This window comes from Bidens hawaiensis, unplaced genomic scaffold (assembly GCF_021521415.1).
Source record: "Bidens hawaiensis isolate Kalapana, Puna unplaced genomic scaffold, B.hawaiensis_p1.1 tig00015610_1, whole genome shotgun sequence".
Lineage (NCBI taxonomy): Eukaryota > Viridiplantae > Streptophyta > Magnoliopsida > Asterales > Asteraceae > Bidens > Bidens hawaiensis.
In genome coordinates, this window is record NW_027492396.1 from 439,986 (window position 1) to 511,627 (window position 71,642).

Genomic DNA, 71,642 nt, shown 5'->3' on the forward strand with positions numbered 1-71,642 from the left:
CGCAAGAACCGGTCACGGATCATCGGGTTGAATCAGATAGGGTCCGGTTCCTACCAAAAACGGGTAGGAACCGGTTCGGTTCCGGTTCGGGTCCACCGGTTCGGTTCCAGGAACCGGTTTTTTTGATCAACTCTACCGGAAGATCATTATTATTATTAACTGATTTAATTTCAAATCCGTTTAAAAAAAAGTTAACAATCCCCTCACTTTATTCTTTGTTCACATTTAGCCCTTAGTACTTTTAACAACGTTTTACATCTTCTTAGATTGAATAACTAAAATTTATGAATTTTTTTTATGATGTAACAAGATTTAATCTGTATTTACGTTGCACGTTAAAATATGTTTACATGTAGATTAATGCATTTGATAGTAATGGGAAAATTAAGTGGGAAAATTAAGTGGTGTTGTGTCAAATGTTGGTAATTCGGACTCTAAACACAAGTCAATGAATTTGAGGGATTAATAATGACAAGTCGGTCATAGTTGGTTATGTTTCCTAATTACATCTTTCCTAATTGTTATGTGATTATAATAGGTAATGTCTTGGCTAGCAAGTTAGGTTACTTTATATAAATCAAGTCATGGTTAAGCATTATAGAATATGTGAGATGCGATCGCGTTAAGATTCATCTAGAGACACACATATTATGCAATCAAGTTATGAGTCATTAAAAGTCAAACCGAGCTAGAGTTTTTGATATTATAATCAGTTTTTAAGTAATATTTTCTGATTAATAAACGAGAGTTATTCGTTTAGTTCATGTTTTGTTTATCGATCGGGACTTGATAAAGTACAAAACATCTAGAAAATGGATTCTACGGTTAAAGATAGTAAATACTTTAGGAGACTAAACATAAATAAATTTTTAAGGGTTAAACGATAACGAAAGAGCAAAGCAAAGGAGTGGTATGAAATTTCGTTTGAAGTTTAAAAAAAGAAGATTAGCCATTAAACTTGGAGTGAGATCAGGATATTATGAAAAAATTATTCATACATATATTTTTTTATTTGTGCATTTTTTTAATCTATTTTTTAACCGCCAACAATAAAAGTCTGGCTATACTGGGTAATTTAATGGGCAACGACAAAAAGGACTCCATACGTTTGCGATTACAGACATCACTAGATAGCCTAAGGCCAACATCTCAAGTTCTAGGGAAAACCCGTCAACCGAAGATCCAACTATGATAAAACCCGATTATTTCTACCATTTTAACATGATTTAATTGATAACCATGGGCAAATACTTTAGTTTCGTAATAAATTAAATAAAGGCAAGATAAGTACAGCTCATATGACTATATATGAGTCACAAAGTACAAACTAGTGCAGAGTTAACATGTGGTATTTGTTGTTTATATTATTGGTTTCTTGCTCCTTCACTTAATCAGGTGCAATGAGCTTAGCTAATCTTATGGAACTCATAACATAAGTGGAAAAAAATGACATTTTTAACATGTATGCTAACTGTACACAAGTTAACACAAATCAACCTACCTTTAGCTAAAATGATCTTAAAACATTTTCTTGATCTAATATAATCTTTACCTCTGCGCCTCGGATTCTCGTTGTCTTCGATAAACAAAAACCATATTAAACACGACTCTTCCAACTCTTCGTGTCTTTCGCTTCTTTTTACTCAAACCTGTCTTCTTATCCTTCTCATCCGAAGGTACGGAAGCTGGTACATTACGAATCCAGAAAACCGGAACCAATGCTGCTAAAAACTGTATAGCAATCCCTACTGGAAGCTTTGAATAATCAACTGACGTTATTCCAAGACACGACGCCATTCCAACCCCAAAAACCCGCTACAAATCGATGATAAACAAAGGGCCGATGCCAAGAATGACATTAGTGATCCCTCACAACCCGCAGGGGCTAAACTTGCGAAAAGAACTTGAAAAGGTAGAATCTTGAACGTATTGATCATTTCTGCTATACCCGAAATACAAACAACAAACACATTGTTTGGGATTCCAAGCTTAAGATTCACTTGCTTCACAAGAACAAGATCAAGAAGCAAAGAACACGCGTATAATATCTGAACGGTCCCGATTAGTTTCCTTAACGAGATGGTTTTAAAGTAGCGGTTGTAGAGGATGGTTACACCTAATAAAAGTACTTGACCGACAACTTTCGACAGCCCGATTACAAACGGATCAAGATTCAAGATTTGTATTTGGTAACAAAATAAAGAACCGGATAAGATTGGTACCATGGCAAAAGAAGCTACAACCCATGAAAGTGACTTTAAAACACGATCATCTTTAACCGCCAAAACTAGATCAAGAAACTGTTTCTTGATGCTTGATGAGATTGATTCATGATGGTTAGAAGTCTTGGGCAAACGAAAAGATTCTTCCTTTGTTGTCAAAGATAACACGAATTGGAACGAGAGTAATGATGCAAAGATCAAGAACATGGATTTTGGTTGGTGTGTTTTTAATAAAAGGAAACCGCCTAGGCAGTTGGCCAGAACTCCACCAGCAGCTAAAGCCATGAAGGCATAAGATTGGAGACCGTTTATTTTGTTTTTTTGACCATATTCTGCAACCAAGGCATCTTTCGCAACTTCTGTAATTGATGCACCAAGATTACTAACAAGAACACATGTCATGAGAATCGGTAGCGCTTCACTGGCAACCGGGATTAATGCCATTGAAACCCATGATAATATCTGCAGCGCGACTGAAAACATCAAAATCAATCATTTTAAATTCAAAAATTTAAGTGACCTATAAACCAGTCAACTTAGTTTATGACTTTATATTTCATCTTTAATGGTTCAAATTGGTTAAGATGGAGGATTCAACTAAAGGTAACGGGTCAAACGGACTGAAAGTCATCCTAGAGTATTCAGCTACACAAAAACCTCTTAAACCACTTTAATAGAATTCAGAAAAAGGTTAGATTATAAACAAAAATGCTTCCGAAATTTTTAAAAAAACTGTTGGTCGGCCCGGCCCGTTTTAACATTACCCATTTTGGCCAGTTACCCGATCCTCTCGAACCACCCATTAACTCAAAATTTCCAACAAGATAAACTACAAATACATTGCTGAATTGTAGATATATTCAATATAATTCATCTATGATTTTATGGGAGATTCAAGAATACACAAGATTTATCATTTATACAAGATTTTATATTACTCTTTTTCACAACATATGTAAGTTAGGAATAACTTTTTTACAAAGAATATTCAAAGAAACCACAATTATTGCCCAATAATTTTGTAAAGTTTGATGCTTTATTTGAAGAATGAACCCAAAATCATCAACCTACCCAAATGCACTTAGATGAAAATTAGCAATGTTAACTACAAAATGACACACACACAAATAGCATTAATGTGATGATGAACATATGAACAACTAACCTCCAATAGAAATATAAGGCAATCTATGTGAACCACCAATATACAGAGCATCTGACAATATCCCATAAAGAGGTTTTGCCACCATAGGAAGATTAGCAGAGTTCTGCACCAACTGTAATGTTGAAGGATTCATATTCAAATTATTAGCCATATGGAAATTTAAAGCCAACCATGGAAAACATCTAAACCCTTGAACCCAATACCCAAACCCACAAAGATTCAACAAATCTTGAATCCCACTAAAGTTTCCATCTTTTCTTTCAGTTTCCTTTTTCTTGGTCTTATTCAGGTAGAACACAACAGGGTCAACCATATCAGTTCTTGGGCTCCTGCAGCTTGGAGGTTTCAAGATTCTATAAGGGTTTTTGTTCTTGAGTGATGTAAAGTGAGTTGGTGTGTTGGATTTGAATAAAGTTTGAGTCTTTGCAGGTTTCTTGAATAATGGGTTGAATTTGTATGATGGGTTTCCATTGCAAACTGATGATGAAGCCATGGTTTGAAGAACACTGAACACCAACTTTGGTGGTGTTGAATCTTTGAGAAAGATTGTGAATTGGTGTTTAAGGAATAATAATTTGTATAAAAAAAACAAGAAGATATAGATGGATCTAGAATAATATAAAAATAATAATATAAATTATTAAAGGTTATGGTGGAGAAAAAAAATACAGAGGCCCTCGAGAGAAGGAAGAAAGATAACACCTGTATATAAATTTGTATTTTTCTTTTTATATATATGTATTTATGATTTTGAGGTTTTGGTTTGGCTTTGTTATTGGGGGATCTAAATGGGTCCTATACAGAGACAGTTAAGCCTTTCTCAATCTCTACGTGTCAACTAGACAGTTATTGTAAGAGTTAGGGTTTATGTTGTGTGAATCAAATGCATCATAATTAGTATGTGCCCATGAGGTGTTTTCATTTCGATGTGCTTTTGAGTGAGTATTACCGGTTGATATCTCATCATAGTAAGATTGATTAATAATTGCATCATAAATAGGTGTTATTAAGTGTAAATTAAATAGATTTATTATAACTTAATTACACTTGATAGTCTTGAGATTGTATTACGGTGTTGATACCTAAATTATAAATATTACGTTCACGGTTTGTCTGTTTACAGTAATACATTTGGTCATATTCGGTAACCAGCTTTAAAGTTCTGTTAAATTTTTACGGAATAAACATTATTTTGTCGACATGATGGCTATTCCGAATTTAGGGGTTTCCATTATGTAAATTAAACAAATGTTTCATCAACATGAGTAATTGAGCACAAAATAAATAAATATATTCAACTTTTTATCTCCTTTGTTGGGTGTTCATGATCCCCTTTTGGTTTATGATTTAGCCAGGCTCTAAGAATTGCATTAGTTTTACTACATGTGTAACATGATATATGAAATTTTGCATGCATGTAATTATGTAATATGGTAAAATCAATATCAAATCATAATAAAGAAAATTTGGCCTAAGGAGTGTTGGTGTTACCTCCATGATCATATGTGAAAAGTATACAGCTTTAAAAACAAAACATGTGAACTTAAATTGTTAGATAAAGTGATATGTCTTGGCTATGGTTTATTCTTACATTTTAAATTTCAAAACCAATACATATAATAAGCTTAGTAGACAATACAAAGGGTGTCTATATTCTATATAGCATACATTTATATTACATATACCTTTTTATTGCAAACACCTAATAATTTCATACTAGACCTTAAAATATCAAAGGTTTGGCAGAAGTTAATAATAAACCAAAGACCATTAGTAATAGTTTGATCTAAAAGCAGTCCAAAGTAGACAATAAACACCCTACTTAATAATTAACTTACCAGAACTAAATGATATTTTTCAGTAAGGCCATATTCTGCATTAATAATAAATGTAATCTTGGTATACGTACTAAAACATTCTTAACATGGAAAGTATTGATGATATGGTACCAAATGCCAAACGTAAATGGACTTTGAAACCTAAACCTACCTAAAACCAAACCATTTGTCGAGTCGATGAAAACTGAAACTAGACCATTTGTCGGGCAAACTTCATTTACGTCATCTAAACTCCCAATAATACTTGAAAAATACAATAACAAGGAAAAGAAAACTACGCACGCACAGGTCAACATTTACTGTTGACCTTGGTTAACATATCATTTTACAAAATATACGATACTTCCATAGCACACAAAGATCTTGGAAGAATTGAAATCTGGCTTGTGTTCGTTTCAGATCTTAAATTCAAATCTTGTATGGAAGTCCACTTAAAAAGTGTTGATCTCCATAAACTCAAGGCGTTAAGTCAAAGTTCGACTCGAGCAGTGAATGGAATTGAGCTAGGGAGGATACCGTATAATCTGGTTTATGTTCAACATTGGCATATTTAGGGGAATCAAACTTACCTGTTTCATCAAGCAAAATTGTAACTGCTCCAGCCCTTTTCCCACAAGCCACCTGAGATCATAAGTTTAGAATCATCAAAAAGGTAACAACTTTAACTGTACTAAAAACGTGCGATAGAAGCTATTAATATTTTACAGTTTTAAAATCATAAAAAGATTACTCACATCATCCTTGAGGCTATCACCAATCATTACCACTTCACTAGGTTCGACTCCCCAAGTTGAACATATATGTAGTAAGGGAGCGGGGTCGGGTTTGTAAGGACGAAATTCCCTGCTCAATGCTGGAGAAAATGACACCTGTAACAATGTATACCATGATATAAGTTTATGAATTATGGATTTGATAATGTAAAAAAGAAAAGATGGTAATATTATATTGGTATGGACAAGAAAATAAAAAAATATACCCCGAATCGTTCATGAAACAAGTCAACAGCTGATTTGACATTTCGAGTGATTATTCCCTTCCTGCAAAAGAATTATACATGTAAATGTATCAGATCAAGAATTCTATTATATGCTTCCATGACTCTAAATTTTACATATCATTTAATAAAACCAAAGAAATTATGTAATGGTCAAGTTCTGTTGACTCATAATGCCTTTTGTCTAACCAAATTATTTTTATATCATATACATGGTTAATATGTCAAATATGATTACAAAATCAATGTTATTTCAACAATAGTTTATTTTTTTTTATACAATGGTTTAGGAGGTGTAATGCATTAGAAATACACTTTGGGTAGGTTTTTCAACACTTTTGACACGATTGCCAAATATTTTTATATTTTACCCATATGACCCACCGTAGGTTAAGCATTACCTGAATCACATCATTCTTAATAGGGGTGTAAACGAACAGAGCCTCGGCTCGACTAGGCTTGAGCTCGGCTCATTTAACTTATAAGGGCTGGAGCTCAAGTTCGACTCATTTCGAGCTTTAACTCTAACGCTCGAGTTAGGCTCGTTTAACGTATGAGGCTTCGAGTTCGACTCGTTTCAAGCCTTATTCTAAAGCTTGATCGCAGCTCGTGATCAATTTTCAAGCTCGAGCTAAATCATCTATGCATTTATAATTAATTTTTATATAGTTAAAACTATAACTTTTATTTAGTATCTTTATCATAATTTTATATACAATAAATACTAAGTAAATATATATTTACTATACTCAATAAAAATAATATAAACAACATGCCCGTTTAGGCTTGTGAGCCTACTCGAGCTCGTTAAGTCAAACTTGGGCTCAAGCTCATTTATCAAACGAACTCGTTTTTTTCCGGCTCAGTTCGATCTTTTAGCGAGTCAATATCAAGCAACTTACAAGCTGCTTGGCTCATTTATACCCCTAGCCAAAACTGCATCCTCTATTACTATGTAACAAATTCATAAAAAGAATAATCTAACCTGATATTCCTAGAGCTAAGAAAACCACAAAGGTCCGCAGCACCTGCATTATGGTTCAAGAATAACAAGATAAGTCATTTACTACCAAAACAAGCTATTTAAAGAAAGTTATACTTACAACACTTGGTTGCCTGTTTACTATTAGATGACAAAATATAGATGACCTTCCGTTTAACTAAACATAGCAAAGTTTTGATTCCATTCAATATCAAAACATCAATCAATATAACAAGTAACTCAATTTTTGCTAGGAGCAAAAAAAGTAAATTTTGAAACTTTCCGACTAACCAAGGCATGACTTCATGAGGCGGGATCGTTTGTACAACCAAATAAAGCTTTATGTACAACCGAAAGCTGCATCCTTTTTACATGCATATGAAATCAATCCAACAATAGTCGCTCAGTAGTGTAATTTTTCCGAAAAATAAAAAAAAGTTTATATGTATTTAGTCCGGCCCATCCAAATTATTGTTCAAGATAGCACAGGTCTTGAAACGATTTGGTATTCGTGATATTCTGGTTTTTGACGTTTAAAGCTCGGTTTTAACCGACACTAGACCCTAATAACATTCAATCTAATCGGTCTCCAGTATTCGGGTAACGGGTTCGTTCGGGTCAGTAACATCAAGATTAATAATAGTTAAACATTCCTTCACATCATTGACCAAGTCAAATCTTATTGAACAATTTCAATGTCAAATCATAATTAAACTCTATAAACATGGTTAATCAATAAACCCTAAAAACCCCATTAACCATTACCCGGCATAATCTGTAGCCGATCTATTCCTTGCTGTTCAAAATCCGCAATAATCTCGTACGCTTTCTGCTGCTTATCCGGACTCCATTGCTCAATATGGTGCAAGATATCAATACCAGAAGGTGAAGACTTGATTATGTTAAAGTATTGATCTTTACCCAGTACGGCTTTGTACATGGCCGGAAAATCTATGACGGGTACCGTTAGGGTTCCGTCCATGTCAAATACGACGCCCCGGATGCGAGATTTGACGGACATGACGGTGGTTAAGGATCTGAAGGAGGCTCTGGTGAAGAGAATAAGATTATGGGGTTGGAACTTGAGTGGAGACAAAGTGAACGGTGGCATTATGGATAGGCTGAATCATGACTACTAGTGTAGTGTGGTCATGTGTTAAGGTAAGTTGAGTATTTGGTACCGATACCAATACCGTATCGAAATTAATATTGTATTGTAACTAGTATAGATAGTTAAATACTATATTGATGTATTTGGTATTTAATTTTTCAGAATTCAGTACTGGTATTTTTTTTATATTGGTATGGTATCTATCTTATCCCTATGTTAAGGTATAAAGTATGTCTAGTGTGAAATTAATAATGAGTAGGTGTGAGAGTGTATAAGTTTGGTTATATTCGGTTGTTTTACTGTCGAATCCTGAAATTTGGTTTTCATAAAATCATTCATCAAAAGCGGTTTGGTTAATTTGGTTAGTTTGTCGGTTTTTGGTTTGGTTAATGACCGAAACTAATTAAACATGGAGTAAAATGTATGATTAGGAATACATGAAATAGAGGTATATGACATGAAATACAAGAATTAAAGGTTTAAAAGCTATAAATATATGAAAATGTGAATTGTCCGTCTTAAGGAATATTTTAGGAAGTTTTCATAAACAAGAACATTTTTGCCATTTTGGGTTTCTTTATTCTCAAAAGAGACATTTTGTGATTATTATTTGAGCAAATTACTAAAATAGCCCATTTTATGAGAGAGAAAATGCAAAATAACACGTGAGATTTGAAATTCCCAAAATAGCCCTTCAAATCTCACGTACACGTGAGTTTGCGAGATTCCCCGTGACTTTTCGTGGTCCAATCAGATTCTGCCAAGTGTTTTCCACTCCCACCTACCACGCTATTTTTCATCCCAAATCTGTCAGAAACGTAGCACTTGACACCAAATATAACCTGAAGAAAACTAACTATAACGTGATTTTTCAACCTGTTTTTATGGGCAACTTGAGTTTTCAAATTTATGAATTTTAAATGTATTTTGAAATTCAAGAAACGGGTTTCAATCTTCAAATTGATCCTGCAAATGGGTTCAATTCACGGGCTTTCTTCGTATATGAACTGGGTTTCCAGTAATAAACACCCTAATCACAAAACCCCCAAATTATACACCTTAGTTTCCATCAATTCATTCAATACCCGTTCTAGGGTTTCAATTACGACCCGAAACCCTAATTCCAATTCCAAATTCAAGATTCTTAAAGCTGTGGAATTGAACACGGTGGTAACCAGCGACGACGAGGATGAAATGAGTGAAGGGTTTTTCGAGGCAATTGAGGAATTAGAACGTATGACACGCGAACCATCCGATGTTCTTGAGGAAATGAATTCTAGGTTATCCGCTAGAGAGTTGCAGCTTGTGTTGGTTTATTTTTCACAAGAAGGTAGAGACTCATGGTGTGCTTTGGAAGTGTTTGAGTGGTTAAAGAAAGAGAATAAAGTTGATGAGGAAACAATGGAGTTGAGGGTGTCTTTAATATGTGGTTGGATCAAGAAGTTGATTGTGGTTTCTTTGTGTTGAAATTCATTTGAAATTTATCTAACGGGATGAATTTTAAAAGACCTTTGAAATCCATCTTATTTGAAAACTCATGTTGCCGATAAAAACAGTTTGAAACATCACGTTACAGTTGATTTTTTTCATGTTATATTTGATGTCAAAAGTTATGTTTCCGACAGATTTGGGATGAAAAATAGTGTGGTAGGTGGGAGTGGAAAACACTTGGCAGAATCTGATTGGACCACGAAAAATCAAAGGGAATCTCACAAACTATTTGAATGGCTATTTTGGAAATTTCAAATCTCACATGATATTTTGCATTTTCTATCTCATAAAATGAGCTATTTTGGTAATTTGCTCTTATTATTTTCTAAGAATAAAAGATAAGGTTAATAAGATTATGGAAAAATGGTCCCATCATTAAAAAAAAAGTGTACGTAATGAGTAAAGGCAAGATAGACTTTTCTTCTTCTTCTTTTTTTTTTTGAAATTAATAAAAAAGCTAATATATATAAAAAATGTGCAAAATTGTAAGCCCATATCCACTTTGGTGGGACTGCAATGGAAGTGATTGGCAGCTCATCATCCATCTTCATCTCACCCTGCAACAATCTCTGCTTCCCTCATCAACACAAGGTTCATATTCTGATATTCACCCTTTAAACTTTCAATTCCATCCATATATTTGACCCATGAACTTGACCCATATCACATTATGCAGGTTATGCGATGCAATTCATTACTTGTTACCTCTGTAAATCCTAGGTTATGCAATTCATTAACATCTGTAACCATCAACCCTAAGAAAACTCATGAAAGCAAGAGTCTTTTTTGGTTGGTTAAAAGATTCAACAAAAGTTTGGCATTTCTTGATTTTCATCAAGTTTTGCTTTTTACGCGAAACGGGCGGGTACTAACTAAGTTAAGGAAACAAGTTGTTAGCTTTAAGAAACTAGTTAAGAGTTCTGGGAAGTTTAAAGACTTGGTTTTTCCGGATTTGTTTGTTCGGGTTGCATTGGGAATGATGTTGTTCATGGCTGTTGCTGTTCCTGTTACCAAATCGCCTTCGTGTGAGTTATGTTGTTAAGTTTTATCACTTTTATAGTTTGTAACCTTGTATAATGTTTCGATGAAGCTTAGTTTCTGGTTTGTGTATAGGGGCACTCACTGAAGAGAATCTTTTGTTTCTTGAGGCGTGGAGGACGATTGACCGTGCGTATGTTGACAAAAGCTTTAACGGTCAAAGTTGGTTTAGGTATAGAGAAAACGCATTGCGTAATGAACCGATGAATAACCGTGAACAGACATGTATGGTTTATGGTTTTTACCTCATAAGTTTCTTTTATATGCCTTGATTTGTGTAACACACTCGATGCATTTGTTTGTATCCAGATGCTGCAATAAAGAAGATGCTTGCCACATTGGACGACCCGTTCACTCGTTTTTTGGAGCCTGACAAGTTCAAAAGTTTGAGGGTATGAAGATTGAAGCTGACTTTATATAATTATATAATGAGTGTTGTCGGTTTTTCATTTTTAATATGCAAATATGTTCCTTTGAAGGCAGTCAGGAACACAAGGTGCTCTTACTGGAGTAGGGTTATCAATTGGCTACCCGACCGGGAATAATGGAGCTCTTTCTGGGCTCATGGTTATTTCAGCTTCTCCAGGTGGGCCCGCTAGCAGGGCTGCCATTTCTCCAGGTGATCTAATTCTGGCCATTGATGATACTAGTACAGAAACAATGGATATTTATGATGCAGCAGAGCGCTTGCAGTAAGTTAACATTGACTATATTTCTAGTTATTAGCTACTTAATACTCTAGTTAAATCTTAAAGTTAATGATATAATCATATAACATTTAACTACTTATATAGAGGGCCTGAAGGAAGTGAAGTACACCTAAAAATACTAAGTGGACCAGAGATCAAGCAACTGTCATTAACGTATGTTCATTTGTTTCCTTCAGTTTAAAATTTGTCTTGAGCTTCATATGTGTGTATATTTTGTCTTAAATAAAAAAACAAGGTTTCACAATGTGTTTTATGCAGGAGGGAAAACATATCAATAAATCCGGTGAAGTCAAGGGTCTGTGAGACACCTGGTTTGGGGAAGGCTGCATCGAAGATTGGATACATAAAATTAACTTCATTCAACCAAAATGCTTCTGGTATGTAACCACATACTTAATATGATTTCTGTATTTTTACTATATTCCTTATCAAGATTTTTAAAGGGAAGATGGTATATAAAACCCTATAGTTGTCAGCAGTGGCGGAGCCAGAAACTTTTTCCCATGGGTTAGGAATTTTCGATGCTTGATTTTTTTTTCCAGTGTCAAAGTTTTCGCTCCTGAATGGGTCAGGTCGGGTTGGGTTGATCATTCAGTTAGATAAATAAGATGCAATATCACTATCATAACAAAAATATATCGTTAACATTTAATAAAATACAAAGTCATTAAATATAAAGATATTGCATATTATAATTTTTCTTTACGTGTTTTCATGTTTTGAAAAATATCTTCAATCACGAATTTGAAAAAGAATTCATTCTCAATACAACAAATACACACATCATTTATATAATCGTCACCCAAATGATTATGCAAATCCGATTTCACATGCTTCATTGAAGAAAAATACTTATCAAATGATAGAGCAACATGTATTGGTTGTTGGGGATGGTTGAAACTTTGAGGCGAACAACGAAGAAAAAAGTTGATCGGTTGCTGAGTCGATGACCGATGTTTTTATTTGTTTTATTAACTAAACTTTTTATAATCAACGGGTTCAAATATAATTTTTAAGACGATAATGGGTTCGCTCGCCAAAAAAGAAATGGTTCGTTCGTTAATTCAACACTATTGGTTATATAAAAAACCGAAAAAGGACCGGGTTCGGCCGAACCCGGTGGTGCCGTGAAAGTGTGGCTCCGCCACTGGTTGTCAGATCTGAAAGAATCTTATGTTGGTACATCGCGTGTGATTGAAATGGGCTCGATTGGGTTGGCCCAATAACATAGTTATAGTTTAGAGGCGGGAACATGGGTGGTCGGACGCGTTGGGTAACAACAGAAAGAAACGGGTTCAGATTGAAATAAGTTATTCCTAGTACTGATAGAAATGGGCTGGGTTGGATTTACTTTTTTAACAATCTTTTGTGTCTTTGTCTACCTATAAAACTAATGAGAGCAATGTATGATTACAGGAACAATATTACAACAATAGTCTTAACTCTTTGATTAACACAATATAGTAGGTTGTATGCATTATTTAGAGTTTGCTCTTTCAACTTGTTTGACCAGCTCCCCTTTAGGCTAAATTTATTTAGTGCCGACCCATTTATCGACCCATCATAGTAAACGGGTCAAAACTCAAAATTACCAACCCTAGTATAAATAATGATATGTTTGAGCACAGAACAAGATATCCATCTGTATGATTCTCGTTTTCAAACAGAATCTAAAACTGCAATTTTTAGGGTATGGTTGGTCTTAATAAATTGTATGGTACTCTTCTGCAATCTGCATCATCATGAATTTAAAACCGATACTGTTGTATTATTTCATCATGAAAAGTTAGGATGCTTCTAACAAAGTAGCCTTTCCAGCTGCTGTCAAGGAAGCAATCGAGACTTTAAGGAGAGAGAATGTGGAGGGCTTTGTCTTGGACCTCCGCAATAACAGGTGATGCGTTTATATTTTATAACAGTGAGTTAATTTGAGCTTTTAATTTGGACATCATATTTGCAACGCTTTCTAAAACATGAATAAATTATGATTGCAGTGGTGGACTTTTTCCCGAAGGAATTGAGATTGCCAGGATCTGGTAAGTTTGCAATTTTTGTAAAATTTGTTTTTGTTCCAAAAATTAATCATATGAAGCTGATGCAAACCAGGTTGAACAAAGGTGTGATCGTGTACATATGTGATAGTCGGGGCGTTAGAGATATATATGATACTGATGGAACCAATGCAATAGCACCTTCAGAACCTTTAGCCGTGCTGGTAATGCCAACAATATTATCTTTAATTTCTACTTTATAATATCTTCAAAACTGAAGTGTACCTGTAGACTTGTACATATAAATAGGTTGATTTGGGTTATATATGTATGTGTAGGTTAACAAAGGAACTGCAAGTGCAAGTGAGATCTTAGCTGGTGCTTTAAAGGATAACAAACGCGCAGTGCTTCTTGGAGAACCGACTTTTGGGAAAGGGTAATCATTTTTGCATAATGTTCCCACTTTTAGTAACATTAAAAATTTTCATATAATGTCTAAAAAGTTTCTTTATTTACAGAAAAATTCAATCGGTTTTTGAATTGTCTGATGGGTCAGGCTTGGCGGTTACCGTTGCTCGTTATGAAACCCCTGATCACATTGACATCAACAAGGTTCTCTCTCTCTCTACACACGGGCCAAAGTAACGGGCTGTCATCAATTGTTTGACTTTTCCACTTATAAATTCTGATTACTTTATACCTTATGTGTAGGTTGGCATAATTCCTGATCATCCTTTGCCTGCATCGTTTCCCAAGGATGATGACAGTTTCTGCGGGTGCATTGGAGACCCTGCTTCGGGTTGTTTTCTAAACCCGGTTGGATTATTTTCAAGATGATATAACTACTCTGAAAACTCAATTTACATTCATTTGACTGTTAGCAATTTGTTCAAAAGACCATGGCTAGCATTTGTGTATAGTTTGAAGAAAATTGGAAAACAAAATGTGAAGTAAATCTGTTGTAAATTATCTTTTTTGGTTTTTTATTATCTTGTTTACATTTTTGTTACCAATGTTTGAAGAGGTGAATTCTATTTTCTACATCATACTTGTTTTGATTTGCACACTTTTTGGCACTTTACATTCACCTTGCCTTTCACACCATGAGAAAAGATAAAAGTAACTTTTAGGTGTAAGGGCAAAATTAACAGAAAAATGATTGTAGTGTGCAAATCAATCACTTTACTTAGATTTGTCATTGCGGTGTGTTTAATTTTAACCAAGCCATAGAACTTTATCCAATGGTAGCCTTGTAGTACAAAGTTTTTTTTTCTTAAACCACAAAGGTCCACTGAACCCTTGAACTGTTCACAAATTCACTCTTCCTTGTAGCATTACAATACCAATATATATCTAAAGCAGGGAACACCTGCTACTACAACAAAATTATTTATGAACTACAATAATAGAACATAAAAAATTTAAAATACATCATGTACATACAAAATGTTACTTGGGTTATGCACACGCACACCCGAGTTTAGGCGTGTACTGGTTTTTCATTGATTTATTGCAAGACACTGGTTCTTGACTTGAAGACATGACCCTGCGATCACAAAGCTACATTATAATTTGTTTTCTTGTAGTTTTAGCTCATTAACGGGTTTTGTAAAGCTCTAGCGGGTCAAAAAAAATAATTTATCTAAAAGAGAAACAACTCAAATGGGTCAAACTTTTTGAAAGTCCCCCAAGGTATATTTCTAATGCTTACAGACTCTCAAACATCTCTATTTAAAAAGATTATTGCTGTTAACCTAGAAAGCATCTCAATCTCAATAATAATTAATATATTCACAAGGTTGTAACTGATTTATTTGGTTCCTTCCTGTAGCCAACAACTTTAATGAACACATATTCTGTGCTTTTAATCATGGATTTGGAGTTTTGGTGATGAAATGTACCTGATCGGCTATTTCAGATAGACTTACTTTGTGAAAATGCTTTAAACTTCATTTTGGATTCATCTGATAAAAAGAAAAGAAAAACGAAAAGTTAATACATTAATTATCTACATTCACATCTACTTGGGATGAAGTAGTTGTAGCAGCATATTTCAACTGCATGCCTGTAGGTGTAAATATTATAAATAGAAACAACAAAGATATTCATAAAATTTTCAGAATCAAACCCTTAAGAGTGAAAAAGAATTCATACGAAAACCGTACAAGTTGGTGGAACATGCTTGAAGCATACAAACAGAAAATCGGAAATTAAGCTATAGTAGTAAGGGAAGCTGTAGTGGTCGAGAAAACAACCCCTTTTAGGGCGACAAACAATTTTAACACCGCCCCCTGGCGATAAATGGGGCGATAAAGGGGGGGGGGGGGCGACAAGTATTTCTCGTCTGTTTACTATTGGTGGGATTTACTGAGTACGATGATGATGATGATGATATATGGCTAAAACACCATTACACTCTAAAAACAAAAACCCACCCTTTGCTGACTGGGCGCCGCATGACGCAAATCGCCTCATTTTGTACCCCTCCACTACACATAGCCTAATGGTGACTCATGTCAGACATAAATGCACCTCAGTATTTCAAGACAGTACTAAAATACTTCTTTATCATACATGAACAAGCATCAACCTAAGTGAAACTATGATTCAACTCTAAATAAATGAATCCCTTATGCCTTTATACAACTAATCGCACTATAATCCTCCATAGGCAAATGTCAATCACAACCTTATGTACACATATTCCATGATTTTAATCGTATGATGAGAGAAGGGTTTTGGTGTTGAAATGTACCTGGCCAACTATTTCGGACTTTTTCTTTCTGGTGAGAATGCTTTAAAGTTCCCTTGGTACACTGGTGAAAAGAAAAAAAGACGAAAAGTTATATATTAATTAATTATTATTCACATTCACTTGGGGATTAACTAGTTGTAGCATATTACAACTGACTATAGGTGTAGATTTTATTAATAGAAAAAACATCTACCTGAATAACTGCAATCACTATAATACGGTAACATGTATTCTCCCGGTTTTGATATTTGAAAAGGAGAAAGATCTCCACCAATGATGTGATTCCATGACTTGTAATAACCCAACGCATCTTCACCTTTTTCCTCCTCAATCTTTCCATCTTCATCATACACAAAACTAAACCCACACTCCCGTGTAAGTAGCTTATTATCATCATAATAGACAAAGTTAAGATGTTCTACTGTAATAGTAATCTGGTCTTCTTCTTCCATCTCATTCGGCCCAATGGGTTAACAAACTTAAAACACTTTCCACATAACTTCACTTTGTCAATACGATGACGATAAATCCAAGTGTGGTTTTTTGTAATATTTGTAATTTTGATCATTGGCAACCACACATATTCATCTGCACAAAATTGACATGCCTCCACACAACAGAAATTTAATCCTCGTAGCTTCATAGGAGATGACGGGATGGTAAACGATATTGATGGGCCCTTGCTTCTACACCTAATCCAATTCGGCATCTGGTCCCCACAATAAAACGTGCTGAATATTCCAAACTCATAATACATCTGTCAAATGAATACAAAATTAGTCACCTTTAAATCGTCAATTCATAACACACACACACACACACACACACACAAGCAGAGACAAGTAATTAGAGGAAACCTGGGTTTGACATTCAATATCATGTCCTCTACCATTTCGAATTGTCAGGCGCCTTTCTTTAATAAAGTTTAAATTTGTTCAGCCCAAACTATGTAACACTTTGTCCTCAACACATGCCATAGCCTCCATCTTCACCAAGCCATCAATTTCAAGTGAACAAGGTTGTAATAAGTTGTAAGCTCCTATTAATATGAGGGGGGACATTTTTGGATCAAATTTAATTCTCCTTAGTAGTGATTCCTTAGTAAAATCAATGTCGATTGATAGTTCTCTTAGCGTATGTGGAGGACCCTCGATTGATATAACCATTTCACAGTAATTAATACTAAGTGTCTCTAGCCTTGGAAGGCTTCTCACACAATCTGGCATTGAAACAATTGGATTACCATCTAAATACAGCTCCTTCAACACAGATAGGCAGCTCAAGTCCCCTGGAAAGGATTCGTTAGACAAATTATTATTCGCAAGTGACAAAATTCTCAATGAGCTCGGTAAAGAAAACGCAATGAGCTTCAAATCTTTTGGTGTAGTTCCAATTTCAGATTCACGGAAACTACAACCATCTAACAATAGTGTTTCAACCTTCTTTAAGTTGCCTATGGATATTGGAACCTTTTAAAGCTTGTAGCAGTACCTCATATCAATGTGAACAAGTTCAACACATTGCTCAACTGATTCACACACCTCAATCAAGCTTATGCACTCTCTAACAATTAACCTCTCAAGCGCAAGGAGTTCCGAAAAACCACCAACACTATGAAGATGCTCAGAGAAGCTCAAATCAAGAATCTGCAAAGATCCAAGCTCTTTTGACATGCCAAAAGATTCAAGGTTGCTATAGGACATGTCAAGAGCAACGAGATTCTCCATTGGCAAGTCTAAAGGTATAGACTTTAAAGGAGACCCATGCATACACAACCATCTTAATTCTTCTGGAAAATCCTCATACGGTCCATTCATTTGCACATAATTGAGTTGCAGTAGCATTAGATTATCCATCTTACTTAATGACTCTGTTTTTACCTCAAATGATCCGCGTGACTTCTTTTTGTCGAGCATTCTCATGTCAAGGGCAAGGCCTAGAATATCTTCTGTACCCTACCAACAAAGGGAATGCTATGCATATAGACAATATAAATAAACATAAATACTACTCCCCCCCCCCCCCCGGTCCCATTATAAGTGTCATAAACAAAAAGTCTTCGAAAGTGGGTCTGTCAATATTGTTTGTTAATGTTAGTTGTGTGTGTTTAAGGGTAAATTTGAAAATTGGATAATAAATTTTAAAAATGGGCATTGGTAATGGGACAAACAAAAAAGAGAATATGGACACTTTTAATGGGACGAAAGGAGTATAATATATACATGGGCTCTTACCTTTTCTTGTTTCAACACTTTGAATGACTCCTCGTGACGCCATAATCGACTACGCTTCCATGGCTTCGTAAGGGATTCTTGACGCACTAAATCTCTCCCCATATCTTGAATCAACGAATGCATCATCAAGCACTTGTTATACTCCTCGGTACTAAGAAGGCATCTGTCAACGAGATTCATGATTCCATATCTTGTCTCTATATCACATGCTTTTAATATTGTTTCAGTAAGATCTCTATCTTTTCCAACAAAGAAACATTCAATATGCTTAAACAATTCCATTTCATTGGATGGAAGAGAGTCAAAACTCATCCGAAAAACATTTTTTATACTGGAATGAGGTTCTTTATATAACCCTTTTAAGCACTCTTCCCAATATGCAACATCCCGTTTGTGTATAACTTGCCCAAAACCTCAAGAGCCAATGGATGCCCTTGACAATACTTCACAAGCTTTTTTGAAACCTCTTCATAACCTTCTTTGGGTGTCTGGCTCTCGAAAGCATGAACACATAAAAGTTGTAGTGATTCATCTTCATATAAAGCATTAAGCAAAACATTTTTGTTATTGGGATGAACTTGAGACTTGAATAATGCACACCTTTCTGTTAAAGATACATCCTTGGTTGTAATTATGATTTTGCTTCCTGGATGTAAACCTTTGTTTCCAAGTAAAGCATCCAACTGGTCAAGACTACCAACATCATCAAGCACTATAAACACCTTCTCACGGGTAAGTGCCTTCTCAATCTTAGCGGTGTACACAGAGACATCGTTAACTTCCACCTGAGCTTTCTTTGAAATGTCTCCGTGAAGTTGCTTTTGTAAATCAAGCAATCCATCAAACCGTTCATTACACCTTGTATTGATACCTTCAATAAAGCTGCTTTTGTGGAACTTTCTAGAGTGTAGCTGGAAGACATATTTAGCCAATGATGTCTTCCCAATCCCACTCATGCCTAAGACTGTGAGAATGTCAACAGTATGACAAGATCCATCCATCAACCATGAACTAATGGATTCAATGTAATCTTCCATCCCAATCAGACGCGGCAGAGTATTACTTAAAGGGACACCGAACCTACGGTGGATGTTGGTAACAACTTCTTTGATAATCTCTGTCTCTTTCCTGGAAATGAATTAAATGAGAAAATATGAAACATCATTGTGAGTTGTGACAATACTTAACAATCTGATCTAAACCAAATATACAACACATATCATTTACCTGTCCTTTGAATCTATTCCTTTTAAATCCGCAATCTTCGTGAGTGCCTTCTTCCATAACTCCATCTTTTGAGCCAATTCACTTCTCTTCTCCGCATTTGTTTCATCCTCCATCTTCTGTTTATGCTTCGTCATTGCTTCCCCAAAGCTTTTTTGTTGCTTCCTGACATCAGTGGGCTCGACATCATAGATTTAAAATAATAAGTAATAACAACTTTTTTTGAATTTCTATTACAATTCTAATTTGTTTCCTTTAATAGCTTTTAATACATGACGTTTTACTTAGATTTAAAATTGTAAGACCGAAAAGCGTGACATGCGATATCAATACGAAACCCGTTATATATTTATTGGTCAAGTAAATAATTAAAGCCGACGCGAAATCCGGATACGAGACGAGAGCTTCGGGAACACTTTTAGCTTTAACGGAAAAGCTTCTATAATATGTTAATTAGGCTATAAATATGTCATATTTATGTCTTTGTATGTGTGTGTTTGTATGTTGTAAATCACCACTCAAGGGGAGCTCACCTTGGGTGGGTGGTTCTATCTTTTATGTATAAAATCTTTTAACCGACAACGAGATCGTTCACTATCCATATTATCTTTATATTTTTGTTCAATCGTTTGATTTACCGCACTCGTCTCAAACTATATATCAAGTGCAAAATTCGTTCGTTGGTTGTCTTGAGACCTACAAAAATCTTAATGAGGCGTGTTTAATTTTAACCAAAACTGCACTAATTTTAACGTTATTTTACTAATCTCGTGAAAATAACGTTAATAGTGGCGTAAGGTTAATCATGCATCATGTGGGGGCGTTGATAGCCGAAAGACAATGGTACATGCACCGATCAACCGGTGTCCCGATGATTGAGTGTTATGTGCCTTATGTCCAAGGCTTGATGCAAAACTACTATCGAGCCTGAGGTCTCACCGGAAACAGCCTCTCTATCCCTATGGGATAGAGGTAAGGTTGTCTACATCTTACCATCCTCAGACACTACCATAGCTTTGTCATTGGTGGGATATACTGAGTACGATGATGATATAACTTGTATCCAATGGTAGCCTTGTAGCAATTTTTTAAACCACATAATTATATATGAACTGCAATAACAGAATATAAAAAATTTAAAATACAACTTGTATATACAAAATGTTACTTGGGTTATGCACACGCACACCCGAGTTTAGGCGTGTAATGATATTTGAGATCTTTTCAACAATCCCTTAGGTCAAAATCTTTTCAGCGATTTATTGCAAGACACTGTCTCTTGACTTGAAGACATGACCCTATGATAAAAAAGGTACGTTATAATTTGTTTTCTTGTAGTTTTAGAGGTGGCAATTTCAGCTCATTAACGGGTTCTGTATAGCTCTAATGGGTAAAAAAACAATTATCTAAAAGAGAAACAACTAAAATGAGTCAAAACTTTTTGAAAGTCATCCAAATTATATTTCTAATGTTTACAGACTCTCAAACAACTCTATTTAAAAAGATTATTAGTGTTAACCTAGAAAGCATCTCAATCTCAATAATAATATATTCAATAGGTTGTAAGTGGTTTTATTTGGTTACTTCCCGTAGCCAACAACTTTAATGAACACATATTCAGTGTTTTTAATCATAGACTCATGGTTATGGAATTTTGGTGTTGAAATGTACCTGATCGGCTATTTGAGATCGACTTGTTTTGTGAAAATGCTTTAAACTTTGTTAGGGGTTCATCTGATATAAAGAAAAGAAAAACAAAAACTTAGTGCATTGACATTAACATTGACATTGACATCGCGTATCGTGATGGGTTACTTAAGGGTCCGTCGCATACCGCGACAACCGCAAAAATTTTTGGTGCGACTTGCGGCGATGCAAGCGTGCGCCATCAAAGAGCCCATCGCACGACACCCGTGAGCGTTCGTGTAGGGTGCTTCACACCTTCCATTAGGACCACTGGGTGTGATTTGTCGTATAAGAATAGAATCATATGAATTCTCTTTCTTATAAAGAGCTCACTAGTTTTATAATCTAGCGATGTGGGACAAGAACTCACTTTCTTATTTATACAATGGTGGAAGCTTTCCATATTCTTTCCTCCACCAATGTGGAATGGAATTTACTTCTTTTATTTTCTTCACTTTTCCTTTGATATTTTTATGGTTTGTTATAATCGTACAGTACACCGGCAACCATCGTATTGTCCGACGATGGCGCACAATGTCAGCGTACAAGTCTTCGTACGCCTGTAAGGAATTGTCCAGTTTTGTGAAGATCACCGTACGGTACTGCGCAGCCCGACTTGGTTGCGAATTTCTGAATTTTGGAGTATAAAAAGTATATGTTTTTAGGTTTTGAAGATATCTTTTTGGGATGACTTAAGGGGCGACCAAGGGTGATTTTGGGTCATTCTAATCACTCCAATCACCTCTCCAATCATGTTTCCTTTAACCGAATCAAGATTAGAAGCTGTTGTCTCAATGATTCAAGGCTAAACCTCCCATGACCATTTCATGTGTGATTACTTTTTGATTTCTATCAATGATTGAGTTTTGATTAATCATTAGGTTAATTGAACCTTTACGTGTATTTGATATGATTAAATAATTGTTTCTCTGGGATTTTCATTTATCATCAATTACTTGGTTTGTGTTCATCAACATTTAGAAATTGATTCTTATTGTCATTGAAACATTTACAGTTAATTATTTATAGATTCTAGGTTTTATATTAACGAATTAGTAATTAGGTAGACCATATTTAGTTGTGTCAATTCGTTGGGTTAAACTCTGTGAATCATCACAACCAAATTACTTAGTAATTATTTATCAAACTGAATTAACGAGTCATGTCTATGTGATTATCCAATTGATAAAAATTATGATTAGTTAGTTTATTGCATAACCTCGACCTTTTCTCAAATCGTTCTACAACCAAAAGTAATTTGTTTTCATTAAACAAACCAATTCTCAAACTGCTTGACATCATATGTCCGACTTAGTATAAGTATTTAGTAACAATGAACCGCATTAGCACTTTCCACTCCTCGTGGATTCGACACTTTATTTGTCCTTGCTACTAAAAGTATTTTATAAATAGTTTTAATTGACTTTTCGACATTTGTCATATATACCCTCCTAAATTGTAAAGGGAGTTTTATTATTTCCTAGTCCATTCCTATTATAACAATGACAAGTTGTGATGCTAAACATAATGTTTGGTTAATGATTTGTGTAAATCATCATAAGTTTATTACTTTTTAACGATTTGTGGATAATCACTTATGTGAAAGAGAAGTGGGGTCGTTTCGAATGAAGTTATGGGTTGCATAATTCCAATAGCTTTCACAAAACCAGGTTAGAGTTCCAGGACCATAATGGATACAACATTAAGGGGATGTGCTCGCCTAGGGAGAGTATTGTGTTAACTGTATTGTTGTCTAAATAAACGGGGGTTGTTCAAGGACATGATGTCTGCAAACCGCTAGAAGACTAAGTACGCTTCCCAAAGGAAGGTTCAAAGCGAATACCTACCTATCCTGTAGTTTTTAACTGTCGAGATTCTATTGGAAATTTTGTATGTGTTTTAATCAATCTCCATTCATACGGGGGATTATTGGAAATTTACTACTGAGTGTGAGATCAACGTGAGATTCTTTATGTGCATCTTATGAATCTCTTCTTAATTATGTCCATAATGAGAAATAAGTTACTCTTAATGTACAAAATTGAGATTTATTGTTAGACTCTTCATGAATCTGAATGTTCATGTATAAATAGAGGTTTTGTGCATTGGTTAAAGAGAAGAATAAAAGAAGAGAAAAACCACTGAGACTAATATATTGGGGACTATGTAGAGAGGAGTACTCTCTACTCGATTCTACCTTCACATTCATATTTTTTCCACAAGTTCAAACACTACAAGTTTATTCGGTGTAACCTCGAGTGCATGACCATTTCTCAGCGGTACATACTATTTCGGATGTTGTATTCTAGGAGATAGACTGACTCTTTAGTAGAGATCACCCAAAATAGGTTTTAAGGGAACTACCAAATTAAGTTAGTTTGCTCGTTCTTGCAGAAAAGGATCGTACAATAAGGCACGGATGAAGCACTCGTTGGAGATTACACAAAGGATCATACAAGAAGACGTGGATCAAGCACTCGTTGAAGACTGCATAAAAGATCATTCAAGAATACACAATTCAAGCACTTGTTAAAGAGCACACTTTGAATCAATGTATATACATATGTTGTATATCGTGTTAATTTTGTTTTGATGTGTATACGATTCATGTACTACAATTTCCCGAATGTGAGTATCTTTATTAGCTTTGCTAGTTTATTTTTTATAAAATTGTGACCCATTTCTTAAAGGATCATCACAAAAACAACTTCTACACACAATTTACCTAAAAGAGTATGCAAGAAAAGCTCCTTATAGCGTAAAATCCCAATTAAAATCAAAATTGCAAATCATAATCAAGAACCGTCAATATACACAAATCCTGAATCATATTTCTCTAATACATTCACTACAAACAAAATGTCATTTAGTGACACACATTTTTAATGACACTTAGCTTTTGTGTCATTAATTTAGGTTTTTAATGGCATATATAGTGGCACATAGTTTTAGTGCCACTAAATTATGATTTAGTGACACTTTGCGTATGCAACTAAAAATCTAGTGTCACACGTTTATAACGGCATTTAGCTTTTGTGCCACTAATTTTGGTTTTTAATGGCACTTTGCCTATGTCATCTTTGATTGTAACACATTTTTAGTGGCACTTAAGTTTGTATAACATTTAATAATATTTTTTTTCTTATATAGATCTTATATATATAAAACTATGTAATCATTTATTTATTTATTTATTTATTTTTACTTAATTTCTTTTGAAAGATAAACTTACGTCATGCGAATCCTCTATTACGCTCCATCCTTCACAATTGAAAAGTCCACTTTACAAATGAAATAAAACTAAAATGGCTGGCTTCGTCCCTCTCTCCAAAAATAAACACAAATCCTTATTCTCTCTCTAAAACCTAATCAACTGATCTGACTTCCACTTTCTAGAGAGTGTGTGTCTGTGTGTGAGATCCGCCTCCATCACCACCGCCATCGTCTTCCATGGCGACTCACCGGCGGCGCCACCACCGAACTCACACTCGTCTTATTCTGGCAATTTTCGCATCTCCAGCTCGATTATGATCATCTGCCGTTTATTTCGCTGCTCGCATCATCGCCTAATCATCCGTGTCAGCTAATACGGTGGACTCGGTAATCTCACAGTCTCGATTACATCCGCTAATACTATTGATTGTTAGTTTGTTCGAATATTGTGTTAGGTTTTTTTTATTTATTTGATTCAGTTGCAACGATTTTATACATGTATTCAGTTGCGGTTAGGTTTTTTTCTATTAATTTGAAGTTTGGATTGTTGACGAAAAATAATCGAAGACGATGTTTTACAAGCTGAATTTAATTATCCGATGGCGGATTGATGTTTTCCCCAATTTGGTGAAAATTAGGGCTCGAAATGGAAATTAGTTGGAGTACAGTGAAAGCAACAAACACGAGCACATCCAGTGCAAAGTTATTAACAAATCGATCTTGAGCCGAAAGTGATGGACTAGCTCCTGTTCTACATCTTCACAACTCTGGCGATCCTTGATTTCTTTGTCTAGGAAGGTAATAAATCGTCTTCAATATGTCGATTTCACTATTTCGTTAATTTTCTGTTCACCTAATTTTGTTTTGTAGTTGCAGTTTATCAGTTTAAGACAGAGACATAACACGTTTGACCACCGGTGAAGGACCTCTGGCCAACAACTGTTTCCCTATCTGCTTATGCTTCTTAGTCGCTGCTTCCGTGGTACTGCACTATGTTAATATCCGTTTGTTCATTTGCGTGCTTGAGTATAAATTAGACAAACATTTGGATTATTTTGCTTCTAGATTTTCATTGATATATTTTGCTATTTGTACCTCGTTTATTGCTATAAATAATCAATTTTGTTTACGAAATGTTCAATGAAACGTGCTTAACCCCCCCCCCCCCTTTCATCCCTGAAATGATGGACATAATGAGGAGGCGACTTCTTACCATGATCAGTTATGACAGCCTCCTTATTCTTCAGCAGAGAATCATCTGTCACAATGACCGGATCCTCAGCAGTATTAGGAGGTGGCGGTGGCGGACGAAGAGGTGAATCCTTCAAAACAGAAATACCCTCAGAAAGGTTATCCAGGTTCACTGAAAAGTGTTAACAAGGGTTTAGAAATTCTCCAACTCAAAATAAATAAAGAGTAGAGACAAAATTTACATACCTAGAGAAGGGTCCTCCGCATCAAGTTGTTCTAAACGGGCTTCCAAGGCGGAAGAAGTTGTTTTCTTGGATTTTTTCTTCTTTAAGACAATCTTCACAGGATTAACCTTGCGCTTACCCACCGCCTTGGAAACACCCACGTCAACAACCGGACGTTTACCCTCAGCAGCAGCGTCATCAGGTTCTGGACCCTCAACTTCCGCAGTAACATCAGCGTTATCAGGGCTTGGTGCCTGATTAGTCGTGGCTCGTTGGCGGGTAAGACCTGTAGTTGAGCCCACAGCTTTATTAGCATCAGTTGAATAAACTTCTTCGCAAATGACGACTCCTCACTAGACGAGAAGAGAACAATCACTCCGCTAGAAGTAAGAGCAGTCATAGGTTTGGGTTTCAAAATGCCCTCACCTTTCTGGATGCATTCTTTAACATACGTCTCACCTTTAGCATACATCGCCTCGGACACTTTGGGTTCCGGGCGGAAAGCTGTGGGGAACACGAAATTAGAACGGGTGCGCTCAATAAAGGACGCATCCCTTTTCTCGATTGGGCGGCGCACCATCATTCCCCCCTTGCGATCCAACAAGGTGCTAAAGGCAGAACCTTCACCTACACAAAGCAAGGAAACAAATCAGAAAATTCTTAATGACAAAACATAGATAACAGATTTGGAAACGGCCACAAGCGGCTCATCTTGGCACACACCATCGCCCTTTCGTGGATTGGGCGCATGGGAGTCAGTGTAGAAATCAGCGTTTGGTACCATGGCTGATTTTCATGGGCGGAAGCCACAACCACTGGCATAGCCTCTTTTGCCTTCCGCCTATGCATCGAGAAAGGAATAACGTCCTCTCGGATCCAGAAAAACTTAGGTTTCCAGCCATGGAGGCTACGGAGCCATTCCGTGCCTATAACCCTCTTCTCCACAGTCGCGAAGCTATACCACCCATCGCGGAAGGTCATCTTGTAAAAAACGGTAAACATGCCAACAAATGGTTCAAGGTTGCGGGTCTGGCAACAGAATTCGAAGTGTCGAATCCTTAACATCCCGAAGGGATGGATCTGGGAAAGATGAACCCTATAAGTTGTTAAGACCGATTGGACAAATTTAGTAATCGGAATCCAGAAGTTCCCCGTGGTAAAGTGGTCTATGTATACAACCATTTTCTTTGGAGGCGGGTTAGTAGCGATAGAACCACTAGAAGGAAGTTCCGGTTCCCACTCCGTCGTCAATCCATAAACATTGACAACATCATTATAGTCTTCTTCTTTAAGACAAACGGCAACCTCGTTGATAGTAGGGGTACTCTTCTTTTCTTTAGCCATCGGAATAACAGCAAGATGAAGAAATCACAGAAAAAGGGAAGAAATCTAAGAGAAGGTTGAAAAATCTTGACCGTTTGAAAGAAATCTGAAAGTGATAAAGATTACGTGGAAGTCACAAGGGTTATATTTATACCCATCGCAATTAATGCAATCCATAAAGTGACAGAGGAGAGAGAAACCGCGGACCGCTAGATAGCTGACACGTCAGGCGGGAAATTCAAGATAATGAGAACAGGCTGTCAAAGGCGTCATGAACGTCTTATCAGTTGTCCTCAATAAGTTTCTCTCTCCGCCACGTCATCATAGTCATCCAAACGTTCAAACACTTCAAAAAAATTCGAAGATTTCGGAAAAATCTTCTCAAGAGATATAAAATATCAAGAATATTTCCTAAAGATATTTTCATCAAAAGAATAGAATATTCACAAAAGACAAAAGAAACCTTCCTCATTAATTGTCCAAAAAATAATTACAAGAAGGAAAAGAAAAAATCTACAAGTTATAGAAATGGTAAATCTATCCTAAGGGTTTGAAACGGACGGGTCTTCCGGAGCCTTCATAGACGTATCTTCCGAAGAATCATCCTCAGAGTCATCCCCAAGATAGGTCTTCAAAAGTTGTAGGCCATCATCTGCGGATGCAAACTCCTGAAGCATTTGCTGAAGCGAAAACACTAGGTTGTCATGTTCTTTTACTCATGTTACTCGGGCTTGTTTGACATCAACTCCATGAAGAGGATGGTCTTTGAATGTGCGGTTACTCTGGGCATACTTCATTCCTTCATGAAAGCCCACAACACGCCCAAGTGAGGAAGAAGCAGCCATCGCGTTGGCAAAGCTGTCATTCAACTCCTTACCTCCTTTGATATGGCGGACAACCTATTAAGACGAAAACATAAGTTCCCAACATCAAAAAGTGAAAGTCAAATAACAAGTAATAAAGATTAACTTACAGCATCAACGCCTCGAGTAAGGAACCATTGGCGGTCCTGTTTCGCACGTTCCGCTCGCGCTTGGAACTCCTTAGCTTCCGCAGTAGCTTCTTCATGGGCTTGAAGGAGAGAATCATAAGCAGTCTGAATTTCAGCAGCACTCTGATCCTTAAGTTTGGCTTGCTCCTTCTGCAACTTTAGCTCTGCTTCAAGATCATGAATCCGTGCGCCTTGAAGGGCCACTTGGTTTTCTAATGAAGAGTTAACTTCTTGAGCACGAGCCAGTTCATCTCTTTCCCTCTGAGCTTTAGATCGAGCAGCCTTAAGAAGGGAATTTTTCTTTTCACAAGCTTCTTTCCATCGCCGGGCAGCCTCAACATTGCGATCCTGCTCGTTTTTCAAGGCGATTTCCGCATCAAATTGTTTCCATTTGGCGGTTTGGGCAGCAACGCGATGCTCCTCAGCCTCCTTCCTGGCAATCTCAGCCGCCCGACGAGCTTCCCCCACCTTCCCGCCTAGAGTACGCCACTCACTTAAGACCTCCTGGCTACCGGTTAAAGCATTAGCCAGATGATAAGCAACATTTGTATGAAGGTCGTGGCGGGAAAGATCACGCTGATATGCCATCTCAGTAGGGGGTGCGCAATGTTCAACAAATTCCATACAAGTTATCGGTTGGGAAAACTGAGAACCATTGGTAATGCCTCATGGAGGGACAAACAACTCGTGTTTGTCACCCAAGCCCGTATCACTGTAATAACGGGAACCTAAGGGTTTAAGGCGAGCCGGGGTGGAAGAAGACTATTGAGGAGGAGGTTGACGTGGAAGCTCGTCAGTCTGAATATGCTCTTCCTCAGCAGTAGGATTGTCTTGCTGATCGTCAGTACCACCTCCAGCCTAAAAAGGATAGTCAAAACGAGTATTAGATTCAGAATGGACATTAGCTCCTTCCGTTGAAGTATCAATCGGAGGAGTCGGCATTCCCTCATCTACAGTAACCTGGGGAAAGTTAGTTGATCCTCCATATCAGCAACATCAGGCGGAGTAGATGGTTTACCCTCCGCCTCTCCCCTTGTCAAAAGGGATGATGGTTTTTCAGTATGAGGAGCGGGTGTTGATAACTTCTCAGATACATCCTCACTAAAGATCAACGGATCTGCACAAAAAGTTATGCTTATCCAAACATCCATAAAAAAGGATACAGTATTTAAAAGTTGACATGTACCTCAACAGTATCAAGGCGGTCAGCAAGGCTATACTGCGGTTGCTTGGGACGGTGAATTTTCCGTTTTTTCTTTGATGGTCCTGCCTCAGTATCTGCAGCCTTTACACCTGTTTGCCCTGCCTGAGAGGCTAAGAAAGCCCTCTTTTTCTCCAATTCTGCCAATAAAGATGAGACAGAGGAAAATTCAGAAGCACCTCCATCAGAGTCTCCCTCTTCCTCCGAAGGAGAAAACTGAGATGCATCTCCGTCATCATCACTTGATGATAAGATGGCAATCGTTCCGCATGAAGTAATGGCAGTAAGGGGAGAAGGGTTTAGAACATACGCACCTGTCTCAAAGGTGGCATTTGAAATTACAGGTTCAGCCCGAACCTTCTTCGGGAACAGAAAATGGGACTTGGTCTTGTCAAGTATAGGTTGGTCCCCCGTCTCGCGGATACTCTTGCGGACACAGCCCCTGTTTTCAAAAAGGGCATTGAACATAGAGCTTCGGCCTGTAAAAGATAAAATCGGATCATCAAAACATTCAAAAAAGAGAGGTGATAAACACAAGGCAACGTACGCTCATTCAGATCTACAAAAATGGGCTCCATAAACTCCGTTGGCCACAACCGACTCATGCCTGCCCACACTAAAGTTTCTTCCGGCAACGCACGCATGGGTGAGGGCTCCATGGTAAGAACGCGATACCACTCTTGACCCTCATGAGCAACTGTGATAACCTCCAGAAGGGGCGGAATTCACAGGGCGACGAACGATTGATAGAGGCACAACATCCTCAGATACCCAAAAGAATTTGTTGCGCCAATCAATGGATAACTTTTCAACCTCAAACCCAAGCCTCCGGTCGGAAAATCCTTGACACGTATACCAACCGTTCCGGTTGGCAAGACGGTAAAAAACCGGAAATCGATCAACATGAGGCACCATGTCTCGTGCTATACATACAAATTCATAATGACGGATTCGCATCATAGCACGCGAATGCAGTTGGGATAAATGAATCCCATAGGCGGTTAAAAACCTCTCAAAAAATTTCGTTATGGGTAAACGGAAATTCCCATGAACGAAATAGTCAGAGTACACAACCATTTTCCCAGGCGGTGGTGGAAACCTGGCTATGGAACCAGGGGCTGGGAATTCCGGTCCCCACTCCGGTGGAATGCCATACGTCTCTAGCAACTTCTCATATTCATAGTAGTCCCATGAAACTTCTATCTCGTCAACCTCAGTTTGAATATTCGACATTATAGAAAGATTTAAAGAAAGAATATAAGAAAGATCGGTACTTTGTCAGAAAGAAAGCAAGAAGATAATCAGACGAAAAAAGCGATAAAACTTCAAAAAGGAGCCTCTCCTTATTTATACTCATCGCAATTAATGCGATGAGATATGAACAGTAAAGAGAGAAAAATACCACCCAACCAATGACTGACACGTCACGCGGGAAATTCGAAAAAGAGAAAAAGTTGTACAGTCGGGTACAGTGACAGCCGTAAAAAACGTTACATCATCTGTTCACGCGCCTGCGAGTGCTCAACTTGTCCTTTTTCGTGCCTATCATACAACAGAAGATATTTTCTACCTAACTTCCGAATAACAAAAATCCCCAACACACATTAAGTCCAGAATTTCACCCGCATAAAGACTTCACACGGAAGAAACACTGGACTGGGGGGACTTGTAGAGGTAGGGTACCAAAAAGACCCAAATACCCTTAAGTACCACCCGCGGGTCACAGAGAATGCTCTTATAAGCCACCCACGGGACAAACGGATCACCCGCATATCAAGATAGAGGAGGAACGTCCTCATAATACGCGCGGAAGCATCTGGGCGTCCTCAAAAATTGTCCGCGGGACAAGACATATGTCCGCATAAATAACTGGAGGACAGTGCCAGTAGGACAGCTGTCACCATTCAAATACTTTCTAGAAGAAGGCTCATGATTCTTACTTGGGGAATACGTGACATACTAACCAATGAACAAAGGACACCGGGCCAGGTTGTTATAACCGTGCACATGGCCAAGGTGTGATCCGCCCTATCAATTGGCGACACGTGTCCAGGTTGTTATGCTCCTGCACATGGGACGTATAGCCCAACCTATCACAAGAAGACACGTGTCCAGGCGGTTATCAAAGATCTTCTAGAAGAGGAGAGCTGCCCCAATCGTCTTCCATCATCTTTCGGCTATAAATACCTTGTCAAACGGTATGAGGTACTCATTCACTCACCTATATTCAGACTACACTTAGTCTCTGTACTTCAGTACTTTCTTCATTACGAACGTTACTGATTCTCACGCCGGAGGGTGGTTACAGGAAGACCCCCCCCCCTCTCTTGTCCTTCTTGTAACGAGACTCACGGTGTTTGTTTTGCAGGTTCCGGTCACTGGACTTTAGGGAGCTTTACTCATATCGTGGTAGTAGTTATTGTATTGTACCCTGTGGACTCACTGGATCCAGGACCCATACCCGGGGAGTGGATCCGTGTTTCTTCAAATATGAATCACTTGAGGTTTTATGCATTCATGCTTTCGAGTGTCGTAAGCCCAAGAAGGTTATAGAGAGGTTTCAGAGAAGCTTGTGAAGTATTGTGATGGGCATCCATTAGCTCTTGAGGTTTTGGGAAAGTTATTGCATAAGCGAGATGTGGCTTATTTGGAAGAGTGTTTAAAAGGGTTAAAAAAGAACCTCATTCAAGCATAAAAAAGGTTTTTCAGATAAGCTTTGACTCTTTGTCATCCAATGAAATGGAATTGTTTAAACACATTGCTTGTTTCTTTGTTGGAAAAGATAGAGACCTTACTCAAAAAATATTAAAAGCGTGTGATCTAGAGACAAGATCTGGAATCACAAATCTCATTGATAAATGCCTTCTTAGTTGTGATGGGAATAACAAGTATTTGATGATGCATTCGCTGATTCAAGATATGGGAAGAGATCTAGTGCGTCAAGAGTCTCTTAAGAAGCCATGGAAGCGTAGTCGATTATGGTGTCACGAGGAGTCATTTAAAGTGTTGAAACAAGAAAAGGTAAGATGTCATGTATATTTTAGTAGTTGTGTAAAGTATTCTTATGTGAAGTATATACCCTTTATAAATTTGTTTGCATTCCATTTCTTTGTAGGGTAAGGAAAATCTTCTAGGCCTTTCCCTTGTCGTGAGATTGCTTGACAAAAAGAAGAAGTTACATGGATCATTTGAGGTGAAAACAAAGTCATTGAGTAAGATGGCTAATCTTATGCTACTACAACTCAATTACGTGCAAATGAATGGATCTTATGAGGACTTTCCAGAAGAACTAAGATGGTTGTGTATGCACGGGTTCTCTTTAAAGTCTATACCTTTAGACTTGCCAATGGAGAATCTCGTTGCTCTTGACATGTCTTATAGCAATATTGAATCTTTTGACATGTCAAAAGACAAACGATTGCTTGGTTCATTAAAGATTCTTGATTTGAGCTTTAGTATACATCTTCATAGTGTTGGTGGTTTTTTGGAAATCCCTGCACTTGAGAGGTTGATACTTCGAAAGTGCATAAACTTGATTGAGGTGTGTGAATCAATTGAGCGATGTGTTGAACTTGTCCACGTTGATTTGAGTTACTGCTACAAGCTTAAAAAGGTTCCAATATTCATAGCCAAGTTAAAGAAAGTTAAAACTTTGTTGCTAGATGGTTGCGGTTCCCGTGAATCACAAATCAAGACTATACCAAGTGATTTGAAGCTCTTTTCATTTTCTCTACCGAGCTCATTGAGAATTTTGTCACTTGCAAATAACAATTTGTCTAACGAATCGTTTCCCAAGGACTTAAGTTGCCTGTCCATGTTACAGGAATTACGTTTGGATAATAATCCAATTGTTTCAATGCCTGATTGCGTGAGAAGCCTTCCTAGGCTTGAGATACTTTGTATGAATTACTGTGGAATGGTTATATCAATTGAGCATCCTCCACCGATGCTAAGAGAACTATCAATCGACAAGTTTTATAGAAAGACTTCGCTAAGGAAAATAAAATTTGATCCAGAAATGTTCCCACTCAGATTAAGAGGAGCTTGGGGAGTATTACCACCTTCTTCATTTGAAATTGATGGCATGGTGAAAATTCAAGATATGGCATGTGTTGAGGAAAAGGTACTACATAGTTTGGCCTGGTCAGATTTAGAGTTTATTAGAGAAAGGCGTATGAGAACTCGCACTGGAGGACCATCAGTTGAATGTCAAACCCAGGTTTCTTCTAATTACTTGTCTATGGTTGTGTGAACACATCGCGTACACATATATATAACGTGATTAATCTTGTTTTCAATTGGCAGATGTATTATGAATTTGGAATATTTAGCACATTTTATTTGGGGAATGAGATGCCGAATTGGATTGAATATAGAACTGAGGGTCCGTCTATGTCATTTACCATCCCATCATCTACTAACAAGCTACGCGGATTAAATTTTTGTTGTGTGGGGACATCTCATTTATGTGCAGATGAATATGTTAAGATGCCATGGATCGAAATTAGTAATAATACAGAAAACTACACATGGATTTATGATCATTGTATTGGCGAAGTGAAGTAAGGTGGAGATTGTTTAGTTTTGTTAAGCCATTGGATGTTTGGGCCGAATGAGATGAAAGGCGGTGACTTCATTACTATTACTGTAACGCATGTTCCGCATTTAGGTACTAATAAGCCAGTTACAAAGGAATGCGGAATTAGTGTTGTGTATGATGAAGATGAAAAGATTGAGGAGGAAGAAGAAGACGTGTTGGGTTATTACAAGTCATGGAATCACATCATTGGTGGAGATCTCTCCGCTTTTCATCTCCGCTTTTCAATTAAAATCAGGAGAATACCTCTTACATCGCTCTGGATTTTTGGCTAATGACGGTATAAGTCGTGCTTTCATTAAAAACAGTCTCCTTTTTAAAGGTAGATGCAGTTTCTGTTAGTAATTTACACCCACAGTCAGTTGTAATATGCCACAACTACTTCATCCCCAAGTGGATGTGAATAATAATTTTAATCAATTATTGTGTAACCTTTTGTCTTTTATTTTTCTTTTCACTAGATGCTGAAGTGAACTTTAGAGCATTCTCACCAAACAAGTCTGAAATAGCTCGTCAGGTACATTTAACACCAAAGTCCTTCTCTCATCACATGATTAAAAGCACGGAATTCGTGTTCATTAGAACTTTTCAAAAGTTAACCAAATGAACACAAATGTTATGTCTCGATTGTTTGTTTATGTTCGTAAACATTTGGTTCTATATAATTATATTCGTAAAAGTACAATTAAGTTCAGTCGTTTCTACTTGGTTATGTTTGCTAAAGTTGAAATATGATATAGATTAAAATAAAATATATAAACCATTGTATGTTTAATTGTTTATAAGCTTGATCTAAACAGTCTATGTGATTGGATCAAACACACACTTTTAGGGTCTTAGTTTAAAAGGTTGTATATTTAAATCATATGGTTTTCACTTTGTAAGAGGTTTGTATTTTGAACACTGACTTTTGTAAAAGTTTGACATAAGTTCTATAAAATGACTATGTTAGCTTTCTATAAGCATATGAGACTAAGGTGTGTTAATTTTTTATTTTTTTTAATCTGTTGTTAATCTCTGTAGGCTAAACGGAGGAAGCTAGATTCATGAACGTTTGAGTGGCACGCCTTTGAAGAAACTTGATAGCAACTTGACACAATCCATTCAAGCTATCGCTTTTTATTATAGAAAAGACTGATATGGCTTGCCAATTTAAATGAAAATGTAACCATTCAAGCCAAAATAATTTCAACTGCATAATGTAGTTAATGGTAAAATTACATTATATATGTAATTGTAAGTATCTATATATAGGAGTTGGTTGATACTGCAATGGAATTTGCTACACAAGAATAGCCAAATACAACATTACAACCCCATATTCTAGTGGGTGTGCCGGGGAGGTCGTGAATGGGTCAAAATTGTTGGAATTGAAACGGCTCATATTTTTAGTATGGGTCGGTGTGACGCCACACTTTTTCCTTCCATTTTTGAAAAACCTTTCAAAACAATTAAGGCGTTAATTACATTACAATATCACGATAATGATCGGAGTAAAATGATTTAGGAGATTGTAGGCTTTAAATTTAGATTTCTAAAAACTTTCAACCGCTTTCGACCCATTTGATTTAAACACAGCCTAATTTGATCTGTTCATAACTAAACAGGACAAAAATTGCCACCTCTACCATTTTCTTATGTAAAGACTAAAGTGTAAACCACTGGGGTCTGCAGTCGTGCAAAAATGCTTTATTATTCTTATCCTATTATTACAAATCTGAGCAAATGCACCCAATCCGACCTGATCCGACACGACACATCGACACAACCAATGCCAAAGAGTTACCCTTTTGACCCATTACACCTACCCGTCCATTCGACCATATATACCATATTGCTCGAATTCGGAGTTAGTAGGTCTTACTACTCGTTAAATCAGTACACAGGCTCATCATTAGATGTCCATTTTTTTTTATGAAATCTTTACTTTTATGAAATATATTGTAACCCGGATAGACCCATTGTTAAGTAAATGAGTTGAAATTGCCACAACAGACAGTCTAACTGCAATCAAACAAATTAACATCCAACTTTTGTCAGTAAATGGACAAAATCACCTATTGAGTTAGTGTCATTAATTCTTATTGTATATATATATTGTAGCATGACCTTCCTAGTAGACAAAGCTAGTTAATCCATAAATGAGAGATTAGTTAATTCATATCTAATTTTGTTAGGTATTCCCCCTGATTTAGTTCTGTAATGTACTGTTTATGAAATAGAAGTACTATAAGGTCTACCATCGGATAAAAACTATATGGGATCGTTAAAAATTAATTGCATCGTAATTAAAAACATCATGTATGAGGCAGATGGTAATTAAAAACCCAGGGGCAATGTGGTCACAAACTGGTGGAAAAGTATATGAGAGAATAAATTTTTGAAGTATATTATCTGAAAATCCAAACTCCAAAGAATCAAAATCAGGAACACAAAAGTCAGATTAAGCGGAATCTATTATTGTACATTTGGCGTTTGATTAAAGGATGAAGCGAAATTACCATGTTACCCTTACATGCTTGGCATGTGATAATATTTAACAAAAATAACTAACATGGTTAGACCATCAGTAATGGAGAGTTATGGGGCGACTTTATGGCCAATAACGCCGGGGAACACCGCCCCCCCCGGCGTTATGGGTTTTTTTTTATTTGCAAGTTATACACAAAACGCGAAAAATGGCACCAAAATCAAAAAAGAGCCGTTAATATTACCGTTGGGGAGCCGTTGGAAGTTTAAGAAAAAAAATTATTTCCTATATATTAAACCAATTCATCCCCAATCAAAACTCATCAAATTTATAAAATATCTCTTTCAACTCTATATTTCTTCACAGAAACTTCACTATATAAATGGATCCTCCATCTATATATAAACGGATTTTCGGGCCCGACCAACAAGCCGAAGAAGACGCGGAGGAAGAGACGGTTACGAGTGCGATTGTGCTCGCGACAACTTATATGAGTTCCTTTACGAGTGCGATTAGCTCTCCACCACCCCCGGTTTCAAAAAGAGCATATATCGAACGAGATCGTACCGAAGCCAACAACCGGTTGATGGCGGATTACTTCTGCGACTCGCCGAGATACAAGAACCCGAAGACCTTTAGGCGTTGTTTTCGGATGTCTAAAAATTTATTTATGCGCATCACCAATGATTTGGAGCGTGAGCTTGATTACTTTAAGCAAAAGTCGGACTGACGTGGGACGCTAGGATTCACGGTTATTCAGAAGGTTACGTCAGCCGTACGCGTGCTCGCCTACGGAAACACGGCCGACATCAACGACGACTATTTAAAGATGGCCGATAAAACAACTCGGGACACCTTGGAGTATTTTTGTTACGGTACGTTTTGTTTTTTTAGAATAATTATATAACTTGTTTACTTTAATCAGTTATTTTATAAAAGTTGTGTAAAATATAGGAATAGTGAAACTATATGGCCCACATTATCTGAGAGAGCCCAACTGGAACAATCTACAACGCCTTTACGAGGCACATACAAGGGTCCATGGTTTCCCCGACATGATAGGGAGTGTAGATTGCATGCCTTGGGAATGGGCTAGTTGTCCAACTGCATGGCGAGATCAATTCACACGAGGTGACCAAAAGGGACCAACGGTCAGCCTTCAAGCGATTGTTTCATACGACCTTTGGATTTGGTCGGCATTCTTTGGTATTCCCGGTTCCAACAATGACATAACCGTCTTAGAGCAGTCTCCTGTGATGGAGAGTTACATATCTGGGACCGTTCCCGTCGTTTCGTTTTGGGCTAATGATAACTTCTACCATTATTTAGATTAGATTATTAAGTGCAATTCACTCTTTTATTTCCATAAACCATAAGAGCATAAACAAAAAAGGTTATAAACTTGCAACACATTATTACAACCCCGGTACAAAAACTCGAAACATAAATCAACGGATTTGAAGACAAGGACCTGTTCCGCCTTTGACGTGTGCATCGGGAACACTGGAGTAGCAATAGATTTGGTTGGACATTTCCCAGCCCCAATCCGGTCTTCTAGATATGTGCATTTTTGGCCAACGGTTAATTCGCACATAGTGCTCTCTCATCTTTCCATCTGCTAAGAAACTTGTAACAATGGAGTAACAAGACTCATGCCCGCCCCAAAACTGGTCGTTAGAATCCGCTGATAGAGTGCCATCTGGATGGAAGTAGCGGTGCATTGGCGACTCTTCCGCCCCTGTCCAATATGGGTCCAAATTACGCCAGTATTCTGGAGCCTCCTGCAATGCAATCAAAGAAAAAAAACAAGATTTTAAGTGACTTTCAACATGTTCATTGTTTATATATTTTTTATTTGACCCGTTTGAGAATTGTTACAAAGAAATAAATTATATTGCATACCTCTCCGAAGTGAAACTCCCATGCATGATCCCAAAGATCTTCCTTCCTGATCCGGTTCTGATAATAAAAAAGATAAATAAATAAAAATAAAAAAACTTACAGGTATCGGTTAACATGATTAAAAATAAGTTAAAAGAGTTACCCGTTTGCTATCGTTCATGGCCAATGAATAAGCAGACAACTGTGACAATTTCTCAGTTTGAAGAAAACGCGGCAAGTGAGCTTTTCCCTCCCACAATTCTTCGCACTATCAGCAAGAAAATACATAACTATGGGTTTGTTATGCATTATTTCTTACAAAATAGATGAGGTTTTTATAACATGATTCAAAAACAGATTATGTTATCAAAGGTTGCTTTTTAGCTACCTCATCAAACAATTATAACTCTGCAACATTCGAGTTCTTGTGGCATGTGATCAATGTTGCATCTTTACCATACAATTAAAAAAGTGAAAATCGTCGTAACAACCTGCTGATCAAGATAACTTCAATTTTAGTCATGAGTGAATGCACGTATGCTTGATAGCACCTTAATTAATGTTTAGAAAAGTAGATTAATTGTCCTAGGGGTTGGTCATCCAGTGGTAGAAACAAAGCCTCTTAATCATCCAAAGATCTTGTGTTCAAGTTTTAGGAAGAGTAATAAATTTTCTGTTAAAAAAAAGTATATTTATTTGGGAAAAAAAATTATCAACGTCTTGTAACAGCCAACGTGACACAAAAAATAAAATGGCCGACCAAAATTTAGCCTCTTGACCAACAATTGACCAATTGGCAATTAGTGAGTTCTGAAAAACGCTTTGGTCCTGGCCTTATTTGTTTACATAACTGTTTTCACTTTAATAAAATAAATAATTTATAGTAGACTTGAATTTAGTATGCGCCATTCCTGGCCTGTGCGTTAACGTGACAATAATGTTAACTTTTTAAAATATAGAGAAAAAAAAACAAATTACTACGTATAATAACAATTTTTAATTTCTTTTTTGAAAAGTTAGTTTTAGTAATTTTAAATTGTTATTTTAAGAAAAGGTTTAGTAGGTGTCATGCGTGTAAAATGGGAGGTCATGGGTTCAATACCCATAGTGTACAACATTTAAATGTTCAAAAAATATAATATTAATAATAGTTAGAAGATTTTAAATACTTATACAAAATTAAGTTTATAATAAACGTAAGTTTTGATTTCTTTTATAAAGATTAAGTTTTAAAAGTTTAAGTTATGTGGCTGGATATAATTAGTCGTGGTGCCTAAAATGGTTAGGTTCCATAAGCTCGCCTATCATGGTGATTTCTTGGTCAACTTATGCCTATTGATTTGGTGATTTTCTCTTTTCTTTAAGCCATTTATTTAAATGTTTTAACCAATGATTTGGTTAAAACGTTAATGGCGTCTTTTTTGTATTAGCCTTCTATGCCGAAACACTACTGTTTTATTAATGGGATATATGTCGGAAAGTTTTCCTTGAAAGATAAACTAATAAAAAGACTTCACATTAAAGAGATCGAAAAAAGAAAAAGTATAGTCATATCTAAATACGATACCTTTTTAGACCAAATGATATCACTCGAAGCAACTGAACGCCACCTACGAGAAACAACAAGTGCGGAAGCCAAGCTGTGTGCGTCGAGACGGCTCAATATCATTAACATAATATCGCAACCACACACGACCAACGGGTCTTGTAAACTACCTTGGAGAGTATTCCCCATCGACTTCTCATCATCTACATCCGCAACATCTTCCGACAGTGTTTTGTATAATATGGCTCATAGATGACACAAAGAAAATTTGGTCGAATAGTGATTAGGGATGAGCCACGTCGTTGTGAGAATAAATATATATGTCATGAAGTATAACTTGTAGGTTAAGGAATGAAGGTGAAGCAGGAAAGTGATGGTCAGTGTACGTAACAATATGGATATTTGATTGAAGTTATCATGGGAATAAAGAAGTTATGTACTTTGTTGTTTTCCTTAAATTGTTGTTTTGTGGAGGTGGTTTTTGGCCACCCATTTTATTCTTTTTCTATGACTAAACTACGTTATAACCCTGATATTACATGGGGCTGGGTACGGAATATTTTGAAATGACTGTCTTTTGAAATTAAGAAAATTTTATATAATTAAATACAAATTATATCTTTAACAATGATTCATTTACAATTACATACTAATTTCACTTGAGTAGAGAGATGTCTTATCTATTTCTAAACAACCATTCAAAACCTATAAACTAATTTCACTATACTCATTCAAGATCACCTAAAAGTAGTAGTTATTTACAACTCAGGTATGTTAGAACTCGTGTAGTCGTGTTACTCGTGTATCATAAGAGATGGTAATAAAATAAATACAACAAACATTATGGGTGTTTTAGTATTTATAAAAAGATTTCACATGATTAAAATAGCTTTGAATGACTTTAAAAGATTATTTATTTATTGGATAGATGTTAATAACTAAGCTGAGTTTTTGACTTGGGTTTAAACCTGTTGACTTTTATACTCATATTTCAATCCAAACCCATCAAACAACTAAAATCACTTTCAATCTCAATCTACCATTCCAAAACTCATAAAACAATAACCCCATAAGATTAAAAAAAAGTTACAAAGAAGGTGACAATGCTGATAATGCAATGACCAGAGCACAAAATTTCTTTTTACAAAGAAAGGGGGGAAGTATAAGCACCATTGAAATACATAATGTGGTGCAAATAAGTTTTACGGCTTTTGTACTTCGTGTTCTCCAATGCAGAAATTGAGTTTATTTGATTTTAACGGTTCTGTGAGGCCTGCTGAAAATTGAATTGCCTACTAATTCTTAAGCAGACGGATACCAAGAGAATTAATCCAGGTCATACATTGCCTGCAACAACAGATTGATGAATGCATGGTTTATAAAAATATACCATCAACAATAAAACATACAAATAATAGCCACTAACATATAAACCAGAAATTAGTAAAACCTTAAGTATATTCTGAAACTGCACCGTGTGACCAGGAAAAAGAGGAAGTTTTCCTTCTCTAAGATTTTGAAACATGGTCCAGAATCTGGCAATATTAAACCCCTTATTATTTCAAAAATAGTAGCTCCAAGAGAGAAGATATCAACTTTGTCTAAGTGATTGTAGTTGTCATTCAAGATTTCTTATGGCATGTATCCTGCATCACCTTAATCGATTGGTTAACTCCCATCAATAAGACCTGCACAACCAAAATCACCAAGCTTGTAAACATCGTTATTCACATATATACTTTCAGGTTTCACATCTAAGTGAACTATCTCTTTTTCATGTATAAATTGCAATGCCTTGGCGATCTATAACCAACACCATAATTGTTATAATTGACCTTAAGGACTTTATGTGATAAAACTTAACACACAAATGGTAAAAACTATAAAGCATGTTAAACTGATGCATTGCTTCCAGCAGCTTCACCCTCTGGGCATATTTTAGACGAATGGTTGATAAGTATATTGAGATCACAGAGTTTCATTTGAATATACAATTGCTCATTTTTAAACAGGGAAGTATTATATCCAACAATGTTTTAATGATATCCTGTAATTCATTTAGGATTATTTTTTTCGCTATAAAAGTAAGTTAACGAAAATCAACAACTATATAAACTGTTTTAGAATACTCACCTAATGCAGCTTAAGCTTGAACTTATATTAATGCTTTTTGCCTGTAAAATCGCCCCATATTAGCAATATAAAAAGAGAGTGTGATGTACTAACTATATGTGTTGTGAATGTCACAACCAATAATGTGGAAAAATTAAGGAGAAGCCAAAGAGAAAGGAAAGTCCCAATCAAATTGCAAGAATAACAAGTAATATAGCCACGTCATTGAATTAGTTTATTAATTTATTATGAGAAATAGCTAGTTATATAGAGAATGGTTGGTGTTTTATTCTCTTTCTCATCTTTCCTCTGTAACTTTTGTCCTCATCACCATTTCTATTAAAAGAAACAATATCAATTTCCTTTATCTTCTCATCTAATTCTTATTGCTACTATAATTTCATTTTAGTATACTCCAACTGGTGCTTTCATTCTCCATTGGTTATCATGGCCGATGGTACACGTTTCAAGGTTCTCGATGATGCCATTAAAGCCCTTCAATTGAACCACAAGGAAGCACAATCGGAGCAGCAAGCCCTAAGATCTGATGTTAATCAGATTGCTTCTTCTATGGAGGATCAAAAAAAGGTACTAAACAAAGTTCTCGTTCAACTCAGTTTATTAACACCCAAATCGAAAACTACCTTTGACGAGGAAGCCTCCGGTTCACACAATCCCAACGATTCCGGCGTCTCTATTTAGGGCGTCATAAACCAGCCCCTATTTATTTACCAAGCTTCGCCGGGTCTCACCCGGAGAGATGGGTTGCACAAGAAAATCGCTATTTTGATTTCTATACGATTGCCGATCAAGAACGAGTAACCATCGCCTCTTTCTATTTGGACGATGATGCAACAGACTGGTACAATTGGTTGACCAAACACCATCGATCCCCAGGTTGGTTTCCGTTTACTCAGGCTGTGATTCAACGTTTTAAGGCTCGTGACCTAGAGGAACCTGAGGGTATTCTGGTTAAATTGTTCCAAACGTCGACTGTGGCGGAGTATCGTCACCGTTTTGAGGAGGTGTCTAACAGGTGTATGGCATTACCCCCTGAGTTTCTCGTTCAATGTTTTGTGTCAGGCCTGAGAAATGATATTAAACAATCGGTTTTGGTCCACCAACCCACTACCATTGATGAAACGATGCGTTTAGCCCAGTTACATGAAAACCGTATCCAGTTAGAACGGGGTATGGGTCGTTTGTCCATTAACCCAAATTCTAAACCCATTTTACCTACCCCTAAACAGGTGTCATCGCAGGCGTCTATGTTTACGCCATTAGCAACACTGAACCCTAAACCACCCACCAGTTCAATCGGCTTTCGCCGACTTACTCCTACCGAACTAGCACAAAAACGAGCACAAGGGTTATGTTACAAATGTGACGAGAAATATACATCTGACCATAAATGCAAAACAACACCTCAACTGTTATTCTTCGACGAAGACACCGTGTTAGATCCACCAACGGACTCATCTTCCGATTTACAGGTCGATGCGACTATGGTTGAGACCTTACAACTAGATGAGGTGAAGACTCATTCCGCTATCTCGTATAATGCTCTATCAGGAGGGAATTCTGTGACTACTCTTCGCTTCACAGGAACGGTCATGGGCAAAACTGTCCAGGTGTTGTTAGACGGTGGAAGCACGCATTGCTTCGTGAAAACACGCATTGCGTCCTTTTTAGAGCTGCCCATTGAAACAATTACCCCTTTTTCAGTCCTTGTTGGTAGCGGTGAACGTCTCCCGTGTTCCGGCATCGTGCGACAGGTCGAATTAGTTATCCAACACTCTTCAATTCTTGTAGATTTCTATGTTTTACCATTGCAAGGATGGGATATGGTACTGGGGGTGTCTTGGTTGTCTACCCTAGGACCCGTGGTGACCGATTACGCCACTGCTTCTTTTGAATTTAATATGGGGGGTTCTCGTATCTATTGGAAAGGAGATCAACATCCTAAGGTTCAACATATTCAATTTAATGGATTATGTAAACTGGCTCAAACTGATGCCATTGCTGAGTTTTATCATCTTACCCTGCTATCACCAGAGTTACTGACTGGGATTGAATGCCCTGTTGACATCCAACCATTGTTGTCTGAGTTTGCTCAAGTTTTTCAACCGCCTACCGGGCTACCGCCAGTCAGATCACAGGATCATGATATCGAGTTATTACCAAACTCGGCTCCGGTGGCTGTTCGACCCTATCGATATCCACACTTCCAAAAACATGAAATCGACCACCTCGTACAAGAAATGCTTAATCAAGGTGTCATTCGTCCGAGTACGAGCCCGTTTTCCTCACCAGTATTACTTGTTCGTAAGAAAGATGGCACGTGGCGTTTTTGTGTGGATTATCGGGCATTAAATTCAATTACGGTTCGAGATCGTTTTCCGATTCCCACTATTGAAGAACTGTTTGATGAGCTACACGGTGCTCACTTCTTTTCAAAATTGGATTTGCTGGCCGGTTATCACCAAATACGTCTTCAAGAGGGCACAATTTCTAAAACCGCTTTTCGAACTCATGACGGTCATTACGAATTTCTTGTAATGCCTTTCGGTTTAACAAATGCACCATCAACCTTCCAAAGATTGATGAATGATATATTTCGTCCCTACCTTCGAAAGTTTGTCTTAGTTTTTTTTTATGACATACTAGTTTATAGCGCTACATGGGCAGATCACTTCCACCTTCGGATTATCTTTCAGACATTATTGGATAATCAGTTAGTTGCTAAGCTTTCAAAATGTTTGTTTGGGCAAACTGTAATTGGTTATTTAGGTCATCTAATTTCAGCAAAGGGAGTGACTGTGGACCCATCTAAAATTGCTAGTATTCAACAGTGGCCACAACCAAAGAACGTGAAAGAGGTTCGCAGCTTTCTTGGGTTAGCAGGTTATTACCGCCGGTTTATCCGCAGTTATGCTTCGATTGCAAGTCCTCTCACAGATTTGCTTCGCAAAGATGCCTTTTGTTGGACCTCTCAAACCGCTTCGGCTTTTGACAATTTGAAAGCGTTATTAAGTTCAACTCCAGTCCTTCGATTACCCGACTTCTCAAAACCATTTACCATTGAGACTGATGCTTCGGGGACTGGTGTCGGTGCGATTCTTTCTCAAGATAAGCACCCAATTGCTTTTTACAGCCACAAATTATGTCCACGCATGCAACACTCTTCAGCATATCAGCGGGAAATGTTTGCCATCACTCAAGCTTTATCTAAATGGCGACAATATCTACTCGGGAGACGGTTTCAAATTATCACAGATCAACAATCCTTAAGAAATCTGCAAGATCAGGTCATTCAAACCCCTAATCAACAAAAATGGTTGGGCAAATTTTTGGGATATGATTTTGACATCATATATACCGGGAAAACTAAACGGTGCAGCGGATGCGTTGTCCCGCGTTAATGCAGCCCAGTTTCTTGGTTTATCCCGTCAAGACTTGTCCTTACTTTCAGAATTACGCGAAGCCACTACTAATAATCCGGAGTTACAGGCTTTGTTGCACACAGTGAGATGGATCCCCTTAAATATCCAGATTACACTTGCATGATGGGTTGTTATTGTTCAAGGGTAGGCTCGTGGTACCTACTGGATCCCATCTTTGTCATCAACTCCTTCAAGAATTTCATTCGTCTATTACCGGGGGCCATTCTGGGATTACCCGTACTTTCCACCGATCGTCTTCCAATTTTCATTGGAAAAACATGCGCAAGGATGTCCACACATTCGTCAAAAATTGTCAAGTGTGCCAACAAATGAAATCATCATTTTACCACCTGACGGGTTGCTTCAACCTCTTCCAATTCCACAGTTTGTTTTTGAAAATATTGCCATGGACTTTATCACGGGACTTCCGTCTTCTCAAGGAAAAACGGTAATTATGGTGGTGGTTGATTGACTTTCAAAGTATGGTCATTTTATTGGATTGCCCTCTTCCTTTACAAGTACAACTGTGGCAGGGGCATTTATGTCTGAGATTGTTCGTTTACATGGTATTCCGCTTGATATCGTTTCGGATCGTGACCCTCGCTTTATATCAGATTTTTGGAAAGAATTACACCGTTTACAAGGAACAACACTATCGTTTGGTACCGCCTACCACCCCCAATCAGACGGGCAAACCGAATCATTGAACAAATGCCTTGAAATGTATCTTCGATGTTTTGTGGCCGACAATCCTAAAGAGTGGCTTCGTTTGCTTCCATGGGCTGAACTTTGGTACAACACCTCTTACCAAACTGCTGCTAAGATGACACCGTTCGAGGTTTTATATTGTCGGAAACCTCCAACTATTGCCCGGTATATTAGAGACGCTAGCGGGAATACTCTAGTCAATTCCCAACTACTTGAACGGGACACGGTTTTGACCTTGTTGAAGCATAATTTGACTCAGGCACAACAGATGCTGATTCGCATCGTAGGGATATCCAGTTTCAAGTGGGTGATTGGGTGTATGTCAAAATTCAACCGTATCGGCAGAATTCTATCCGTCTGAAACGTCATCATAAACTGGGTCGTCGGTACTTTGGTCCTCTTAAAGTACTTGCTCGTATTGGATCGGTCGCTTATAAATTGGCCCTTCCGATTGAAGCACAAATTCACAATGTATTTCATGTGTCCATGCTTCGTAAATGCATTGGACAGCCCCACCAACAAATAACACCACTTGATCTAGTTGATACTAATGCCACATTGGTACTTCGACCGGCTGCTATTCTGGGCCGACGTATCATTCACCGAGCTGACCAGTCCATTACTCAATACCAGGTCCAGTGGGAAGGACTATCAGCATCTGACTCCACATGGGAAGACAGGGACTCTCTTCTACAGACTTTTCCAGATTTACACCTTGAGGACAAGGTGGTTGTTGAAGATGGGGGAAATGTTGTGAATGTCACAACCAATAATGTGGAAAAATTAAGGAGAAGCCAAAGAGAAAGGAAAGTCCTAATCAAATTGCAAGAATAACAAGTAATATAGCCACGTCATTGAATTAGTTTATTAATTATATTATGAGAAATAGCTAGTTATATAGAGAATGGTTGGTGTTTTATTCTCTTTCTCATCTTTCCTCTGTAACTTTTGTCCTCATCACCATTTCTATCGAAAGAAACAATATCAATTTCCTTTATCTTCTCATCTAATTCTTATTGCTACTGTAATTTCATTTTAGTATACTCCAATATGCATACATACACCAGCATTAGGACATATAATTATTTGTTTTTGTTCCACCGTATCTGATCCATCAACGGGGTCACTAACACGTAACAACATAAATATTTAATAGTATTGACCTTCTTGCTGTTACAAGTCTTCCATGTATTGTAGTACCAGTCAATATAATTAAAATAATCAATGATAAATTGAGTGAAACTATATTTATTTAAAGATTCAAAAAAAAATAACCTCTGCTATTTTGTTGACATATGCTATGGTGTTGAAAACAGACCGAGTCAAGACATCATTATCCAAACTGCCAGGAAATTGTGATGAAACCCAAATGTTGAGTTGAAACAAATTGATCACCTTCTTTTCCAAGTAAACTGTTAGTAAAAAGTAAATAAAATTAGTTATACAAAAACATATATAACAATATGATTTACAAAACAGATTTAATCAAAACTTGACGTCCTGTTTGCGGTGCGCGCATATAGTGTACATATGTGTGAACCCTCGGGTGGGCAAAAGTGAAATTGCACTAATTTTGACGTTATTTTACTAATCTCGTGAAAATAACGTTAAAAGTGACGGAAGGTTAATCAGGCATCATGTGGTGGCGTTGATAGCCGAAAGACAAGGTACATGCACCAATTTACTGGTGTGCCGATGGTTAAGTGTTATGTGCCTTATGTCCAAGGCTTGATGTAAAACTACTTTCGAGCCGGGGTCTCACTGGAAGCAGCCTCTCTGTTTCTAGGGGTTAGAGGTAAGGCTGTCTACGTCTTACCCTCCTCAGACCCTACCATAGCTCTGCTATTGGTGGGATATACTGAGTACGATGATGATGATGATTTAATCAAAACTTGTAAAAACTCCACACCTGTTTCTAAAAGACGTTATCTCATCAACATCATCATTAATGAACAGATTACTACCTTGGAAACTGGTAATAAAAAGCAAACATAAAAGAAGGATGAAAAGGAAATGGATTATCTGTAATTGTTGTCGGATGATAACCGATGTCAGTAGGAATATCGACTTCAAAAAATTAGGGTTACTAATTGACCTCCTTCGACAATAGGTGGATACAACAATAGCGGCTATTAGTAATCTGTAGGATATAATTGAAAATCTGTGATGTAAAAGTCTAATTAACATGAAATTGTTTATCTGTAATTGATGTTGATCCTTAATTGAACATCCAGATGATTATAACAATCATGAATCGGTGAGATTGTGGAAACCAAGTCGCAAAATAGGGTATGGTTTCAGTCCATAAACGTTGAAGACGAAGAATACAGCGGTTGCCAAGAAATCAGGGTTCCACACGGTTAATAGCGGATTTATCGATCGGCAATATAATGAATCCACGTGTCTGAATCACAGAGAGTGAAAATAAAAGGGGAGGCTAATGAATAATCGACCGGTGTTACGAAAAACCTTGTTTTATTATAACAGTAGATAGAGTTAAGTGTCATTTTAGTACTTGTGGTTTGTCTAATTACGCAACTTTAGTATTGATTTTGAATTTATTGCAAATGGCTACCTTACTTTTTTAAAACTTGCACTTTTAGTACCTTTTTAACTTCGTTATTTTCTCCGTTAAGTCAAGGATACTTTGATAATTTCATTAAATTACTTTATTTTCCCTTTTCCCTTTTCTCTCCATGTCTTCTACCAGATCTTCCTCTTCACCGTCTCTCTCTATCCTCTCTTTTGCTCCGGTCATCATTTCCGGCAAGTACCATCATGTAAGGCCCCGAACCCGGTAGCCCTACTTTAGCGTCGGATTTACTCATAAACACAGTTCTGCAAATCAGAGTTTATTAAAACTTTTCGCGGAAAGTAAAACATCATTCATTTGTTACAAAACATTAAATATTTTCTTTGATACCAAAACACAAAACTTCATATTTAAAACATTTTTTCTTCTTTCTTCAGATGCCAGCCGTTCAATCCATGCCATGTGCCATCCTCATGCTAACTCTATAATCAGCTCACCTGCGTGCATACTAAAAGTTAGCTACGCTGAGTGAGTTCTAGTTAATCGAACGCCATACAATACATACACATACATACATATCCGTAGATACATATCCATACTTCACTAGTTACCGTTCTGTTCTACATACATACTTGCTACCATACATACATACATATCTACAATCACTAACCTCCGTCTACCGAGAGTACGTTCATAGTCCACCGTCTATACCTGTACTCAAGGTCGCGAACACGTACAAGGTTCGCAGTCCCTACCTATGTTCACCATTTATGGTACGTACAAGGTTCGCGGTCCTTCCCTATACCATAATACATCCACAACACGTACAAGGTTCACAGTCCTTCCCTATGTTGCAACCTAATTCATAGCACGTACGAGGTTCGCAGTCCTCCCCTATGCTACAAAATCAGCACGTATAAGGTTCACAGTCCTTTCCTATGCTGAAATACATCCACAACACGTACGAGGTTCGCAGTCCTCCCCTATGCTACAAAATCAGCACGTATAAGGTTCACAGTCCTTTCCTATGCTGAAATACATCCACAACACGTACAAGGTTCGCAGTCCTTCCCTATGTTGCAACCTAATTCATAGCACGTACGAGGTTCGCAGTCCTCCCCTATGCTACAAAATCAGCACGTATAAGCTTCACAGTCCTTTCCTATGCTTACACCTATTATCTACATCACGTATAAGGCTCGCAGTCCTTAACTACGCCATCACCTGCCAAGTCTATGTCCAACAGGAGTTAGAGGGATTTGCCACCCTGACTTACTATGTCGAACGTAGGACTCACATACCATTCGTGTACCTATATACACATACTTCACACATACAAAAATTACATTATAACATAAGAACACTCTAGGCGTTCTTTACATCATTCATTTAACAACCATACCCCTTGTCGATACGTGCAATATCCGAAGATCGTTCACGCCCCGGCAAGTATTCATTTGAAACATTCGTACATCTTCCATATATAATATTCGTACCTTCATTTATAACATGACAGTACGCGCAATATCCGAAGATCGTTAGCGTACCGACAAGCAATCATTCATACCTATCACATATATCACATATGACATACACTTATCACTTAGGATAAATGTATTAACAACACATCGAGTATGCACACAGCCCCGAAAACATAACAAGGAATGGGGCTAGAAACTCACCCGAACTCTGCTTCTTTCTTCTGAAGCTGTAAATCCCTTCTTTAACTGAGATCGGCTAACTGTACAAGTTACACGTATCAATACTCGCCTGATCTAATCTGGTGGCCTAGTATTAGCTTACTCTTACTTATCGCTTTTAATTTATTTCCTAATCGAACTCGGCTTTAGGCGAAGTTAAACTTTAGGCGAACTTAGCTTTAGGCGAAGTTACCAGCTAGGCGAACTTAGATCTACAGCGAAGTTGCCATCAGGCGAACTTAGCTTGCAGGCGAAGTTAAACCTTAGGCGAACTTAGCTTTAGGCGAAGTTACCAGCTAGGCGAACTTAGCTTTACAGCGAAGTTGCCAGCAGGGGAACTTGGCTTCAGGCGAAGTTGTCATCAGGCGAACTTGGCCTCAGGCGAAGTTACCAGTTAGGCGAACTTAACTTTACAGCGAAGTTGCCATCAGGCGAACTTAGCTTGCAGGCGAAGTTCATCAGGCGAACTTAGCTTGCAGGCGAAGTTCATCGCTTTGAAGGCGAAGTTGCCCAGATCAGCCGTTGTTCGGTTTCTGTCCAGCATTTTTGGGCGATTTTAACACCCTTGCTATGGTTCGACATCACCCACTACGTTCCCGACCAATTTCGGTCGTATCTACACTATAAAACTTAGATCTTTAAACTTCAAAGATCAAGAATCATACCTTTTTGAGCTTGTTTGGATCTCGTTTAACTTGTTAACACAACTAATCGCTCTCTCTCTCTCTCGGATCTGCCCGTTCCCCTCCTCGGATCTGCCCGGTTCCGGCCGCCGGCGAAGTTGTGGTGTAGTGTGTGTTTTTGGAGTGTGTTTGGAATAGGTGGAAATGGAAGATATTTTTGGGTTTAGGGGATATTTATATCCCTGAAATCCCATGGATCTAAGGCCCATTCTCGTTTAACCCATCTCAATTAATCCAAGTCCATGGTCCGCTCCTTACCCGATATTAATTAATCACGCGAAATCACTAAACATAACTTCCTTTATTCAACATTAAAATTTTAGGATGTTACACATCACGTCTTTGTTTAAATCCACAACCACCCTCTTTAGAAAACCTACTACTGGAACCCCATCACCACATCCGGTCAAATCCACAGCCACCACCCACCACCAGAACCCTCACCCTCACCCTCACCCTCTTTCTCTTGCAATTCATATACCATCACCATCTTCCACCGTCCAAGCTTCGGCAACCGTCACCGAATCAGCCACCACTGTCCGCTACCAATCAATACCACCACATCCCCATCCCCCACTTGTTGAACCTACACAATCACCATGAAACAACGACAACAACCCAGCAACCACCATAGCCACCGCCGGACATCAGCCCAGCACCACCTCCATGTTGCTCTTCTGTTCCGTCGATGTCTCATATTTCGACTGTTTGATTTTGTGCTGCATTTTGTAGCTCTAATTGAATGTTGTTTGATTCCGTTTACGAACCCTAGGAGACGACGGTTAACTTCTATGGCCCCGATTGACTGTTCCATTTGGGAATCCTAGGCGACGACGGTTGTATATGGCGGCGGTGGAGGTGCGGCGGTGATGTTGGGCAACCACCCCCTTTTTCTCTTACCTCTAAATTTCTAATAATATCTTATGAGAAAGCACAAAAAGCTTTAGGTGTTCTCTCAATATGCAACCTCAAGAACAAATATGGGGTTTGGAATTTGGGATTTTAGGTTTGCTTGGATATAGGATAAGAGTTTAAAAGGGGGAAGATGGGTTTGAATACGGGAAGAGAAAAGAGAGACGGAAAAAAAATAAGAAAAATGATGAAGGAAATTATGAAATTACTAAACTACCCCTGACTTAACGGAAAAAATAGACGGGGTTAAAAAAAGTACTAAACTTGCAAGTTTTAAAAAAGTAAGGTAGTCATTTGCAATAAATTCAAAATTGGTACTAAAGCTGCGTAGCTGGACAAACCACATGTACTAAAATGACACTTAACTCTAGTAGATATTAAATATCATCGGATATATTCGATTTTTTTATATTTATTTTTTTGAACAAGCAACAACTTTCATCACCAAAACAAAAAAAAACCAGCAAGAGACTGGGCCACAACTCCAAGCATACAAGAACAAATCAACAGTTCATGATTGTTTGTAGTTTTTAACATATTATCTTACAATTTGCAAGTTTTCATTACAGTTTTTGCTAACACTCAATAAGATGGGTGAGAAAAAGAACTAAGTAACAAAGCGATAATGAGATGGAACCAAAATAGAAACCAAAATAATCGACCCAAACTAAAACCAACGGTTCCATTTTGTATTCTATGAAATCTAAAAATGTAGTTCGTTTTCGATTATGACTCGCTCCAAAACCGAGCCACGCTGAACCAAAGTCAAAAATATAAAACCAAACCACGTGGAACTTTCATACTCAGTTCATTTATAGGTGGTTAACAATAGTTTTAAGCTCAAGTTTGTCATTTTAAGCAGGGGCGGATCTACCTAATAAATGGGTGGTTCCGAGTTTCGATATAATATTGTATTGATATATAGAAGATAATAGAGTGAACCATCTTATAAATTGGGAGGGAACCATGTCAATTTCAAAACGTGTGTTGGTCTGGTTCGATTCTGTGTACGAATGATTTTTAGGAACTTTATGTGACATCCGTCAAATTTGAGTCTCGAGTTGTATCCGTATTGTAAACTTTTATTTTGTAAAATCGACTCAAACATTTTAGAACCTTAATTTATTATTATATAATATTATTATAGATCTCGATCACCAATAAATCGATGTTTGTCATATTATAGCGTTGTTATGAAAAATATAAGAGGTCCAAACTGAGTTTTGTAAAGTTATTATAAGCTTCGGAAATCTTTAAACTCGTTTTAAACCATGACAGAAACTTGAGGGGCCTTTTGTTAAAATATGCATACACATATAAACACATAAAACCCTAAACCTAACAATCACAAACAATAGCACACCAGCTGCCACCCCCCTCCCTCTAGCCGATTTCCGGTGAACCTAGCCGACCGACGACGGCAACCCGGCCAACACACCCTCCGGCCACCACCCTCACCCTCCGGTAATCCCATAACCCTCCTTCCTCGTTTTCCGGCGAGCACCACCACCGAACACCTTCCCTTTTTCTCCGACACCACCACCGAAAACCACTCCTCCTACCCCCTCGCGTTTTCCAGCAGCCGGAGCTGCAACCCCACTTCCCCTCGCGTTTTTCCGGCGACCGGAAAGCCGCCGCCGTACCCTCAGTCTCTCACCGCCGTTATCTTTCTCTCTCGGCCTCTCTCTCTCAGTCTCTCTCTCTCTCTCCCTCTCTCTCCTTGTTATCTCTCTCTCTCTCTCGCAGCTCTCTCTCTCTCTCTCGGCCTTCGTTTTCCGGCGGCTGCTGTTGCTTCGTCTCCAGCGGGTTCGGTTCGTTTACTTCCCGGTATAGATCCACGACTCGGGAATAGTTAATAGGTAAATTAATTTGGGGTTTTGGTATTATTAGTTTTCATATATTGATTTTCAGATTTAGATTGTTAGTAACCGGTTTTAGTTATCGGATTACATTCTTTGAAACGAGTTGGATGAGTATGGATATTGGTTTAAATTGGGGAAAAGATAAATACCCGGGAAATGGATACATAAAAGTTCTTATGGGTTTAATTATTTTGGCTCGGTTGGTTTGTACATAAGTTATTAAACTAGAGGTCTCGGGTTCGGGTCTCGTCCTAGCCGGATTTGGTAGTATCTTTTCATACTATAAAATTTATTGTTACTATTGATACTAATATCGCTACGTAAAGATTATTATTAGTATTATAACATATAACTTACTATTATATTTATTTATCATTAATATTAATAATAATAATAATAATATTATTATCATTATTCTTATTAATATTTAAGTTATTATTATTAATAAAGTCATATTATTATTATCTATTAAAAATCATATTTTATCATTAATTATTAGCAATAATATCATTATAGTTATCTTGTGAACTTGTTTAGAAATCGAACCAACATCGGGTATGATATCATTATTTATTATCAATATTAGTTACTATTATTACTATTTTTATCAACAGCACCTTAAAATTTAATACCAAGATTTTATTCTATAACTATTAATATTAGTATTATAAATAATAATTATTGTTATAATTATTATACTATATTAATATTATTAGAAATAGTTATTGTTATTATTATTATTATCTTATATATCTATATATATATATATATATATATATATATAAGTATATATATAACATATCTTTTTAGAATTATTATTATCATTACTATCATATCATTAATAATATTATTATAAACTCTATTATCTATTCATCTTTATAAAACCGAACTCTTAAATTAAGCTCATCTTGTTTTTATTTAATATTGGTTTAGTTATTTAAAAGTCCCAATAAAATGATATTATTTTTATTCTAATTATTAATTAAGTACGAGTCTCTAATCATTAACAAATTAACCGGTAACCCGATTTAACAACCGAACCTCCTCGTTTAATGTTTCCAATATAGTTTCATTATGGTTTCAAGTTCATTAATATATATTACATTATTTATTTTAGCTACGGTGTTTATCGTTTCAAGTTGGATCTGTTCGTTTACCATTCGAGCTTCATTTATTTATCTATTTATTTCTCGATTCATCAATCGAGGTGAGTACTTTTATACCCCTTTTCCATCTTTCGTTTTGGGGTGACATTTCATACTTATCAAACCAAATGCTTCAATTACTTGAATCTTTAAACCCACAAACGTGATTTTATACTTTACTTGAATAATTGCTTGATTTGGTGTTCTATGCTTACATGCTATGTGCCTATGTGTTTATCGCTTTCAGTCATGGGGAAGTCTGTAAATCCGTGATCTATCTGGTATTCTCTTATAGCACGGTGTCGTTAACGTAATGCAATTAACGATATTCTATTAAATCCTAGACTACTTGGCAACCCCTTGTAGCTAGGTGGCGCTAACGTAATTCTATTAGCGATTGTCAATTTATCCAAGTTGTTGCTTTTATTTATTGTTTTGTATACAAGTTTTGTGGCTTCTTTTATTACTATATACTTATATGCTCAAACTTATGAATTGCTCACCAACCTTTGTGTTGACAAACTTTATTTTATGAAATGTTACAGGTTTGACTTTTGTTGACTCGAGGACTTGATGAAAACGTTACCAAGACTATTAGGATATTAGTAAAACGAACAACATAATTGCTACTTGTATTCAACTTGTTTGTGTGGACGAGATGTGTTGTTTATTGATTTGTTGAAATAAAATGAGTTGATTAAATATTGTCACTTTAAATAGTGTCTTGTGTATTTGTCCAATCACGTTGCACCCCGGCATGTTCCGCCTTTGGTTGGGGTGTGACACTTTATTTTTTCTTTTTCGAATTCAACATTTTATCAATTTAGTTATAGTTTTATAAAGCAATGAAACAAACACAACACAGTTACAACCCCTCTTTCACTCTATGCCACTCTCCCCTATTCAAACTCCACAACGCACAACTCTGTCTCTCTACCAAGTTTCGATTAAAGATGTAATGCAATAATTTCAAAAGATGAATACTCATAGGGAATAACTATAACTCTTTTTTTTAATTCATAAAGACTATTTTATTTTTATTATGTGCTTTTTTAATTTATAATGTTAATGTCTTTTTTTACTATTTTATCGTATTTTTATTATGTAATGAACTTTGCCTGAACCGTCGAACCGACCCGAACCTCGAACCGACCTAAAATTTTTTATATCTGACTCCATGAAATTGAACCATCTAATAGAAGTGCACCACCTGAAAAAACTCTTGGATCCGCCACTTATTTTAAGAGGTATAAAGAATTTTTTTTAGGCTCAAACCAATGTTGTAAAAGTATGTCTACAAGGTCGAGTACTCTCCCATTAATTACGACAAGGTATGGTGCCGAAGTGACTTTTTTAACTCAACATAGTTACTATGAATCGATTAAAAGTGGTCAACCTCAGCCAAAACAGGTCTAGTTAGTCAACTTGGACCAATTTTGACTTAAAAATATAAAACATAATTCGTATATCTATAATATTAAGGAGCGAATCATTTTTTAAATAATGGTTAACAATTTTTAGAATCACTTAGTATTTAAAAATGTATTTCTCTAGTTTATATTGATATTCACTTATTTTGTTATAAATATTAGTACTTATTATATTTATCATATATATCATATCCAAAAATTAATTTTCTTTATATTTATCATGTTAATCTCTGAGAACTCTCATAATAGCCGAGTAATCTGAGTACACCCAACTCCTCAATCAGGCCGACTAGGGTCTGCCTATAAACTTTTGAAACCTTGGCCCAAACATTTCAAGCTTTAATCTAAAATAAAACATTAATCAATGATCGAACATACAGAAACCTACAAAAAATCAAAAAATTGAAACTAGACAATCTTTTAAAACCTAAAAACAAAGACTTTATTTTTTGTTCGATATGAACCTAAAAACCAGCTCAACCCAACCTATGCACACGCCTACTCATATTTTTTGTAGGCTTTGTCTATTCCGACACTCATTTTGCTGTTTGGACACCCTTCTCTACATATACGACTCGTATAGCTTATACTACTCGTATAGATGTCAGCTTTATGTCAGTGCCCGTTGACCCTTTAATACGGGAAGGCCTATACGAGTAACCTCTCATACGAGCTATATGGGTTATACGAAATCATTTGAATTTTCATATGCTTTCTACCAGAGCACATTTGTTTTAGACTTCCTATACGACTATGTCCCATACGAGTTGTATGAGCTATACGAGATAAACTTATACTCTAGATTAGTGGTATTAATTCGCACGAGATAAAATACATTATGTTTCAAACGAAAATACTAGTAGGGGGTGATGTCAGTGGAGTGTTCAACTATACACGACCCACTTTCCACACACACAAACACCACATATACGAGTCGTATAAGGTTATATGACTCGTATAGATGGTGTGAGGAGAAAATATAGCAGTTAAAAATAAGGGCTATAAATGCATGGGTGTATGAAGATCCAAAACGACTCGTATAGGCTATACTAGTCGTAAAGAGGGTGTATGGGCAATATACGAGTGTAGTATAGGCTATACAACTCGTATAAGCTGTCTCGTATAAGTCATACAACTCGTTTAAGACTCTGGTCAAACGCCTTTTCCAAAAAGTTGGTGGTTGTCAGTGTACGAAAGTCTATACGACTCGTATAAGCTATACAAGTTGTATGAAGGGTGTCTGAATTTTGAAAGTATGTGTTTTATTAGCAGGACTTTTTTTATATTTTCATCGGTGAACGTGCCTTTGGTTTACCCATGAATAAAGTTGCTCACTTATCCCACAATAGCGTCTTTACATACATAGGTTTCCCGCAAAACATTACAATTGCTCACCACCACTTTCCATGGATTGGTAGTCGTATAGTCGATAAAGCAATGTGTTAAACATACCATTGTTCATTCATCATACTTCGCCACCTCCACAACTCCTGCACCATTCATCCTCATACTAAACCTAAGTTATACCCAGTGTTGTAGAACTCGTTAACTTTCATGGTGGAGTACATCAATCTTTCTGAATCGCTTTATTATTGGTTACTCCTTAACAAAAAAACTTATGCCTCTACCACTCCCTATGTGTATTTTTTGGTATCTAGGAGATTGAAAAGGAAAGGAAGTTAGCTTTGGGGTGAATGGGGGCATATATCCGCTCGCCATGCCACAAAGTAATTGAGATTGGGGTGTAGCGTGCCCATGGTGGCTACATCAGACCACGCTGCCCCTCTCCGCACCCATACCCCATTGCTTAAAAATGTTGTTACATGAACTTAATTGATGCTAAATGAATGCGTAAAACTTACTCAATAAATTAGTAGATTAAGGGAAAACATACTTGACATACTTTTTACACTATTTTATCTAGAGCCTATTAAATATTCGTTGTTAATAAAATGGTGAAACTTAAAAATGTTTAAAAGAGATGCAATCAGTAAATTAATTTGAAAATTTCATAACATGTTTAAAATAGTACAATATCAACGATATACAACACTAACAATACCAATAATGTCAAACATCAATATACTTGATCTTCCTACTAAATGTCTAGATTAATTACTAATTATTATTAATAATTTGATAGTTACACATTTTCAAAATATTCCTCACATTCAATATCAACATCAATCTACATTCAAATTCAATAGCATCAATCTTCGTGCAAAAACTTAAAGTTTCTAGCCTCGTTCTTCATCCAATAACATAAATCATCATTTAATAATTTGTTTGATGATATGCGTAATGCATTTTGCTTCGTGCCCTGCACATTTCAAAACATAGATAACCATAAAATGAAAAACTATAGTTTAACCCATAACAAAATCAAACCACAAGTAATTAAGCAAATTACCTTTTTATTTAAAAGCAGATATAACGCATTTCAAGAGAACCTACGCTAGTCTAGGCAATCCTGAAAAATCATAGCCATCAAACTCATCCAGAAGATTATACGCATCCCTTTGTATTCTGAAACTCAATAACATGTCGCGTAGGATTACCACAAAGACCCCACTATAGACGTTACACATCTAATCAGAAGCTAGTCAGATCTGTGTAGATTAGGTGCTCATATGTATTAGATCCAACAAAAGACATCAAAAAGAAGTCAAACAGTTCAGATCTGAAATCTGAAAGCAAAACCTTTTTTCAATCAAAACTAATTTGGATATTTTGAACTTAACATCACAAGAAGGTAAGAAGAAAACCGGATTTAATTTGATGAAACTCAGATCTGCATCTAATCTGGAAGGTTGGAAGAACGGAAATGAAAAAGAAATATAGAATGATTGAAGAATTAGGGGTAGGTGCTGATTTATTTATACATCAAACTTTTACGTTTTTACTACAAAAAGTTGTTTATATTTTACACCGGCAAAATTTAACTAGCAACCGAATATTGTCACATCGTTTTTGGTGTTTTTATTTCGTGGTAATGGGATAATATGAATAGCTTATTACTAAGGATTCTCTTTCGGGTCGCTTTAGTTGTTTTTGCTCGTTCTTTTGTAGTTTCTTTCTTTCCTGTCTTTGTTTTTTCCAGTTTCCTGTTGGATGCGTCGGCGCCTATTTTTAATGTAGTATATGTTCTTGCCGTGAAAAAAAAAAAAGTTAATTTTAGTTAGTTTTTATATTATGCTAAAAGGGTCAAGAAACATGAATGATTCCAATAGGAAGTTCTCGTTTAATATTAACTTTTGTTTTGTTTTAATATTTTTATATATTCTAAAATATGTTAAAATCATAGCACAATCGTGTATCAACTTTTCACTTGATATATAGTCGAGTTAATTAAAGTTTAAAGTAGGCAAAATGACAACACAATGTTTGGATTTGTTATTTAGTGTATGAAGTTTAGCCGAATAAGTACCGCTAATTCATAAGTAAACAAAAAACAAGAGTTTTGGTTTCAGCTCATCTGGATACATAACTCATCTAAATGCATACAAACGAGAAAGAGTAAGTCATACGAATTTTTTTTATTAATAGCGGTGATCCAAGTACATCGAGTGTCATAGAACCTCAAGATTAATTGTTACCGAGGTTAGTCCATAATGTTGAGAACCAATGTTGAGAACCCTCACAACATCACTTGCATGAGTAATCCATCCATGAATTACGAGCTCGCCAACCAAAAACAATGTTTGGCCTTGTCTTTTATGTTTGGACCACCATCATTGATACAAACTTATACGACGCAAATACACGACCATTACTGAATTTTAAACATAACGATTATATTTAATCCGTGGTCTTGTACATGAATTATTGTTTATAATTTGATACAATTAATTAAATGTATTTTGAAGAAAAAAAGATGTAGTTGTAAAGTTCTTAATAATAGTTGAAATGGAATTATAAAGCTGTAGAAAGAATACGTCCTCTCCATTCATGGTCCAACGATCTCATATCATGGTTTTGTTATAAAGCTGTAGAGGGATTTGATTGGGGAGAAATGGAATTAGAAATATTTCTTTTGTTTGTTTTCCACTTTTCATTTCTATTTCTCTTTCTATTTCTCTAAAACTAGAGAATTCCATTTCTCTTTAAAACAAAGAGGAATCCATTTCTCAGCAGCCTCCTCATAGCATGTCACCACCTCGTCTCCGGCCGCCACCTCGTCTCCAAGTCTGCAACCGCCACCTCGTCTCCAAGTCTGCAACCACCACCCCGTCTCCGCCGTTCGCAGTGGTGAACACAGAGATGGTAACCGGTTGTAGGTTGCAGGTGGTACGGGTGAACGGAGATTAGGGTTTCAAGTGGTGGTTCGTGGTAGGTTAGGGTTTTCAGATGGTCGGGTGATTGTGGTCGCAGGTGGGTGACAGTGGTGGTGGAAATCGGCGGTGGTTGCAGGTGGCTTCTGATTATCATCATCATCATCGCCACCACAACTACCACCACAAAATCTCCAAAGAGGCAGTGATGACAGATCTGAGCCTCCTTTTTCTATATCTTATGTTCCAAAAATTTGAATCTTTTTAATTTCTTGTGTACTGTGGTTGAAGAAGGGGGTTTGGTGGCGACAGCCGGTGGTGGTGGGCTGTGGTTGAAGAAAGGGCTGTGGTGGTGGGGCTGGTGGTGGTGGTGGGGCTGTGGTGGTGGTGCTGTGGTGCTGGTGGTGGTGGGGCTGCGGTGGTGAGTGGTGTCAGGTTGGGTGGAGGTGGGGTTGAGTATGGTAGAGTTCTCTGTTTATTTTCTCGTGTACCAAATAAGAGAAATGATTCTCATTCTCCATACCAATTCTCTTTCTCTACAATTCCATTTCCATTTCTATTTTCTCTCCATTTCCATTCTCTATACCAAACACCCCCTAACAACAAACTGAACTATTTTGATTTATATCATTATATGGTAATAAGATCTGTTTATTTAAGACAAATAAATGACAACTATTAAACAATGTAAAAGATCATCGAAGAATGTCATTTGTCATGAATTTTTATTTTAGTTTCTCATGTTTTTTTCAGATTTTTTAAACTAAATGTTATACTCAACTAGGTTTGATGTTTTAACAATACGATCGAAGTTTTTAAAATTTTAACTAGTTATTAACCGGACTAGTCATTAAACCTTTCTTATTTATTTTCTTCATTTACAGTTATGTATGTGTATTATGTTCGTGAGACAGATTTATCATTTTTAAACTTTTAATAATAATTTTGAAAATATTATCCCGTTCAACATTCAAACTGCTTAAACCGACCGATTTAGCTATCTCATGACTCCCATCAAACCCAACCGGTTTGGTATATTATTTCTGGAAACTAGAGTTACTGGTTCGTCCCAAAATTAGAATTCTTTTTTTTTCAAATTTTGAATTCTATTTGTTAGTATTATAAATTATTAGTTATTATAAGTTATAAATTGGTTGAAATTATAATAAATTTACATAAAATTTGACCCATTTCCATCAGGCTTTCCACACAAATATTCAGACCCCACAAAAGCTAATGGCATTCACCCAAAACATTAGCAGAAACTATATTAAAACTTCCATAACTAAAACACCAGCAACAACTCCATCATATTCTCATGAAACATGCATTATAAATCACCACCTCCATGATCACCAAAACCATTCAAACAATCTCCCACAACATCATCCAAAACACATATCATTTCAAGATGGCAAAACATTCACTACCAACTACTATATTCACAATACTCATTGCATCTCTTATAGGAACCTTGAATGTATTAGCAACCAACCCGACACCCGAACCAGGTGTCCATGTATTCGAGCTCTATATGCACGATATCCTCGGTGGAAGCAACCCAACGGCTAGGCCCGTGACAGGGCTGCTAGGAAACATATACAGCGGTCAAGTCCCGTTCGCTAGACGTATAGGTTTCCGTGCCCCGTCAGGTGGGGTAGCGATTCCTAACGCTAACGGAGCCATCCCGACCGTAAACGCTAATGGTATCCCACTTGGAACCGGTTTAGTCGGTACACAGTTTGCGGGTAATTTGAACCAGAATAATGTTCAAAACCAAATTGCAGCCCAGCTCGGTCCAGATGGACTCGGGCTCGGATTTGGAACCATAACCGTGATCGATGACTTATTGACAACCGATATCAAGTTGGGTTCACAGACGCTCGGGAAAGCACAAGGAGTGTATGTGTCCAGCTCAGCGGACGGGAGCACACAGATGATGACATTCACCGCGATGATGGAAGGCGGTGAATATGGGGATAGTATTAACTTTTTTGGAGTGTATAGGATCGGAAGCACGATGTCCAGGTTGTCAATAACCGGTGGGACAGGCAAGTTCCTTCACGCTTGCGGGTTTGCTGAGGTGCGGTCACTCATACCAGCTGGTCAGATCGTTGCAGATGGGGTCGAGTCTTTGCTCAGGCTGACCGTCCACCTTACTTACTAAGACTAAAATGATAGTTTTCGTGTGTTTGTGTGCGCTTGTGTGAACAAAAATGTCGTCTTGTTTGTATTCTTCATTTCATCGATGTTAAAATGATTAAACGAACCATAGCCCGTGAACAGTTCGAGTATGTTTAATTACGCGTTTTGAATATCTTGAATATAGCTTTCAGGTATATTATTCTAGTCTCTTTTACAACATATGAAATGAAACAAGAAAACAAAAAACAAAAGCAAACTTATTTATCCCATACCGTTCACGAAAAGCTTGTTATTTTGACACGATTAACAACGGTTTCTTGATCTAGCCCATGGAGCGAGTCAATCAAATGCATTCGTAGTGATGCGGGTCCATTTGCCAAACCCATGCCGATCTCACCAGCCAAACCGAACACAGAAAGCGCAGAAGCCGTGGCTTCAAACGCGTGTGTCGGGTCAGTTGCAACAAAAGCAGCAATCAGGGCAGTGACTGCACATCCGCTAGCGGTTATCTTTTGCATCATTTGCACGCCGTTATGTGCACCAACGACCCGTTGACCGTCTGTAACAAAGTCAACGGATCCGGATATTGCAACTATGGATCCACTTGATTTAGCTAAAGATTTTGCTGCTTCCAATGCATCACTAGATTCATGCAAGCTATCAGCACCCTAATCATACCCATAACAGCTTGTAAGATCATGATTTAATCAGCAATTTGTAAAAATATGATCATCAACAAACATTTGATTGAATTTTCATTAATAATTGATACAGTAGGGTGTACATGGGTCGGTTTTGTGGCAAAGCTTGGACGAAAACGTTGAGGGGGGCGAGCGTGCGAAAATATGTCAAAAGTACATCATAAACGCATGGGCCGGGCTCAAATTTTCGGGTGAAAAAGGGTAAATTTTAGGACGAAAACGGGTAAATTTACACTGCTGCGAAAAAAAAAACATAAAGGGCCGAGGTCACCCCTGATCCTAACTATCCTTCGCCAATGGTTTTAGGCTAAAACCAAACCAAGAACCGCAAATTCGGTTTCTGAGACTTTGAAAACCATTTGATTTCAGTTTTACCATTTTGGTTTCGGTTTTGCCATTCAACTTCGGTTTTTCGGTTTTCGGTTTCTGTGTTACTAGTGCGGCCAAAAAAAATATTTGTTCTAAAATAATGAATTCGGGTATACATTTTTTCGTTAATTAATATTTAACTAATTACGGTTCAAAAATAAATAAATAACTGATAATTATGCATTTGACCTAAAATATCTGACACTGTTTATTAAACTATTATAAATTACTTATCATTTAAATTAAAAATAAAAATCCATACATCCATTTCACTTTTCCGGCTTTTTATACACGCAAAACCAAAACCAAGCCAAAAAAATCGGCTTTTACTGAAAATATAAAACCAACCCGTCGGTTTTTGCTTGGATTCAGTTATTCCTGTTCAGTTTTTTCAGTTACAAATTGGTTATTTCGGTTTTACGCACACGACAGTAACAAGTACCAATCTGACTCTCACTTTTTAACACCATGGTACACCAAAATTTAAACATTAATTTATTATTAATATGTATCCCAATTCAATTCAAACAACCAACTTTACCTTGGTGTTACCAGTAGACGCCAAGGACAGAGCAATAATCTCAGACCCATTTCCTCTAATAACCGTGGGCTTCAGTTCCACAAGCTCCAGACACGCTTTCAGCCTAAACCCAGAAGCCCCAACAGCCGCGGGGTCAAGAACCCACGGCTTATTAAACTTATTAGCCACACCAGCAGCAGCTTTCATGGCGGGTAGCCATTCAGGAGTGAGTGTGCCAACGTTAATAAGAACGGCTTGGGTGTGAGGAGTGAAGTCTGGGATCTCGAGAACGGAGTGGATCATTGCGGGTGATGCACCGGCGGATAAGAGTGTGTTGGCGATTAAGTCCATGGAGACTAGGTTTGTGATGCATTGGATTAGTGGTGACTGGTGTCGGACTGATGACAGGTGGGTCCATGATTGTGAACCCCATGTGTTTGTGATGGTGTGTTGTTGTTCTGGTTCTGCCATACCTAGGAGTTTACGACCTGCGAGAAATGTTGAACTCCAAGAATCTTGTTTTGTTTGGTTGATCACTATCCTAGCGTAGAATCCCCGTGACAACTTTTGGTAAAATATCAGCTGCTCAGTATCGAATCGGAAACGAGATAAGACTTGTTGATTCCGAGTAAGGCTGAGCACGGTTCGGTTCGGTTCGGTTTTTGGGTGAAACTGAAACCGAAACCGAAAATTCGGTTTTTTCATATATACAAACCGTTCGGTTTCGGTTTTCGGTTTTTCGGTAATTCGGTTTCGGTTTCGGTTCGGTTATATTCGTTTTTTTTTTTGTTTTTTTTTTGTTTTGTTTTTTTTGTTCTATTAATTGTTTTATGCGACTTGTTCCTACGTACAAAAATACATATTAACATTTATTATTCCTTTCACAAACTCTAATTTCTCTTACCAATCTATTGAACTAACAAACTCCTAATTTGTTTCAGTTGTTGTCGCATATGGCTTAGTATAAATATATTAACAATCATTTAAATTATTTATTTTAATATTTAAAGTTAATCGGTTCGGTTTTTTTCGGTATTTTTGAAATGGGTAACCGAACCGAAACCGAAATTTCGGTTTTTCAGAGAAAACAAAAAAAAAACCGTCGGTTAATGCTTCGGTTCGGTTTTTTCGGTTAATTCGGTTTCGGTTCGGTATTTTCGGTTTTCTGCTCACCCCTAATTCCGTGCGCAAGACTCAAATAAAGTTCTTTTAATATCGAGTGTAAGCTCGAGCTTTATATCCAAAAAAAAGTTTTATGGATTTAAGCAATTTGCTATTTAGACACCCTGCCCTACCTATACTACTCGTATAGCTTATACGTGTTGTATAGATGTCAGCTATATGTTAGAACCCGTTGACCATATAATACGAGAAGGCCTTTATGTTAGAACCCGTTGACCATATAATACGAGAAGGTCTATACGAGTAACCCCCCATACGAGTAGTATGGGCCATACGAGATTATTTGAATTTTCATATGACATGACAGCTTCCTACTTTCTGCCATGACACATTTTTTGAGACTGCCTATACGACCATGTCCCATACGAGTTACACGAACTATACGAGATAAATTTGTAGATGAGTGGTATTAATTTGTACGAGATAAATACATCTTGTTTTAAACAATACATGACCCACTTTCAACTATAAATACATACTTCATATTTAGTCCATCTTTCAAACCCTTCATTTTCTTCTAAATGGCGAACCGAAGAGACAAAGTCTAGTCAAACATTATCTAAAAAGCTGCGTACACATCTGAAAAGCTGGTATGCACGGTCTGAGAAGGGTGTGTGGTGATCCAAAACGACTCGTATAGGCTATACTAGTCGTAAAGAGAGTGTATGAGGATTATACGAGTAGTATAGCCTATACTACTCGTATGGATACCGCAATGTCTCGTATAAGCCATACGACTCGTATAATAATTTGGTCAAACACCTTTTTCAAAAAGCTGGTAGATGTCTGTCACACCCCACTTTAGGGCCTAGGCGTGTGACCACAAGTTGGTACCTGTTTTGTAAATACATCAGAGTTGCGGGTTTTATTTCAGCGGAAGTCTTTAATAAAATCATATTGAAAACTTATTATTAAAAACTCGGGTTTAAATACCCGTTTGATATTTCAAATACATTTCTTTATAAAACATAACTCTTTTATAATATTTTCAAATAAAATATCTGAGCCATCAGATAGCATCTAATGACTATAACCCCAATCTTCTATTTTCTCTTGCTTGTCTAACCTTTCTTGTTTCCCTGTAACATGGGGGAAAAATACGTCAGCACAAAGCTGATGAATAACGCTGACTCTAAAATATCTTTTCAACACCTTTGTGAAACCAACAATAATAGGACCCTAAGCATAACAATTCTAGGTCGTTACGTCTAACCACCTATCTTAATTGTCATGGCTCTTATACCAATCTGTCACACCCCGACCAAAGGCGGCGGAACATGCCGGGGTGCAACGATTGCTCATAAGCGCATGACACTATTTAAAGCGACAATATTTAACAAACTCATTTCATTTCACAACATCAAAAATGTCACATAACCAAATATTCATAACTCAAATACAACAAAATATAACAAAATATAGCAAATCAAATATTGTTCATTTTTGCTAATATCCTAACGGTATTTGTGACGTTTTCTTCACCGAACTCCATAATCAACCTAGATGCAAACCTGTAACATTTCATAAAATAAAGTTTATCAACACAAAGGTTGGTGAGCAATTCATAAGTTTGAACAATAGATATATAGTATGAAAAGCCACAAAACTAGTATACAAAACCATAAATAATAGCTATAAACTTGGATAAATAATTATCGCTAACAAGTTAGCGACACCCAGCTATAAGGGGTTGCCAAATAGTTTAGGATTTTATAGTTATCGTTAATTGCATTACGTTAACGACACCTTGCCATGAGGGGTTGCCAAATGGTCTAGGATTTATAGTTCCACCATCCAAAAACGATAAACACATAGTCAAATAAGCATAGAACACCAAATCGAGCAATTATTCAAGTAAGGTATACAACAACGTTTGTGGTTTAAGATCCAAGTATAAAACATTTAGTTTAGATAAGTTGAAATGTCACCCCCAAAATAAAAGATAGAAAACGGGGTATGAAGTTACTCACGTTCAAGTAATAAACTTGAAAGATTGATTATTTGGAGATTTGCCGGAACGACGAGTTTAACGTATGAAGCCTAAATAAAAGAAAGTCTTGGATTTAGAAAGGTTGTCTTGAAGATCTTTAAATAAAATAATTGTTGCAAAAAATAATCAATTAAAGTTCAATGTTTAAAATGTAACTATTTAAGAATTTATAATAATAACCCTTTTAAAAAATGTAAGTTTGCTCAAAACTGGGTTAAAGTATCTAACCTTAATATTTACTTAACCAATGTTAAGTAATAAGGTGGGGAAAATGCTAAAATGCAAGTTCCATTAGGCTAAAGATACTAAAACGGGTTTTTAACGAGTGTTCGGGTTGTCTGTTCGGGTCTTGACAAATGGTCGAACCCAAAGTCAACTTTCCAAAATATTAATTGTTATGAGATAACTTATTAAAACATACTAACACTTAACCAAGTACGTAGATCTACTGTTTAGAACTAACAACGCACGTTAAGCGAGTGTTCGGTTTTGTCGGTCCAAACTATGTTATGAGATCAAGTTGGATCCAGCTATTCCAAGTACTTAAGAAAATAATTAAAATCAGTTTGTAAACTATTTTTTAAAGAAATATACAAGTCTTGATAGCTAAAAACACACTTGTGTGTCTTAAGCGAGTAAAAGTCGGTATAGTTCGGGTTGGTTCGGTCTCCATCTCACAAATAGTTCATAGATGGTTTCTACATGCCCAAATATCATAGAACTTGTATATTGGTTTATAAATGAAGGAAACTTAAATTTTACAACAAAAAAAGTTAACTACAAGTCTTTTAAGAAAAAGTTTCGGTTTAGTTCGGTTTCCATCTCCCAACGAGTTCACAGATGGATTCTATATGTTTAATATCAAAGAACTTGTAAAAATGATTTTTGAAACTCAAATCTAGCAATAAACATGTTTAAACAACTATTTTAACAAAACTAGTAAACAAAAGTTCGGTTTCCGGTTTGGACTAGTTTCGGTTAAACCGAGGTTAGTCTTATACAAACCCACACCATGGAACTTGTAAATAAGATGAACAAACTAAAGGGTTAGAAGTTAGTCATAAGTGATATGTATAATAAGTTATGTGTATGTAAATATATATCAAGAACACGAAGTCCTCCAACCTTGCCTTATGACATTCGAAACTTAACCAACCAGAGTCGGTGAAGTAACAAATAAAGGAAACAAGGGGTGTGTATTATATATATGTTGTACCACCATATTCAAGAGTTAGTAATGTTAGATGAACAAGTTAGAATGAAAGACTATAGTTAGTTTGACTTGAGAAGTCAAAACTTCAAGAATACATAAGAAATAACAACCTTGAATCTATGAAGTTTTGAGAGAGTTTTTGGAGATGTAGCAAGTGTAAAATGAAGAATATGGGTGTGTATATATAGGGAAGGAGTGAAGGTTTGGATATAAAGATTCTTTTATGGTTTGCATAAAAATGGGTATGTTTAAATGGTCAAACAATGCATAATATAAAAAAAACCAATATTTTATATATTTTATATATTTTAAATGACAAGATCCAATATTTTATATATTTGAAATGTTCGGGTTACAAACGGGTCGGGTTTACATAACAAAAGTGACCCGAAATTGACGAATGTCACAATGCATGAGTTACCTTTTTCTATTGTAGAATATCATTGGTTTAATCAGTTATTAAAGTATTCAATCCTCTATTTCAAAAAGTTAGTAGGTCAACAATCACAAGAGATTGTATAAGAGTGGTGGAAAAAGAAAAGGAGAAGATAAAAAAGATGTCGAAAAGGTGAGTATGATATCACTTACAAGTGATTGTTGGACATCAAACCAAACGGTTGGTTACATGTGTTTAACGGCTCACTTTGTTGATTGTGATTGGAAATTGAAGAAATGCATTATTGGTTTCAATGAACTTTCACCACCCCATAGTGGCGAGGTTATATCCGATGCTATCATGGAATGTCTTTTGAAGTAGGGTATTCAAGACAAGATAGGTACCATTACTTTAGACAATGCTTCTAACAATGATAGGGTCGCGGCTATTTTGATGAACAATTAAAAGTTAAATGCAAATTACATTTTGAAGGATTGTTTTTTCATGTTAGATGTTGTGCACACATTCTAAACTTAGTTGTACAAGATCGTTTAGGTACTATTGACTCGTGTATTTCAAATATTAGAGAATGTGTGAAGTACTTGAAAAGACTCTTGGTCGTTTATTGAAGTTTGTTGAAATAGCTATGTCTCTTGGTATCAACACTCGACGTTCTCTTAGCACCGATGTAAAAACTAGGTGGAATTCAAAGCATCAGATGCTATGCTTGATTGGCTGTTCACTACAACCGATCTTTTGAATGTTATACATTGAGAGATTCCAACTTTATATAGTGCCCCACAAATGATGAATGGGCTTGGGCTGAAAAAGTTTGCAAGTTATTAGAAGTTTTTTTGAGAGCTACTAATTTATTTTCAGGTACAAATATCCAACTTTAAACTTGTTTAATGTGGATATTTTAATGTTACTAGATGGTTGTATAAAACTACTAATTTTTTTTCACGTTCAACGTATCCAACTTCATACCTGTTTCTTACAGAAATTTATAAAGTGAAAATAGAGATATGTAATGCTTTTATATCAGATGATGCTTTCTTGGAGAAAATGAGTATACCCATGTATGGAATTTTTTAGAAGTATTGGGGAGAAATTGGGGTGCTTATGTCAATTGCTTATATTTAAGATCCTCGTTATAAGATGTTAAATGGACTTTTAAAAGGTTGTATCCAAAAGATGAATGTGAGAGTCAAGTTGAAGATGTGATGGCTAAGTTAAAATCTCTTTTTGAAAAGTACTTTCATGCATATATCTCAACTAAGGCTACCACAGGTTGCTCAAAACCTCAACATCTAGCAAACATACTCCAGATGAAGACGATTTCCATGCTTTTCTCAAATCAAGATCCGTTGACAAAAATCTGAACTTGAGGTGTATTTGGAAGAGCCAAATGAAAAATGTGTGAAGTCACAATATGATGTGCTAAAATGGTGGAGTCAACATTGTAGCAAGTATCCAGTTTTAAGCAAGATGGCTAAAGAGATTTTTTGCATTCCGATCACAACTGTTGCTTCAGAATCAGCCTTTAGTGCCGGTGGACGCATATTGGATGATTATCGAAGCTCTCTTTCAAAATATATGGCGGAACTTCTTATTTGTGGAAGTGATTGGTTAAAGGCCGGCTTAAAAGCAACTATACAAACATTGGAAGTAAGTTTAAATTACATTATTCGTCCATATTTATTCTTATACATTGTGCACTAACGTTCTTGGTTGCTTATAATGTGTAGCAATCTGCAAATGAAGAAGAAAAATTAGATATTGAAGTATTGATTCCAGGCGGATGTACCGACAATTGTTAAAAAAAGGTATATTTTGACATGTTTTGCCAAATATATTTGCCATTTTTTGTATCTGATTTGATTAAGTGATACAAGCCTTTATATAATATATATTGTTAATTTTTCACTATTTGACCCGTTTGATGTATTGTAATTAGTTGTGTTTAACTAGTTGGAATAACAGGTTATATCTATCGGTCTGAACTTTGAAGGGGGGTTCTGTTGATGAAGACGCCGATAGCCTGCTTGAACTTAAACATGTTTTTTTTTGGGATTTTGTTGTTGAAGGCGCTGATAGCCCACTTGAACTTAAACATGCTTATTTGAGCGAAACAATTTTACATTTGTATATGTTGAACTTGTTATGTATGTTGGTTGAATGGAAACGGTATTATTGTAGCGAAATCGAGTAAAACCGAGCCGCTCGGTTGTAAACTAAGCGAGTTCGAGCAAGGTTTTTCTGCTCG

At 36.8% G+C, this 71,642-nt stretch overlaps 6 protein-coding genes, 1 long non-coding RNA gene and 2 pseudogenes across 10 annotated transcripts; 3 read left to right on the forward strand and 6 right to left on the reverse strand.

The window, feature by feature from the left end:
• Window positions 1-1,288: 1,288 nt before the first annotated feature.
• LOC143549481 (putative folate-biopterin transporter 9, chloroplastic) lies at window positions 1,289-4,019 on the reverse strand (annotated as a pseudogene). The gene is made up of 2 exons (XR_013138142.1): window positions 3,388-4,019; window positions 1,289-2,695 (listed from the first exon to the last, which is right to left on the reverse strand). The product of XR_013138142.1 is annotated as a putative folate-biopterin transporter 9, chloroplastic (transcript).
• A 1,384-nt stretch (window positions 4,020-5,403) lies between these two features.
• LOC143549482 (haloacid dehalogenase-like hydrolase domain-containing protein At2g33255) lies at window positions 5,404-8,349 on the reverse strand. Its single transcript, XM_077040382.1, has 5 exons — window positions 7,970-8,349; window positions 7,208-7,250; window positions 6,205-6,265; window positions 5,960-6,094; window positions 5,404-5,846 (listed from the first exon to the last, which is right to left on the reverse strand). Exons 1-5 carry the CDS (start codon window positions 8,313-8,315, stop codon window positions 5,682-5,684), a joined length of 750 nt encoding a protein of 249 aa, XP_076896497.1. The 5' UTR covers window positions 8,316-8,349; the 3' UTR covers window positions 5,404-5,681.
• A 2,112-nt stretch (window positions 8,350-10,461) lies between these two features.
• LOC143549500 (carboxyl-terminal-processing peptidase 2, chloroplastic-like) lies at window positions 10,462-14,538 on the forward strand. The gene is made up of 12 exons (XM_077040398.1): window positions 10,462-10,831; window positions 10,920-11,069; window positions 11,154-11,236; window positions 11,328-11,536; window positions 11,639-11,707; window positions 11,813-11,931; window positions 13,373-13,448; window positions 13,549-13,590; window positions 13,661-13,769; window positions 13,884-13,981; window positions 14,064-14,157; window positions 14,257-14,538. Exons 1-12 carry the CDS (start codon window positions 10,477-10,479, stop codon window positions 14,380-14,382), a joined length of 1,530 nt encoding a protein of 509 aa, XP_076896513.1. The 5' UTR covers window positions 10,462-10,476; the 3' UTR covers window positions 14,383-14,538.
• A 2,229-nt stretch (window positions 14,539-16,767) lies between these two features.
• LOC143549501 (disease resistance protein RUN1-like) lies at window positions 16,768-19,945 on the reverse strand. Of its 3 annotated transcripts, none has more exons than XM_077040400.1 (4): window positions 19,762-19,945; window positions 18,535-19,662; window positions 17,158-18,248; window positions 16,768-17,057 (listed from the first exon to the last, which is right to left on the reverse strand). In XM_077040400.1, the coding sequence occupies exons 1-2, from the start codon at window positions 19,893-19,895 to the stop codon at window positions 18,894-18,896; spliced, it is 903 nt and encodes a 300-aa protein (XP_076896515.1). In that variant the 5' UTR covers window positions 19,896-19,945; the 3' UTR covers window positions 16,768-17,057; window positions 17,158-18,248; window positions 18,535-18,893. The 3 variants fall into 3 exon arrangements, with proteins under 3 accessions (XP_076896515.1, XP_076896514.1, XP_076896516.1); XM_077040399.1 differs by having other exon boundaries at window positions 17,158-18,255; XM_077040401.1 differs by lacking the exon at window positions 17,158-18,248.
• Window positions 17,236-18,816, reverse strand: LOC143549488 (disease resistance protein RPP2A-like). Its single transcript, XM_077040386.1, has 3 exons — window positions 18,535-18,816; window positions 17,792-18,255; window positions 17,236-17,710 (listed from the first exon to the last, which is right to left on the reverse strand). The coding sequence occupies exons 1-3, from the start codon at window positions 18,814-18,816 to the stop codon at window positions 17,236-17,238; spliced, it is 1,221 nt and encodes a 406-aa protein (XP_076896501.1).
• A 12,148-nt stretch (window positions 19,946-32,093) lies between the features above and the next one.
• On the forward strand, window positions 32,094-34,899 carry LOC143549483 (disease resistance-like protein DSC1). The gene is made up of 2 exons (XM_077040383.1): window positions 32,094-33,806; window positions 33,893-34,899. The coding sequence occupies exons 1-2, from the start codon at window positions 32,805-32,807 to the stop codon at window positions 34,151-34,153; spliced, it is 1,263 nt and encodes a 420-aa protein (XP_076896498.1). The 5' UTR covers window positions 32,094-32,804; the 3' UTR covers window positions 34,154-34,899.
• A 6,212-nt stretch (window positions 34,900-41,111) lies between these two features.
• LOC143549484 (uncharacterized) lies at window positions 41,112-48,804 on the reverse strand. The gene is made up of 4 exons (XR_013138143.1): window positions 48,237-48,804; window positions 47,620-47,835; window positions 41,532-41,769; window positions 41,112-41,428 (listed from the first exon to the last, which is right to left on the reverse strand). It is a non-coding gene; the product is annotated as an uncharacterized LOC143549484 (long non-coding RNA).
• A 13,484-nt stretch (window positions 48,805-62,288) lies between these two features.
• Window positions 62,289-63,047, forward strand: LOC143549504 (dirigent protein 16 pseudogene; annotated as a pseudogene).
• LOC143549503 (hydroxyethylthiazole kinase-like) lies at window positions 62,810-65,238 on the reverse strand. The gene is made up of 2 exons (XM_077040402.1): window positions 64,637-65,238; window positions 62,810-63,693 (listed from the first exon to the last, which is right to left on the reverse strand). The coding sequence occupies exons 1-2, from the start codon at window positions 65,084-65,086 to the stop codon at window positions 63,301-63,303; spliced, it is 843 nt and encodes a 280-aa protein (XP_076896517.1). The 5' UTR covers window positions 65,087-65,238; the 3' UTR covers window positions 62,810-63,300.
• Window positions 65,239-71,642: the final 6,404 nt, after the last annotated feature.

Coding starts and splice junctions, on each gene's coding strand:
- LOC143549482 (XM_077040382.1), bottom strand. CDS start 8,315: ATGCCACCGTTCACTTTGTCTCCACTCAAGTTCCAACCCCATAATCTT. Junction 6,095..6,204: donor TGTTTCATGAACGATTCGGG/GTATATTTTTTT, acceptor ACATTGTTACAG/GTGTCATTTTCTCCAGCATT. Junction 5,847..5,959: donor GTGATAGCCTCAAGGATGAT/GTGAGTAATCTT, acceptor TTATGATCTCAG/GTGGCTTGTGGGAAAAGGGC.
- LOC143549500 (XM_077040398.1), top strand. CDS start 10,477: ATGCAGGTTATGCGATGCAATTCATTACTTGTTACCTCTGTAAATCCT. Junction 13,449..13,548: donor TTGGACCTCCGCAATAACAG/GTGATGCGTTTA, acceptor TTATGATTGCAG/TGGTGGACTTTTTCCCGAAG. Junction 14,158..14,256: donor ATCACATTGACATCAACAAG/GTTCTCTCTCTC, acceptor CCTTATGTGTAG/GTTGGCATAATTCCTGATCA.
- LOC143549488 (XM_077040386.1), bottom strand. CDS start 18,816: ATGGAATTGTTTAAGCATATTGAATGTTTCTTTGTTGGAAAAGATAGA. Junction 18,256..18,534: donor AAGTGTTGAAACAAGAAAAG/GTAAGAGCCCAT, acceptor CTTTGTTGGTAG/GGTACAGAAGATATTCTAGG. Junction 17,711..17,791: donor CTTGTTCACATTGATATGAG/GTACTGCTACAA, acceptor AGATGGTTGTAG/TTTCCGTGAATCTGAAATTG.
- LOC143549501 (XM_077040401.1), bottom strand. CDS start 19,895: ATGACGAAGCATAAACAGAAGATGGAGGATGAAACAAATGCGGAGAAG. Junction 19,663..19,761: donor GGAATAGATTCAAAGGACAG/GTAAATGATATG, acceptor ATTCATTTCCAG/GAAAGAGACAGAGATTATCA.
- LOC143549483 (XM_077040383.1), top strand. CDS start 32,805: ATGGCTAATCTTATGCTACTACAACTCAATTACGTGCAAATGAATGGA. Junction 33,807..33,892: donor CAGTTGAATGTCAAACCCAG/GTTTCTTCTAAT, acceptor TTCAATTGGCAG/ATGTATTATGAATTTGGAAT.
- LOC143549503 (XM_077040402.1), bottom strand. CDS start 65,086: ATGGCAGAACCAGAACAACAACACACCATCACAAACACATGGGGTTCA. Junction 63,694..64,636: donor CGTCTACTGGTAACACCAAG/GTAAAGTTGGTT, acceptor GGGTATGATTAG/GGTGCTGATAGCTTGCATGA.